Here is a 72,089-nt window from a genome sequence, read left to right as displayed (position 1 = left end):
TTAATTACTGTCACTATGTAAGCAGATCATAATAATGAAGAGAATAACGTGAGGCACGCTGACGCCATCATTTTGAAAAACAATATGGACGCAGTTTCTCCGTCATATAAGATAAGGATATTCCTATCTTCCGTCATCGCAGCGAACTTTTTTGCCCCACTAATCTGGTTACCGCCCCTCAGCTAATGTCAAATAGATAGCAACACCGATGTCTTGCTCATAAATTTCTTAAATTAATCTTGCTTGCGTGTTAATCTTGCAACTCAAGATAAACCGTAAAGAGGTTGATTCAAACATCTCAATGTACAGTTTAACCGTGGTCTTGGAGAACAAGAACGAAGATATCGTTGCGAGCGCGGTTTTCACGAAAGCCTTCAACCGAATCTGGCATCGCGCACTTCAGTCAAAGCTACCAGCTTACAGAGTCCCCAAGAGACTCTGTATGTTGTTGGTTAGCTTTTTGGATGGACGGAACAGCAAATTCGTTATTAACGACGACTCTTCGATAAAATCTACGTTCACTAATTCGGTGGTTTTTCTCATAACCACGTTGATAGGTAATAAAAAAAATTGTTTGAAGAGAACATTTATCTAGGGCGGGTTTTCGAAGACGAATTGAATCTATTTAAGCCCTTTGAAGAAATAGATTTGGTGTTCAGTATCGGAGTGATTTCAAAGGTAAAGCCAAATCGTTTTTTAATAAGATCTCATCAAGGTGAAGCGGTGCTTTAGATCTGGACAAAGAATTGTTCAACAAAGTACAGGTGCAGCCATATCTGGACCGAGGTTCCGAAATATTGGCTACTTCCAATTTATTCGAAATAAAATACGGCCGTGAAACTATTGATAATCCAACTAATTGAAACGAGGCTTTTCGAGAGTACTTAACGCTGCCTGGCATTGCTAACGCTGGTGGCTACGATAACCACTCACCATCAGGTTGGTTATATATGCGTCTGCTTTTTTTTTCTTACCTATGCTGATGGCCTTAAGAGGCTATTTCAGCTTCTCCTTGATGTGTAGATGAGATCACGGGGTTCAAACCGGGAATGTTGCTAATACTGGCCCTAGCAAGAGCAATGCTTCACAGAATCTACTACCGGATCGGAAACGCAACACACTGAGAAGATCCGGTGAGAAACTCAATGGGCTGTGTCTATGTGCTAATTCACTCGTCGAGCCCTTCGTCGCAGGCGACGGGTTCGACGAGGACAGTGACCGGTGCTTGTGGTACCTAAAAGCACCGTTAATGTATTGGCAGGATCCGTAATGACGTGTTAGGGCGACGTCGAAGCATCTGCCTACAAGGGCTATAAAAAAAAAACGTGCGGCACTCAGGAACTGCCGCGGTAAAGCTATTGCATAGCATTTTTTATCAACTTATACAATTATAATTAGACAATGATAATTTAACATTAAAACAATAATAAAACAAGACCACGCTATATTAAACATTAATAAAAGCAAAACCTTAACTGTTCCCTTCACACTCATAAGCTTGACTGCGCGAGAGAGAGATGGGCATACTTTTCATGATGCGCATGCAGTGTGACGTCACGCCACGCGCTTATTCACAAATCAAATACTATACAAGCTCAACGTGCGAATGTGTTGAACGCGAGCTACATGGTAGGCGGAGTGAGGAGTGTAAGTTTTTTTCGTTACGGAATTTCATGATTCGGTCGCCGCGCTCAAGGCCCGCGATGATATCTATGCAATAGCTTAAAATAAGTTGTAAATGTATCTGGGCTCCAGTAACCACTTAACATCAGGTGGGCCGTGAGCTCGTTCACCCATCTATGCAATAAAACAAACAAACAAAAAAGTTATAAATGTATCTGGGCTCCAGTAACCACTTAACATCAGGTGGGCCGTGAGCTCGTTCACCCATCAATGCAATAAAACAAATAAAAAAGTTATAAATCTATCTGGGCTCCAGTAACCACTTAACATCAGGTGGGTCGTGAGCTCGTCCACCCATCTATGCAATAAAACAAACAAAATGCAGTGTGACTGACGTCACGCGCATATTCACAAACACTACACAAGCGCAACGTGTGAATGTGTTGAACACGAGCTACATAGAAGCCGGAGTGAGGGGTGGAAGGTTTTTTTCGTTACGGAATTTCATGATTTCGGGCTCAAGGCCCGCGATAAAATCTATGCAATAGCTTATAAATCTTTTGCAAAATCTTGTAATAAAAAAAGGCTTTTTTAAACTTAATTTATCCTTCAACATATTTATTAACCATCAAAGTATACTATAGTACAAGTTCCAAAAACACAATCAAGAAGAACTATCAAAACTTACCAAATTTATTATGGTAATAATCAAGCTTTCCCCAATACTGTAATATTATAATTTAGAACTACGCAGTGAAAATGTAAAACATGCCTTAAACATTTTTCCTGGTATAAAAAGGACATTTTTCAAGGGAATCGTTCATAAATTAAGGCATACTCGAGAGGCGCGTCTCCGTTACACGTCACGATATAATAGCTAGCGGTCAGATTTATTACACAGACAAATTATGACAAATCATTGTCGAGCCACCGCCATTCAGAAAAATAACCAATCGACCAACTAATTGTGGACACATTTTCTTAATCTACTCACATTCGCTATGGTAAATTAATTCTGTGGTCTTGTGCTAAATGGGGCCAATATCGATAATTATAATTTTTAGTATTAAGCACTAGAACAGTCAGCAATAAATAATATTACATGTTAAATTTTGCTATGGAAAAAAATAGAGTTATTTGATTGTTGATAAGCTAACATTCTTTTAGCACAAAAAATATACTTTTTCAATAAACTGGCACTACAATCTCATTACATAAAAATGTACTTTGACCCTTTTAGCTCCAGGCTACAAAATTATTTCGTACCAAATTTCGAACAATACTATTTGCTATGTATATAATATATTGATTGGTTTACAATGAAAAAATTCTTAATGTACCTGATCTCGTTCAACACAATAATTTCACGGGGCCCAAAAATATGTTTTGTTTATTCTAAGCATATTGAGGAGTTTTGCAAAAACGATGTTGTATTTAAAAACAACCTTGTTACCTTTGTACTATACAAGCCGTAATGTGGTATAAGACTATAGTATCAGCAATGTAGATCACGTTCAAAACAATCTAAGTCTAGTAGTTTCATACAAAAACTAATTTATTAATTAATTTTTGACGAAGCATGTTGCTGATAACTCTATTTCTGTAATCCGACGAAGCATGTTGCGGATAATAACATGTACTTTTAGATTAGGAATGTTATGTTCTTCTTTTTTAATAAATTTATTAATTGTTTCAACTGTTCGTTGACAGCCCTGAACCAGTATTAATACGTTAATTTCATTGGCCTACTGGCTATCTTGTGAGCTCGCCTGGGTAAGTTCCACCACCCTACCTATTTCTGCTGTGAAGCAGTAATGCATTTTGGTTTGAAGGGGGTCAACCTTTTTACGCGCTGTTCGCAATGGCTGAACCCTGGAGACCCAATCAAATCCTGCCCTAAACGAAAATTGACTCAGAAAAAATTACTTGTGTTTGGTGGACGATCGCCAGTGTCGTTAACTACAGTGTTCTAAAATCTGACCAAATGATTACGGCAGATATCTATTGACAGCAACTGCAAACCATGAAGGAAGAACTAGCTGCTAAACAACCGAGATTGGTCAATCGTGCTAGACCACTGCTGCTTCACGACAACGCTGCACAACAAACAACCGCTAAGTTAGATGAGCTACAATTGGAATGTCTGCGATACCCACCACCGTACTCCCCGGACCTTGTTCTTGATTCTCGACCCCATGGTTTTTTTTTTTTTTTTTAATAATAATAAATATTTACTAACAATCACGCCACGTTAACTGGTCCCGTGATAAGTTCGTAAAGAACTTGTGTTACAGGTACCAGATAACGGATATAAATGTAAGATTTTTATTATACACATACATATATTTAATATACATCCATAACCCTGGAAAAGACATTTATATTTATCATACAAATATCTTCCCTTGGCGGGATTCGAACCCGCGACCCCCTTGTGTAGTGACCATGTCACTTACCACTACACCAGACAGCCGTTTTGTTTAGTAACTGGATAAATTAACTACCTATGAGATGGCAACGGTCCATACTTTGATTATTTTTCTAAGGAAATACGTACTCAACAAATGTTCACGATTGACTTCCACGGTGAAGGAATAACATCGTGTAATAAAAATCAAACCCGCAAAATTATAATTTGCGTAATTACTGGTGGTAGGACCTCTTGTGAGTCCGCACGGGTAGGTACCACCGCCCCGCCTATTTCTACCGTGAAGCAGTAATGCGTTTCGGTTTGAAGGGCGGGGCAGCCGTTGTGACTATACTGAGACCTTAGAACTATATCTCAAGGTGTGTGACGCATTTACGTTGTAGATGTCTATGGGCTCCAGTAACCACTTAACACCAGGTGGGCTGTGAGCTCGTCCACACATCTAAGCAATAAAAAAATATAAAAAAAATATTAAACATATTTTACAAAAATTAACTTTATATTCCTCCCGTACAAAATGCCAATTTCATATGTAAGGACCAATATGTACCTTTGTTGAAAGTTTCTCACAAACTATTTGTTAATTGCGACAGTTGAGTATTTGGTGAGAACGAGCACGTATATCTTGTTTAACTTGTCGTTATATAAAATAGAGGACTTGTTTACTGTTCCAATACGATAAGCTCTAAATATGTCTCGCACTATTGAACTTTTATCAGTCTAATTAATTTATTTCTGAGTAGAGCGCCAATTACTTTGACATCCGTCTTGATACGATCGAATTACGCTATGCTAATACAAATTTTTGAAGTTAACGTGAATTTTGTACTAGAATATTATCAAATCTCAAAAAACAAATCAAAGAAATACTCCTTAGTAGAGAAAAAAATGCCATTGTAGGCTGACGAGCATTTTTGGAAGGCGATGCTCGACTTCTGCGTGTCCACCATCTCGCAGAAGGAGGCGGCGGAACGAGAGAGGGAGAGCTCTTCCCTTTCCGCACCGATCCGTCGCCGTAGAGCCGGGGGCCGGAGGAGGGATTACGCCTGTACGTCCCGGCCCCTGTAGGTGGCGGCTTCCCCCCGGTGAAGGTCAAGGGACGACCTGAGCGGGTAGAGGCCGCGCGGCGCCAAGGAGTATCCATCTGATAAAAGAGCAACCGGTTGGCGGTTTAGTGCGTCCCGACCCGCCAGGCTGGTTCTGGTCCAGAGGGGCATTCTGGGACACCAGCGGCACCGTCTGGGCGGCCTGACGGGCTGCCGTACCGAGACGGCTGACGTTTCAGAGCCTTCGATTCGCCTAGAAGGCTCCGTCAGCCGGCCGTCCTTGGGGTGAGCTGCGCCGTCTGGTTTACCTCATCCGGGTTCTGACCTCGAAGGGCATCGGACGCTTGGGCGAAGAGTGCAGGGGAGTCGTTTAGTGGGTAGGGCCCTGAAAACATTCTTGGGCCCGCGGTCTCGCAGTCGCGGACCAGTCCCACATACCCCGCGTGCCCCCTTGGCGCGGGGACCTCGAAGGAGGATCCGCACCCGGCCCGAAAAAAAAAAGGCTGACGAGCATTCGGCCCATCCGATGAGAAGCTGTCACCGTGGCTAATGGATATCGACAATGCCAAGGGCACAGCAAAGCCGCTGCCTTCTGCAACCTTCTTACCTTCTGCAAACCGTTTTCTAAGGTCTTGACCAATTCTTGATATAAATTAAAAAAGATATTTCGTGGCTGCGAAAACAATGCGGTATCTATGTAGTACATACTCGAGTAACTAAATGAAATTACGGATTATATAAAACGAACAAGCTATACATTATAGTTCAAATCGTAAAACTTTACACCTCTGAGTGTTTTGTAGGAATTACAGATATTTTTAATTTGAAATTTCGGTATTCGTCACGCAAACGTAGACTCATTAGTGATTTTCTTTTCATTTCCACTGCCGTTCGAAGAAACACGAACGAAAATTTCCGTAAAGACGTGTCAGATTGATGCATGAGTTGGTGTTTTTCTTTGTGCTCGCATCATCAATCTTACAGATCTATTAACGTCGTCTTTAGTGCCCCTCCTAATTATCTGAGCAAACTCTCTAAAATCCCTGGAGCTTATAGCGCGAGCCTTGGAAAACAAAGTCACATTCAATTGTTCTTCTGTTGGACAAATAAACGAAATCGTAAAACCTAAAAAAGTATTATTATTATTTTTAATGTACTATTATCACATTATATACTACTTTAGTATAATATCGGATTTCGATTCGATTTAAATTAATATTCTTACTGTTTGAAATCTCGTCTGTTAATAGAACATTGTATTGAAAAATGTAACACAGAGTGAAAACGATTCTACACAGTCCCGAACCCGTTACAAGAAGATTTATCTACATTTTATAACGGTGTTTACATAACATTATCTAGATTCCGTTCTTGTAGAAAGAGCCACGTTACGTTGCCAGGACAAGAGAGATCCGCTCAGCAAAACCCCAAAATGTTTGTTGCAATTGCGGGGGCTTGTCACGCAAACAACCAATAAATACTCGCTGAATGAGCCAGAGCTGCGATTGCTCTTATATTGTCGAACGTCGATATTGTTCTTTTGTTTCCGAATAGAAACCCTTTGTTTTTAAAAATTGTCTCTGTATTAATTGAGGCCATATAATTGCATGTAATAGTTATTCACAAATAATGCAGTGCTCTTCATTTAGATTCCTAAACGGAAAGTTATCCTAGTAAACGTTAAGAGTAACTCAGTTTCAGAAGAGCATAAATACCTCAATTTCGTACTCAACTACTAAACCATTTCTCGGTAAGAGCAGCTCTCGGAAGTTTTCATAAATTGCGTTAAACAATTCCATAGTCTTATCTACAAGAGAAATAGTGTCCGTAATATTCTATGTTAATGTCACTGTTAAGATTGTATCACAGCACTTTGCATCGGCTACTTTAGGAGTCGAGTAACCTAAATCACTTTAATTAGGGTAGACTTCGACTTATTATCACAAATTAATTAATGTTAATCATAACACCATTTTTTAAGCATCTACGTTTTTCTTTTTCTCTTTTTTAATTGCATCGGTCGTCGTGGCCTAAAGGATAAGACGTCCGGTGCATTCGTGTTGAAGCGATGCACCGATACCGCACCGGTAGGTACCAACACCCTGCCTATTTCTGCCGTGAAGCAGTAATGCGTTTCGGTTTGAAGGGTGGGGCAGCCGTTCTAACTATACTGAGACCTTAGAACTTATATCTCGAGGTGGGTGACGCATTTACGTTGCAGATGTTTATGGGCTCCAGGAACCACTCTACACCATGTGGGCTTTGAGGTCGTCCACCCATCTAAGCAATAAAAAAACGTAATAACATCTTTATAAAAACACCTTCACAAATAATGCTTTATTTTAGAACAAATTTGGTTAGCATAAAAGATGTGTATAGTGAGCCAACCTTAAAATATAGACATATGCTGCCGCGGACTTTTTTTAGAACTTTTAAGGGGGAAAATTTTTGTCATACGTTATTTTAGAGAAACTAACAGTTTCCGCAGCGCACGCAGCGGAAGTTCTCAAAAAGGAAAAAAAACCCGATTGTGAAACATTATTTATTAGTGCTCCGCTTTTATTGGTCTTAGCGTGATGTTATATAGCCTATAGCCTTCCTTGATAAATGAGCTATTTAACACTGACAGATTTTTTCAAATCGGACCAGTAGTTCCTGATATTAACGCTTTCAAACAAACCAAGAAACTCTTCAGCTTTATAATATTAAGTATAGAAGATTATGCAAATTACATTTTTTCCTCGTTTGATGCTTATTACATGATCTTCCTCGTGGAAGTCATTCGTGAACAAGAGTTACAAATTTTTTCTTCTGAGTCGGCATCTTCATTTCTTTATATGAAACACTAAATTATAAATAAAGACGAATTACAACCGCAGTTTTCTGTATTTTTATTATACTTGTTATCTGTATAATATATAATATATTATATTATGTGTAAATACATATATAACTTTTTTTTGTATTGAGGGATTATTGGTGACCCGGAGGTCTGTTCATTTTCACCAGAGCAGGTGGGTAAGCAAAGGCTCAGGCAAGATGGGTGGGTTTTGCTAACAGCTGTCCGAGCGCTTCCAAAGGACATCTAAAAACTCAAGAGCAGCTGCTTCGCGAATGAATCTAATCTACGGCTCAATAACGAAAAGAGCGGCTCGACAAGAATTCCCGTATGATGAGCACGATACTGTCCGGCACGCCCGTGTTGAATAGTTTGAAAATCAAACCGTTGTGCCAAGCTTTGTCGAACGCCTTTGCGACTTCCAAAAAAAGGCTACCGCTAAAACAGTTTTGGTCGGTTAAGACCTACGAGAATGTGCTCCGTGAGGCGGTGCACCTATTGTACGCATGAGTGATTTGCGCGGAATCCGAATTGTTCATCGATAAGAATGCCCTTGGATGCGACGAAGTCTCTGAGACGGTTGTAAAGCAGACGTTCGTACAGTTTGCCTAAAGACATGAGGAGGCTAATCGGGCGGTAGCTCGACGGATGATTTTTTGGTTTATCGGATTTATGTATGCCGATAACGTCCGCTTCTTTCCACACGGCGGGAAAGATACAGTTCGTCATAGCGGCATTGAAAATAGATACCAACATCTCATCGTTGGGCGAATAGAAGTTTTAATAACGCGGTTAGATATACCGTCGGAACCGGGAAGCCTTACGAGGACGTAGGTCTTGGATTAGGACTTTAACTTCCATCGGGGTGACGGATATGTATAACTAATTAAGTTCCGTGTGTTTTTGTCAAGATCTCGTAATATGGTAAGCTTCAGATTTATACATAATTTTAAAGTTTACCAAAAATTATACATATTATGAAAAAGAAATACATTTGTATTTCTTTTTCATAATATGTATAATTTTGGATAATACATATTATGTATTATCCAAAATATAATGTGTAATAATTTGTGGAATTTCATAATGTATAATATGTATAATAATAATATAATAATTTGTGGAATTTCAAACGAAGTAAAAAAATCTATACGTTTTTGATTAAATTATAATGAAATTTTTCATAGTTCATAGTTCAAAGTAAATGATTTTCATGAACGTTTTAGAGACAAAGCTTTTAAGCAAAAAATACTTACGTGAAGTTTGACGCGATTAGCAAGAGTCATAGCGGAGCGTGAGGGGTTTCCCTATTTTAAAATAATTTATTCACATGAAGATATACAATAATTATGTAACTAATAATATTTAATATTATGTATTTACCTATGAAGTTCCGTTTAATATACAGAAAAAATATATAGAAATTAAAAATATATTTTTATAAATGTATTTTTTAGCGTAGTGGTAATTTGACAATGCTTTTCTCTAAGAAGTCAAGTGTACGAGAGCCAACAAACTCTTCAAAGACATTTTGTACTACCTCTCGGGTAAGTTTGTGCGGCATCCACTTTTCTTTACCTTGGCAATCTAACGTAAATAGACCGATATTGTTTTGTTTAATTCATTGTTTTTGGCTTTAGTTTTCAGGCAACCACGGGGTTCATTGGTTAAATAAAAATTATCATGTTAGAAGTTTTCTATACACACCATTATTGTTGTGACCCGTTTGTGCGGCATTGCTATCGCGACGGACCTCCTATTCCATAATTACTCATATTTTTTGCTGCCAATATCGATGTAGGGAAAACAAAACACTTAGTAATAAACAAAATACAAAATTATAAAATAGAATTCCATATTTTTTAAATTGAATTCATTTCAATTCAGAATTTATTGCCAATACGTAATTTATATGTAGATAAATTTATGTATATAATTTACGTTTCAAATGGCCAGTATTATAAAAAACTGCAACTTTATAGGTAAGAACTAAATTTATTAAATATATCATAAGTATTAAAGTCCAATAAATAATAATTATGAATTATTATTAATATATTTTATTATATAATGTATCTGTTAAACAAAATACTTCATTAATTTTAAACATTACCTCGTAACCTAAAAATATGCTTTTGGGTTTTATTTAAATAATTTTATAAAGTGAATACGTATAGTCTGATTCAAAGTAACTTTACACTGGTGCGATTCAACAGCGCATAATTCATGGCTCCCAGTGAAATATAATGCGGATACTCTTATAATGTACGATGCGCAACTTAATCCCACCACGATTTTTCTGACACAGTTGTTTGTGCATATAGTGTGTACAAAATCAAAGATCTAATTAGATGCCAAATTATAACGAAGCTCTTACGGGCGTAGTCTTTTATTAAAATTATTTTTGTTCAATTGTTAATTCTCTGTACCTTTGTGTTTTGTGTACCAACCGTATTTACATAATTAATTGTTAGTACAAATATAATAAAGCAAATATAACATAACTATGCAGTAACTATTCCTAAAAATAAAATAAGTTTTTGATGGAACGTTATTCATATCTTATTTGGACTGCAAAGCATGCGACACATCTAAAACAAATGTGGGTCTGGAATTGAGTAATGTGAGTAAAATATCATTTACTTGCGGTGTATAGCGTGTACCACCTGTGATCATGGAAATATCTATCAATTTCAATTAGTATTAATGAAGGGGTTACTGATGGCCAATAGGCTTTTCCAGATTCACCAGCATAAGTGGACTCATTAAAGGGCTCAGTCAAGAGGGAAAGGTTTCCCAACTGCTGCCCCCAGAGCAGGCCTAATAACTCACAGTCAGCTCCTCCGCGAGAGCATCTACTACCGGATCTAAACCGCAACCCACTGAGAAGATCCGGCCAGAATCTCAGCGAGCTGATTCTATAGGTTAATTGGTAAACGCCTTGTTTCAACTTATAATAGAATACGGTGATGCCTATTATTTTTAGCTGAATGCAAACCTTCTAAACTTGATCGTCTTTATCTTTCGTCTTCGGATATATGACGATCTATCTCCCTATCGTATGCAACTCAAATTTCCACCGATTGCTGAGCATTAATAATAATAAATAATAATAATAAATAAATATTTACTAACAATCACGCCACGTTAACTGGTCCCGTGATAAGTTCGTAAAGAACTTGTGTTACAGGTACCAGATAACGGATATAAATATAAGATTTTTATTATACACATACATACGTATATTTAATATACATCCATAACCCTGGAAAAGACATTTATATTTATCATACAAATATCTTCCCTTGGCGGGATTCGAAACCATTGTAGGACTCTTCCCTCAATTGTAGGACTCTTCGCACAAACACTTAACAGAAATAGTAATTGCGATGCAGTACTGCACTACCATACATTACATTACATTACCATATTACATTACTTTTACCATTGTGATCTTGCGTTTCTAACATTCTATGTCCGATGAGTACGACCACAAAAACTGTAAAGTAGTCGAAACGTCGATAGTAATTAATTAAAAATAATAAACATTAGGGTAAACCGTAATCTATGCATATAAATAAAATTGGCGTGTCTGTTTGTAATATTGAAATAACCGCTTTTTACTACATGCACATGAATATATATACGGTACATACACCAAAATAACATTTTTTACAATTTTTCTCTGTCTGTCTGTCTGTTTGTTCCGGCTAATCTCTGGAACGGCTGGACCGATTTGGCGAGACTTTCACTGACAGGTAGCTGATGATATGAGGAGTAACTAAGGCAATTTTTCCCCGCGGCGTCACCCGCGGTACGCCAATAACCGTGGGTAACATCGCGAGACTCAACTATCAATAATAAAATTTAATGTTTCCGAAGCGAAGTAAGGGCGGGTCGCTAGTTAGCTATAAAAAAATAAAAAAAACATTAATGATTTGATAACTATAGAAATTCTAATGTTATTCAACATAATGTATTGCCACTATATAGAATACAGCTTAGCATTATTAACACTTGTACACACACTCATGTTTCTTATAACAGACACTAAATAATAAAAGGCAGTCGCCACCGGACATGGCGACCTCAGTAACTCATACAGGGTTCCGGCGTAAAAACGACACTACCGGACAACGTAGCGACGATAGCACTACGATATGTGTACGTGCCTTTATTTACAACTAGTTCGTTTCCGAGGTTTCACTCGCTCGACTCACTCCTAAAGCCTGCCGTAAACTTGATTACAAGGGAAATTACTTCGAAACTGGATTTAAGGAGGATAAATCAGACAAAGAACCGTGCAATGTTTTAGTAGCCTAGCAACGTACTTAAGGTTATATTATGATTGTTTTGCTCGTATATTAAAATTTGAAATACTGTTAAAGGTTCTCATTCTTTTTATTTATTAGATAACAAAATAGTAAAGAAAAATAAAAGCAAATTAAAAGCACTATTTTATCACATGGAGGATGATTCAATTATTTCATTATTTAGATAACAATATAGCTTTGGACGTTCTCTGTAGATAAATGTATTTACTCGCTTTCAAATTTATAGTGAATAAATATAGAACCGGACGGGTTTGAATTGAATGTTTTCAAAGTAATAACTGTGCCAACAAGCTGTTGAAGTTCTTAGATTCATACCATTTTAAGCGGATTATTTTAATTAATTTGAAACGACTCGGTTTTGTGTGTGTGAGTGACATCTCTACCCTGTGACTGAATTATTTTCCATTTTAAATCGTGAAAAGTATACGAAAAACATTTCAAACACAGAATGGCTAAGTTTTATTTTTATTTTTTTTATTGCTTAGATGCGTGGACGAGCTCACAGCCCACCTGATATTAAATGGTTACTGGAGCCCATAGACATCTACAACGTAAATGCGCCACCCACCTTGAGATATAAGTTCTAAGGTCTCAGTATAGTTACAACGGCTGCCCCACCCTTCAAACCGAAACGCATTACTGCTTCACGGCAGAAATAGGCGGGGCGGTGGTACCTACCCGTGCGGACTCACAAATGTCCTACCACCAGTAATTACGCAAATCTTAATTTTGCGGGTTTGATTTTTATTACACGATGTTATTCCTTCAAGTTAACGTAGGAACAAAGTTCACAGCTTTTTCTTCATCTGTTCTGCCCACTGTTTGGTTTTCGTTTTTTGATGAGTCCTTCTTTCATCAAATTATGCTTGAACTCGAGTAATTTAATAATAGCTGACAGTTGAGAATGAATTGCAGAAGTATAAGGCACCTATAGCATAAGTTAATTACACTAATGAACAAGGGAAGGTACGCTCAAAAAATCTACCCCAAGATCACTCCAAAGTCTTTAGTACGATGTTCTTCGCGCGGTTCATTAGCGCCATCGCTTAAAGACAGGCTTATATGAAACTAATCACAAACTAAAATTGTGTTTTCTATGGGGACCAGTAACCGCATAAAGTCAGGGGTGCCGTGAGCTCGTCTACTCATGTTCAATATTGAGTTGCAACCCTGAGAAAAACCAGACAAAGTCAATTTAAAAATAAATGAAAAAATAAAACAATTTTGTCTGTTTAACGAAAAAATCTTTCAAAATTATTTAAAGCATTTTTGTTGATTTGATGTGTGTGTTGACTTGATATGTGACTTGAGCTTTGCGTATATGTCATGAAATACCTAAATTTATTTTTGTTTAGTTCTGATCATCGTCTCATAAGGAAAATCATATCATAAGCTACTATCGAACTGCTGTAACAATGAAACCCAATAATGGGTTATGAGGCTTTGATTTGCTTTTATTTATTTACTTATTTAGTACAGTCTTCTTACAAACCAACAGTAAAACCAAAATATTGGTAAGAACTTAATGGTAGTTTTACCGTCATTCGACATTCGTCCCTAGTACCTGGAACCTCTATATACATCTACTAGCGTTTACGTAGAGTATTTATGCCACGTACCTTGAATCTCTGAAATGAACTCTCTTCTACTTAAAAGAACTGGCTTAGCTGATGTCCATTAATGACGATATCCTCATACGATCAAGTTAGTCTTAAATTCTTCAACTATGATTAGCGATAGGTATTAAAGCCTATGTTTGTTTATAGAATTCAAGTTATGATACTTGGAAACTTTAGAAATTCATATGATTTCTTAATAGATATATTATTATAAGTGTAGTGGTCGTCGTGGCCTAACTGATAAGACGTCCGGTGCATTCGTGTTGAAGCGATGCAACGGTGTTCGAATCTCGCAGACGGGTACCAATTTTTCTAATGAAATACGTACTCAACAAATGTTCACGATTGACTTCCACGGTGAAGGAATAACATCGTGTAATAAAAATGAAACCCGCAAAATTATAATTTGCGTAATTACTGGTGGTAGGACCTCTTGTGAGTCCGCACGGGTAGGTACCACCGCCCCGCCTATTTCTGCCGTGAAGCAGTAATGCGTTTCGGTTTGAAGGGTGGGGCAGCCGTTGTGACTATACTGAGACCTTAGAACTATATCTCAAGGTGTGTGGCGCATTTACGTTGTAGATGTCTATGGGCTCCAGTAACCACTTAACATCAGGTGGGCTGTGAGCTCGTCCACACAGCTAAGCAATAAAAAAATAAAAAAAAATTTTGACCTAGATTGTTAACATATAATAATAGTATATTTTGATGCAGACTGATTGTTTCAAAAAAGATATAAATACTCACGAAAGAAGAATGAATGCTATTATATATACGCACTACATGCATGTATGTAAATATAATATTTCAAATCTTGGAAATACTTTTGCAGTTTCATGTAAACCAAAGCGAACAAATAGAGTAGCTCCTTCATTAGTGGACAGCGAACGGCGAGGTCTTGACTATGGACCACATTTTTTGTCTCTTTTAACCAAGACATTAATTTCCTTCTAAAGTTAAGAAATTTACAATGTTTTTTTCACAGAACCATTATTTCAAAGGAAAATTAAATGTTTAATCAAAAATTTATTGAAGTAATTTATGTTATACTGAAGAAAGAGAATACTTTTTTCCCTACCTAGTCACTGGTATCCTAAGGGGCTATTACAGCTTGTTAGCTAACACTAACCCAAATAAGAGTAAAAATTCGCAGAATCTACACCCAGATCGGAATCATGATACGCTGAGAAGAACCGGCGAGAAACTCAGTGGGTTAGTTCGCTTGTCGAGCTCTTCGTCGTAATCGACGAGCTTGACGATGACGGTGAACGGTGCTTGAGAGCCTAAAAGCACCGAGAGTGGCTCCGGGAGATCCGACAAGACAAGTTTCGGGCGACAGCGGCTTTGCGTTGCCTCGTGGCGTGGGTTGGATATGAATAGAATACAAATCTAGAGCCACGCACACATTTTTTTAAGTTTTATGAGAATCCAGCAGAAACGTTTTAAAAATTTCGTGACTACATATTTAGATGATCAGAGACGGTGAGCCTTTAAATGTACCTAAATCTAAAAATAAAGCATGGTAACTTCCAGCATTTTTGCTAGAGATAGACCAAATCGTGTATTAAGTAAAAAAGTTTAATACGTTTTTGGTTTTTTCAGAACAGTGGGTAATCGTTTTTTCTTATTACAATACGTAATTTTATTTTTAGTGGTAATAAGAGGTAGTATGGGATCGAACGGTATATACGGGTATGTATTATTACTACCAAAGTGCTCATATCTTTTATCTCAAGGTGAAAGTCGACACATTGGGTATTTTTTGATGATTCTAGTAACCACTTAAGGCTAGATGGGCCATTAACTTTTCCATCTATCTAGAGCAATAAGCAAACAGTTGATAAAATGATATTCGAATCCTCGCAATTTACACAAACACCTGTCATACAAGTACGCAAAACACATGAACGTTACATTTCCTCACAGGTAAATTTATGTAAGTATTAGAAAATTATTGTTAAAGTACTCCATTTCCGGAGATACTTGGCTCGGTAAGAGCGGTTCTTTCGCGGTGTAATCCGTCTATCATACCATGCAAATTTAATCACGACGCTCATCTGCTCACGTGAATGTTTTTCCTGGAAGAGCACTTATCGTACTTCGCAAAAGCTATACATAGTATGATTTGTGATTGTAGCATTGCAAAGCAAAGTAATAAAAAAAATATAAGTCGTTTCGTCAATAGGGATACGTTCGTTGTATAGCTTAGTTAAAATTTATCTCGCCCACACCCTCCGGTGTGAGTTTCACCCTCCCTGTCGCTGAAAGGGTCTCGAATTGCGATGTTGTTCAGTTTTGAAGCTGTACACAATACATGAAAGCAGAGAGACTTTACGTATTTGACGGCGTTAACGATATTTATGTTATATAGCACGTGCAATAGGAGTGACTCACACAAGCCAGGTGCGCCGGCCGTGTCGTTCCACTCGTAAACAACAGCTACATCAGAAGTGAGATCAGGACTCTACTCTCACTGGCGTGACGTGTTTGAACATGTTCGAAGTACAGCGAAAAAAACATGATGCAGATCAGAATACTAGTAGTGGTACGCCACAAGAGCGTGAATGCAGCATACGTAAGTCGTGTAATAACGTCTCTGTTACCTCGATGGAAGATCTGAGCCACGAAGAAATCGTCACATCTTACGTTCTGGCTCATGTTGCCCAGTTTGACTGTCGACGTCATCACATGGCGTTTACTAACGGAAATACAACACGTAACAAGCTATTGCAAGAAATTAAGAATCTACTCGATTCAATACCAATAACACTACACGTTCGATGACTTCGGGCTCCAGCAAGCAAGCAAACAAGAAAGCAAGCAAGTTTCCGTGGGGAAGAAAAATTGACACATCTGAAGTCGTCGTGACCTGTAAGATAAGACGTCCGGTGCGTTCGTGTCTGGCGATGCGGCGGTGTTCGGGTTCCGCTGGCGGATGCAGGTTTTTCCGGTGAAGTGCGTGCTTGTGCGTGCTTGACAAGTGTTCGCGGTTGGCTTCCTCAGTGTGGGAGTAACATCGTGTAAGAGAGGTGGAACCCGTAAAATTGTAGTTTGCGTGGTGGCTGGTAAGATTTGTTGCGGTAAGAAGTTTGCATGGTGGTAAAATGTCTTGTGAGTCTGCACAGGTAGCCGGAGGTGAGACTTCCGCGGTCGCGGCCCACCCAGTCCCCGAGAACCGGGCAGATCGCCTCGACGGTACGGAGGCCGGCTGACGGGTCCGCCAAACGACGAGACCACGCCTCCAGCACGGACTGCCGATATTGGAGCCCCCGCGCTCCGGCTGCACTTGCGCTAGGGCGCGCCGCCTCGTAGGAGACTGTGAGGTATCATTGAATAACTGCGATCGCGCGCTGCCGGCGTCGCAGCGCGGCGACGTTCTCGTGGGTAAGGACGTCGACCGCACGGGTACCATCACCCTGCCTATTTCTGCCGTGAAGCAGTGGTGTATTTCGGTTTGAAGGGTGGGGCAGCGGTTGTAACTATACTGAGACCTTAGAACTTCTATCTCAAGGTGTGTGGTGCGTTTGCGCTGTGGATGTCTATGGGTTCCAGTAACCACTTAACACAAGGTGGGCTGTGAGCTCGTCCACACATTAATACGAAGAGCATAATCAAACGAAATTAGATACGAAGTTTAAAGGGCCGTTTAAAGTAGTTGAAGTATTGGATGGTGTCGATTTAATTTTGACTCTCACACATTCGCTTAAGGCTCGAGCTACTACTTGCCTCACAAAAATACAGCCTGCAAAACCTGAACAAGCTCCTCATCCGTGGGCGCCCGGCTCTCGCCTGCAAGTCGGCTGTTACGTGTGCGGTGATGCGAGCCATGTAGCTTCTGGGTGTTCCATGCGCTACAAGAAGAAAAACGACACTGCTCCAGGTGCTGTGGCAGGTGCAACCAGAGACGTCAACGTGTGTTCCAGAGCTTCAGTGTGTTACAGATAAGTGGTTTTGGCTTCCCCTTTATGTTCCATTGAGGGTCAGAATGTAGTCTTATAAAACAAAGCCATAGTAATTTATTCAATGATAAGAGGTTTCATGAACAAGTCACTCTTTGATCTGAAAGTAACTCGGACCAATCATGGCAAGAGCAGTTAGGGGATATTCAACTCGCCCTTAATAGTACACGTTGTCAAGTAACAGGGTTTACTCCAATAGAATAGATGTTTACCGTTCAGGGTAGTTCACTTGAAATATCTAAAGTTTCAACAGAGTGATAATCCCTTGGTTTAGTCGAGGCAAAGCTAAAGTCAAACTTTTTTCCGCTGGGGATTTTGTTTTCATAAGTTGACCGAAAATGTAAAGGTCCCTTCAACACTACTGCAGTTTTGGAAAACGATAGGTATGAATTGAGACATGTAAATAGTTCTAATAGAGTGTACAAATTTCCCCATGAAAACTTACGTGAAATACCTCGAGGCCCGTCAGGCCTACTAGAAATTTCTGAAAATTATAGTGACGATGACGTGACGGCGTACACAGATGGGTTAATTAATCTTGTTCATGAAACTGATCTTAATGATGACGACTCTATCACTGACAATAGAAGCGAAATTTTTGTCCGCAAATAGCGATACAGCAAACATAGTCTGTGGGTAGTGATACAATGTCTGTAAGCTCAGGCACCTCAGGTGCAGGTGTTGGATATATAGAAAACGATGGTCGGTCTCGCACTATTTCTGAAGAAATTCCGTATAAATGTTCTGGTTTAAGAAATGTTTTAACAAACGCTACCGTACACGCAGATTAAAAAAAAAAAAAAAAAAAAAAGAAAAAAAAAAGATAATTGTATGTGGCTAGAGAGATGTTAATCCGGACTAGCAAAAAAAAAGAGAAAAAAAAAAAAAAAAAAAAGTGAAGTCATTGAAGGGTCTGTCCGGTCCAATGGCTTGGCTATAGGGATTTTCATCCAGATTAGCCACAACAATTAGCTACAGGGATTGCGATTCGGTCTAGCATTATCCGGTCCAGTTCGAAAAACTGAAGGGATAACAATTCCGGTCTAAGTTAAAAGGGACATACTTACATACCTGAAGAGTTTTAAATGAACTGGCCCAGGTATGTAAGCAGTCTGAAGGTTATTTATAGCCAGTATAGGATTTTCTGAAGAATTATGCGAGCCGAACCGTACTAGATTGTTAACATCATAGACCACGTTTTAAGTTGCATCCGTTAATATCAGGATGAACGAACGTTTGTTGTCCACAGACATACCATAAGAATGCGCGCACGAGGACGAGCGCACGTCAGTATGGCCGTGACGGCGTTAACGATATTTATGTTATATAGCACGTGCAATAGGAGTGACTCACACAAGCCAGGTGCGCCGGCCGTGTCGTTCCACTCGTAAACAACAGCTGCAACAGAAGTGACTCATAAGCCAGCTGCGCCGGCTAGTATAAAAAGGCGGAACGTGCCTTGAAATGAACATTCGTTCGACTGCGTTTGCCCGGTGCACTTACTATATCGTTGTTACGTTGTGTGATTCAGTGACTGTTGTACGTACTGGTTAAAGTTGGACAAGTGTTAAAGTGAATTGTCAAGTTAACATATTGTTGATTAAATCAGAAACCAAAGGTGACTTCGTTTTACTTGGTGTTCAACAAGATAATATCTACCCTCAAGCTTACATATTTATAGATTTCAATATATAATGACTCTTTAAAGAACAAGTTCCTTTTTTCCTCTGTTTTTATCGTAATGTGTATTATTATATTATGAATTTAAAGCTAAATATAATATTTCAATTTGATGATGACAATATTAGCTTTAAAATGTATAGCAGTTAGGTGGTAAAATTATATCTAAATTTTCGATATTATTTATTAAATTACGGGCTGTAATGAACTACTTATCGGCAAATTAGCTTTCAGAGATTAACAATTCGTTTTTTTCTTTTCATGATTGATGACTTAAAAACTATGATATTATTATTTTTAGTGTAATAAATAAAGTGCCAACAATTAAATACAAAAAAAACATTATGCACGGAGTCTCAAGAAAATTGAAATGAATTTTGTTGATAAAAATAAAATAAGAAAACAATAAAAGATATGGAACGTCCAAATATGTATTATAACAATCGTAAACGTAAACGTAATCTTAACAAAACATGAGAATATCAATTTTTGGAAGTCGTCGTGGCCTAAAGGATAAGACGTCCGGTGTATTCGTAGGTATATAGCGATGCAACGGTGTTCGAATCCCGCAGGCGGGTACCAATTTTTCTAATGAAATACGTACTTAACAATTGTTCACGATTGACTTCCACGGTGAAGGAATAACATCGTGTAATAAAAATCAAACCCGCAAAATTATCGGTTTGAAGGGTGGGGCAGCCGTTGTAACTATACTGAGACCTTAGAACTTATATCTCAAGGTGTGTGGCGCATTTACGTTGTAGATGTTTATGGGTTCCAGTAACCACTTAACACCAGGTGGGCTGTGAGCTCATCAACACATCTAGGCAATAAAAAAAAATGTCATCAAAAATCTATATTAAATAATCAACACTTAAGAGTGGGTAGATATGTCTCGGTGGTAACTGATAACTGTCCTTTTTTAATTTAAAACAGTAACTAAAATTACTAACATAAGAGGATAATTAAAATTCGAGAATTAATATTCCACAAACATCTAGGTCTAAAATAGTAATAATGTTCGTAACTAAACGTAGATTCGAAGATAAATTGCTCAATGGACCCGCACACACACCTCTTTGCGACCAGCGTGAGCTCTTTATCTGATCTTATTAAAAACGGTAGGAAGCCGCCATTCCGATCACGTAGACAATTATTCGACTAAAGTGTGCGGGCTTGAATCACTAACCTCAGAGAACGACTAACTTTTACAATAAATCCATCCTGGTCTCGACACTTAATCAGTCTTCCGATAAAAGCTTTAATCGTGAGTTAGAGGCAGTACTACAATCGGAACTGATTTTATTCAGACCTCAGTGATATAAATAAAGAGGTGGCACATGATTACAAAGTTTCTTTTATATGAATTCAGGTGTATTGTTAGAAATCGAAGACGACACCTTGAGTGGTTATGGCCTAGAGGATAAGACGCCCGGTGTACTCTTCTTATCGAGCAATGGGACTATGCCGGTGTTCAAATCATGCAGACAAGTGCTAGATTTTCTTATAAAATGTGTCTCATACTTCTTACTGATTGGCTTCCTCAAAAATTATAAATTGTCTAATTACTGGTGGTGATGGAGTGCGTTGTAATGTAAGCCCTCATAAGTACGTACCACCACCCTGCTTAATCTGCAGTGAAGCAGTCATGCGTTTCTATTTAAAAGGTTGAGCAACCATTACATCGTTAAAATGTATGGCAGCATTTACACTGTGATACCTGTGGGTTCCAATAGCAACTTAACACCGGTGAGCTTGTCCAATCATCGATGCCAAAAAACAACCTAGCGGTATAATGCTTTTCTCTCATATGAAATGGTCGCTGGCTTCAAGCCATTTTTAGGCAAAAGAAAATCATGAGACTATTGAGAGTTTTAACAAGCTGATATGCCAAGATAGTAAAGCATTGCTTCCTCATATCATCTCACGTCGCTAGAAGCAACAACGGACGCCTGGTGACAGTCGACAGCAGTCTCAGTTAGTGTGATGCCCGTGTAATCTTATATGATACTTGCAATGAACCTTCATAAAACCGTACCTAATGCATGTAATTTATTCAGTTATAAGTTCTGCAGCGTACAGAAGATTTGTTGCTTTTAGTGGAATGATTGCACTAGACAAATCATTCATGTAAAAAAATTAAAACACTACCTACGCTTTCCTGCAAAATTGAAATCATAGACTGTTAAAATATTACTTTAGTGCATATGTACATATGTCTATTTCAAAGACTACCGCTTGTAGTTTTAATATATTTGGTACCATAGATTTGCGAAATTGCATCTATCAAAAACGAATGTTTGCCATTTTGATAAGAGGCGATAGACAGATGGACAGATGATTTAAAAAAAACAGCGGTTACACATACACCGTTTTGATTAGACTACTTAGAAGTTGCTCTATTTTGACACTTTACAACACCTGACTTTCTTCCTGACCTGATTTTCTTCGGCTTTTTATATATAAATCCTTTTTAAATGTATTCCATTTTCTTTAATTACAAATCCTCTACTCCTCGCATATTTGTTTTGCTATCCATCATTTTGTAAATTTTGTTTGTACTCGCAATAGAACGTTGAACTCTATTTTCGAGTTGGAAAAGTTTTATGGCAAACCTTGTCCATTGCACATTGTTTACGAACAAAGCGAGATCTCGTTCAGTTCCGATACGAGCACGGATCGAGGCTGTTCGACTTCAACTTATACGTCTTTGTTCCAACATCTATTGATGCTTGATGGAAGTTTCTGTGCCTGACTTGTGTACATACTCTGTTATAGTAGTACAAGCTTAAAGCATTGAAATCAAAAAACGAAAACGCGTGGTTATGTCCATTATTATTGATTTAAAAGGTGTTATATTTGCTATAATTTGTAGCATGACACTTCCATAATAAAAAAAAAATTGTTTCGCAGTGATATACCTATTTTTCAGTATGTGCCTGTATAAAATACGAATACGAGTAGGTAGGATACCATGTTCATTAAAACATTCTATAATAATTTGATTCTCGAATTTCATGTTTTGAATGAAATTATTATGTCTTACTGAATAATGAATTTGTATGAAAAACATTGTCAAAAAATGATTTTGTGTAAAAGTGATAATGAATCTCTCCGAAGTCCGCCTATCGTGCCTTTCGCCGGTCGAGAACTCATGACCGCCAGATTCCCCTCTAGGTGCGTCCAACGTGGCTCGGGAAATGACACATTACGTCACCCGGTTGCTGTTTCGAGATGTATGCAGAGCTTACTTACTTACTTCCTTCCCGCCCTCCCGTTTCTTCTCGCATGTCACCAAGCGGCATGTGATCCGAAGCACTTAGGGGAGGTTATGAGTCGAATATTAATTACTTTGCCACTTACCACCTTTCATTAGGTACCTTTCCATGGCTACAAAAAGAAAAGGTAGAGGAAGGTGACAAACCACGTACTACTACTACTACTACTGCGCTGAAGTTATGACCCCGAAGTGGGTCTTGGCCTCCGACAATAAACGTCTCCATTCATCCTGGCGCTGTGCAACGCCTTGCCATCCAGCACTTGGAGCTCGCGTAGATATCCTTCCAGACAGCGTTAAGCCAGCGGTACTTGGGCCTCCCCACGGGGCGGCGACTCTCCGGTACACCCGCGTACACACCCGTTTCTCAACCCAATCCTGCTCTATCTGCACTACATGCCCGAGCCACTTGAGCTCCCGCGCCTTCATCTCCCCCAGAATATTCGGCTCACCAAAATTCTCCACGTTTTTGTTTTTCCGGACGCCCCAGGCGCCGTCACCTCTCTGAACTAGTCCCAGTATCTTTCTCAGTACCTTTCACTCAGCTACGAGGAGTTTTCTCTCTTCTTTCTGTGTAAGCGTCCATGTTTCGTGGATTAATAAGGACGTGAAAAAGGTGGCCCTTAAGCAAAATGATGCACAGGAGCGAAGAGAATGACGTCGCGTGATTGGGAAAGTTGATCCCGCGTAAACAGGATAAGCCAGGCCAAAGAAGATAGAAAGGAAAGCGTCAAAGTTTTCTATTATATTTCTAGTATAGGTAGCAAAATTATAATGAAGCAAATCAGTAATGAGCCTGTGCGTGAGTTTGCCGCCAGACATAGTTTCTTGTTCAATGTTGTTGCTATGACGTATTCATCGCTTTTATATTTTTAATACGTAAGCAAGTCTTTACCATGTGTACCGAAACTATTTGATAGAAATATTTTTGGATTGATTTGTTCGCGTTTATTGGCCCAACTAAATAGAAAATTTGTGAAATTGTTGACATAGATACCACAGGTACAGCTCTGAAACACTACCAATCGCTTAGGCTTATCAAACATCGCTTGAAGAACTTAAGGATATGTATGCCTTCAAGCTCAAGAAACATTAAAAAGGGGAGTTTATTTTTGAGCCAGATGAAACGTGGTAAAAAATAATACTGGAAAAGCGCTGTAGAACATCGCAGTAGCTCATGTAATATGGATGAACCGTGCTTTGGTGGTATGATGGTAAAATAGCGATGACACAATCATCTCAAATAATATCTTTGGGTAAATAGTTATATACGTATAATAAAATCGTACAAAATCACTAGAACACAATTATAAGCGAACGGAAATTATGAAAAATTATTTATTCGACAGTAAGTGGTAAGAAAAACGAAATCTTTTAGAAATTTTGACCACCGCGGTGCGCAAATTCTATTAATTTTAAAAGGAGTAGTAAAGTACCTGCTAACCCGTCGCCAGCTTCTTGCAGGCTGCAAAATCCAGAAAACGTGACTAGTGGACGACGCGTAATGGCGGCGGTAGGCCTGATAGCACTCCTCTAAATTATTTGTGTTCACTAAACTAATATAACACTCGCACAACAACGATGATGATCGTCCGTAGGAGTTCGTAAGAGAAAAGTAGCAAAAGTCCAAAATAAATATTGAGATGAAAACAATTGGCGGGTGTATAAAACGCGCGTTGCGGTCGGCGATAGTCTCCTTTTTTTCTTTTTCTTTTTTTTTCTAGCCTTGCGTTCTATGGCCGGGTGTGAGTTGACAAGTTTTAGGTCTACTCTCATCAAAAAAAGAACCAGTAAGATTACAATAAAATTATCAATATTAAAAAAACCGTATGGCCCTAATTAAAAACTTCTTCTTTTTTATTTGTAGTCAATTATAGTTGTGCGTTATAGCGTAGATATTGTTATGAAAGATACACTAGACGTCATACTGAAGCAAGACACAAGAAGGAAGGTGGTGTGTCGTTTCTTTTACCTTTGGCTCGGACGTATTAATAGGTCTTAAATAAATAATCAGATATAGAAGCGGAAGGGCCTAAGTACAGGACATTAACAAGGGTCCAGTCCAATTTTCGTGCTGTCCACATTGATATATTGAAGGCCGAAGGGAATCGTTCCAACAACGATCGCACCGCCGCACGACGACAGACTCGACTCATTTGCCCAGTTTTTTCTCTTACGTATAAATCTCAATTATACCTTTTTGCCTTCTAGTTTATTCTATTTCACTGTGATATTTAATTAAAGTTGTATCACACTAAATTTAGCAAACAAGTGATACTGAAAATTGATGATTGATAATTAGATGAATTTAATTTAATTTTTATTTGAAGTAAATTTTTATTAAAATTATTAAAATAAACGGTACAACCGAACATAATGCAGAAACCTAAACATTTTTAATAATCCACAAACACTTCCAATATCGATTATTATTTTTATTGCGTAAAAAGATAAACGAGCCCATGTCCGCCTGTATCAAATGTTAACCCATGGCCACTGACGTCACAACATGAATACCGCCGCCCACCTTAAGACATGAGGTCGAAGACTCAGTTGTATTACATAACGGCTGTCCCACCTTTAAAGCCTGAATTCACGAACGATTTGCGACAGAAGTAGCCAAGACAGTACCTGTGCGGGCTTACAAGACCCTATTATAGGTAAACGCGGTTTTGTCCAGTAATGATAAGCTGGTGAAATACCCAGAGAACGTTGCTGCTTATTCTACGGTGAATCCTTTAGTCGCCTTTAGTAAGCCTATGGGAAGAGACGGGGTGGTGCTTTTCTAAGCCGACACTACATAGACATACAGGATTATATTAATATTGAAATACTCATATATACATAATGACAAGACAAAATACAGACTTTTTACACAAATTAATTTTTCATAAATTATAATCTCACCTATCCAAAGTTTGTAAAAAAAGCACCTAAAGCATTCAACGTCTGGAAACCAACAAACTGGAGATGAGACGGGAGACCCCTTAAATATTCATGCATATCCACAAGCGACGCTTGCATTTTTCGAGAGTACTAAAGTCTGCTTCGTTTGTATTAAAGACCTCTATCTATTCGTTTTATCTGCACGAGAACATGCTTTCACTTTCATCGACTTTGTAAGACAAGAGTAGCTCACTGGTAAAAATGGTTCTCAAAGATAAAATAATGCTTAAACAATACAGTGGCTCATTGGTTTTATTTTATTTTTATTGGTTAGATGGGTGGACGGGCTCACGACCTACGATCTGATGTTAAGTGGTTACCGGAGCCCATAAACATCTATAACGTAAATACCGCCACCCACCTTGGGACACGACTTCAAAGACATTTTAGACATTTTAGGTTTTTCCTGATCACATGGTAGCTTCATTATAATATTTTTACCTATACGTATTTGAAAATGAATTTATAACTTATTTAATTGCCCTATCGCTGTCCTTAATATTATTAAATTTATTTTTTATGCTCTTGCATAGATTTTTTTTTATTGCTTAGATGGGTGGACGAGCTCACAGCCCACCTGGTGTTAAGTGGTTACTGGAGCCCATACACATCTACAACGTAAATGCGCCACCCACCTTGAGATATAAGTTCTAAGGTCTCAGTATAGTTACAACGGCTGCTCCACCCTTCAAACCGAAACGCATTACTGCTTCACGGCAGAAATAAGCAGGGCGGTGGTATCTACCCGCCCGGACTCACAAGAGGTCCTACCACCAGTAATTACGCAAATTATAATTTTGCGGGTTTGATTTTTATTACACAATGTTATTATTCCTTCACCGTGGAAGTCAATCGTGGACATTTGTTAAGTACATATTTCATTAGAAAAATTGGTACCCGCCTGCGAGATTCGAACACCGGTGCATCGCTCAACCCGAATGCACCGGACGTGTTATCCTTTAGACTAGTTTAGACCACGACGACTTTAGATTTTATCGCGGGCTTTGTGCGCGGCGACCGAATTAAGAAATTCCGTAACGAAAATAACCTGACACCCCCACTACGCCTACTATGTAGCTCGCTTTCAACACATTCACACGTTGCGCTTGTGTAGTGTTTGTGAATAAGCGCGTGGCGTGACGTCACACTCCATGCGCATCATGAAAAGTCTGCCCATCTCTCTCTCGCGCGGTCTTGCTTATGAGTGTGAAGGGAACAGTTAAGGTTTTGCTTTTATTAATGTTTAATATAGCGTGGTCTTGTTTTATTATTGTTTTAATGTTAAATTATCATTGTCTAATTATAATTGTATAAGTTGATAAAAAATGCTATGCAATAGCTTTACCACGGCAGTTCCCGAGTGCCACACGTTTTTTTATACCATCGAAGACAAAAAAGCATACAAACCAGCCTGATGGTGAGTGCACACCGTCGCTCATGAACAACAACAATAAGGGGCACCGCCTTTACGTATCGTTGAAGACTCTTTTTTTATGATTTTTTGAAAAGGAACAGAAAAAAAATATCGTGGAGGAAAATTTATTCCTGTAGGTTAGCACATAGCAAAAATGATCCTTTGAAACACATTGTAGATGAACTCTGCCCTAGCGACTTCAGTTATGCTGGTAAAAAGGACGCGATCTTCCTTGAACACATTATCCATGAAAAGGGTACACCATACCAATAAACAAAGTCACTTTATACTAAAAGAACCTCCAAACCATGAAATGTATCGTGAGATCAAGATCATCGACAATCCTAACAGTTCTCTTCTGTGTGGATTTATATTAATCTCAATCAATGTTCAATCAACAGGTATTTTATACTACATATTTGACAGCCCCGTTAAGAGAGCAATTAAAATACTCAGGACGAACCTGTGCTTTGTAAAATTGTGGATTATGAATTAAGAAAGATCCGGGCTTGCATACTCGTATTAAAACAATGGTTAATCGGAGTTAAACAGTGGTATAGTTAAACCAAAATATATTTTTTTCCAACCATTTTTTTTTTCTCTCCTACCTATGCTGATAGCCTTGAGAGGCTATTTCAGCTTCACCCTAACGTTTGTAGGTGAGCTCGCGGGGCTCAACCGGAGAGTTGCTAACACTGACCCTAGCAAGAGCAGTGCTTCGCAGAATCTACCACCGGATCGGAAACGCGACCCACTGAGAAGATCCGGCGAGAAACTCAGTGGGCTGTGTCTATGGGTTAGTTCGCTCGTCGAGCCCTTCGTCGCAAGCGACGGGTTCGACGAGGACGGTGACCGGTTCCAACCATACTCAACCTCATTTAATATATTCGATACAGAAGTAGAGAAGTGTGTAGAACTTCTGTGTGTAGGTATCATTTATTTATTATAACCTATTTTCTTACTTTTTTACTTGAAGTCGTCGTGGCCTAAAGGATAAGACGTCCGGTGCATTCGTATATAGCAAAGCAACGATGTTCGAATCCCGCAGGCGGGTACCATTTTTTCTAATGAAATACGTACTTAACAATTGTTCACGATTGACTTCCACGGTGAAGGAATAACATCGTGTAATAAAAATCAAACCCGCAAAATTATAATTTGCGTAATTACTGGTGGTAGGACCTCTGTGAGTCCGCACGGGTGGGTACCACCGCCCCGCCTATTTCTGCCGTGAAGCAGTAATGCGTTTCGGTTTGAAGGGTGGGGCAGCCGTTGTAACTATACTGTGACCTTAGAACTTATATCTCAAGGTATATGGCGCATTTACGTTGTAGATGTCTATGGGTTCCAGTAACCACTTAACACCAGGTGGGCTGTGAGCTAGTCCACACATCTAGGCAATAAAAAAAATAAAAAATAAAACTGCCAACTCTTAATTAGTCAAAAAAAGATACCTACAAATCACAAGTTCGAAAAAATTGTTATTTTCGTACCTATGCTATTTTAATACGGCCAACGCCATCTATTGAATCAACCGGTCTGACAAGCGCCTGCAGAGTTTGTAGCCTGAATAGACTCCGCGAGTGATAACTCGTGATAAGAACATCTTCGAAAGTAATAAAAAGGTGAGTCACTTTTCATCGAATTTTCTTTGTATTTTATCTACTTGAACATACAGCCTAATTTATTGTTTTAGTGACGAAACCATGTCTGTATAAAAGAAAATTAAACGTGAGGAAAACCAGTTAAACCAAAGTCCTCTCAGTGAAATGGTGGGACATTACTAAGATTCCAATCAAATTTTTACGAAAACTAAGCCGCACTAAATGTTGATTATTTGTATATAAAATATTAGGTTATAGGTTAGGGTACAGGCCATATAATTTCCACTCCCTACACTAGCCCCATTTCGATGTGTCGTCGAACTATTATTTGCTGTTTACAGGTGGACAGTTTTTCAACTTGTCCCATAAACATGGTGCTCCTTACCTCCACCTTCCACAGCGCTATTGTATGAAGAGGAAACGATATGAAGTAGTTTTAAATAGAGTGAAATGTGCTAGATTAAAGTGAAGCGTGGGGTAGTATATATATGGAACTGTTTTAAAAAAAAACACTTATTCCTATTACTCTAATTAGCTCTCTCTTTTTTTTAATATACTAGATGGTACTTCTTAGTCCTACTCTCCAAAACTAGCGCTATTTCGGTGAGTCTTTTAACAATAACTTGGTCTTTACAGGGGGACACTTTTTCCCTTGCTACCTATACAAAATGTTGCTCGTTACCTCTATTCTCCATAGCTTGATTCTAACTAAAAGACATAGATTTACATTTGAAATTGCAATACTCAGCAAATTCGTCATTGTGGTGAGCTGTCATTTTGATTTATTTCAAAAATAAACAAAATAAAACTTTTAACGGTACATCTAATGTGTCTTAAAAGACCTGAATCCAGGATATTAAAAAATATATTTAATGTCGATTGTCTGTAATGTTGAATCTAAAATAATAATCTGTTTGACTTTTTGGCGGGAACGCGAGGTGTGGAGTTGTGTGATTTGTTTTATTTTGTCCATTTAGTGTTTCTTCAGGTTTAAATATGTAATGACGGTGGAATATTACCTGTTTAATATCTGCGAAAGTGCACAAATGTGGGAAAATGAAACAAAGCCGCTGGACGTCACTTTTCGGGATCCTCCAAAAAGTCCACTGAAAAAGTCTCAGTAAATGACCACCATTTTACTGAGATTATATGTCATCCCATATCATCTCATCTCATTTCATATGATTTCATTTCGTTTCATTTCATTTCATTCCAAGTCGTCGTGGCCTAATGGATAAGACGTCTAGTGCAATCGTGTTGAGGCGATGCACCGATGTTCGAATCTCAGACGGGTACCAATTTTTCTAATGAAATACGTACTCAACAATTGTTCACGATTGACTTCCACGGTGAAGGAATAACATCGTGTAATAAAAATCAAACTCGCAAAATTATAATTTTGCGTAATAACTGGTGGTAGGACCTCTTGTGAGTCCGCACGGGTAGGTACCACCACCCTGCCTATTTCTGAAGCAGTAATGCGTTTCGGTTTGAAGGGTGAGGCAGCCGTTCTAACTATACTTGAGACCTTAGAACTTATATGTTAACAAGGTGGGTGGCGCATTTGTGTTGTAGACGTCTATGGGCTTGTACCAAAAAAAAAGTACCAAAAAATGTCTATGGGCTCCAGTAACCACTTAACATCAGGTGGGCTGTGAGCTCGTCCACTCATCTAAGCAATACAAAAAAATTCATTTCATGCCATGTTTCATATTAATTAATCTCATTTCATTTCATAAAATCCTTTTTCATATATAAAAATATATAAAAAATTAGGCTGTATGGTATGACACCTTTGTCTTTCCAATTGGAAAAGTAAAACTACTAACTGTCTAACTACTACTATTCTGTGTTTTGATTACAAATTACAATTTTTCAGTTTGAAAATACGGTGCTTTTTATTAGTATCTGAAATGAACGATGAAATTCTACCTAAACTAATAACTTGCAAACCTTTAAAAGATGAATTCAATCATTTGAATGAGATTCATCTAAGCTCTAACGAAGTGATTATTTTTAAATATTTTTTCTACAAGCTTTTTCTTAACATTGTTTTCGGGAATTTTCATGAATCTTAGGCAAATAATTAAATAACATACATTTAACTGCTTTCTGTGCTACATTGCCTTACTCTTTCATTTTAGTTTTCAGTTGGACGTGCTACACAAAATGAGGCAATTATACCTTTTCTATCAATATCACGGAACCATTGCATATTTAAGAAAACTAACGACAACGAATGGACCATCGAAGACAGAAGTACATTTGGTATTGAAATTAATGGAACAAAACTTGGCAAAGGCAAAAGCAAAAGATTATACCATCAAGACATTATTAACCTGGAACCCTCTGGAGAATTTTTATACAGATATATTCATTCTAATGATGATTTTGAGACACCGAGGAAACGTTTTAAGATTGAAAAATCCCAAAACACGTCTGATGGTGACATCGCATATGATGTGAAAGTAAAATTTGAAGCGTCCCAGAAATATGAGATTGAACATATAGAAGACAAAATACAGAATGCTAAACAAATGCAAACAACATCATTGATATTAAAACAACAATTAGAACTGGATATGGATAGACAGATACAACAGTTGAAAAATGATTACGCATCACAAATAGAAAACTTACAGGGAGAAAAGGATGAAGTTGAAAAACAAAAGGTTTTTCTCATTGAACAAAGGGATGCAGAATTAACAGCTGTTAGAAAAGACATGGAAGGCAAAATATCTGAACTAATGGTAAGAACATGTTTACATTATTGGCCTACTGGTGATAATTGAAATGAACTAACATAATTAAAAGTACTCTATTAGTTTAATATGCATTATATAGCTCGGTAAGAACTTCTGTAGTCCTTATAAACATATTAAACTTGTGGGTTCAACCCCTCTAGATACGATTACAATGAAGGTATTTTAATTATCAACTTCATAATGAAGTAAAAACATCTTGTGGTAGAAGAGAAATTAGCAAAATTCCTGTTTTTTTTATTGTGTAGATGGGTGGACAAGCTCACAGCCTACCTGGTGTTAAGTTGTTACGAAAACCCATAGACATCTACAGCGTAAATGTTGCCACCCACCTTGATATATGAGTTCTAAGGTCTCGGTATAGTTATAGCAGCTGCCCCACACTTGAAACTGAAACGCATTACTGCAACAAAGCAGGTATATGCAGGGTGGTGGTACCCACCCGTGCATCCTCCAAACTTATAGTGGTTTTCTTACTTTAGACAATAATAAAAATTTTTTGCAATTTAGAATCAAATACAAAGACATAATGAAACCGAAGCCGAATTAATGACCGAGAACAATTTACTGAAAGAAAATCTATTAAAAGAAAGGGAAGAATTTATTTCTGAACTAAACCGAGAGAGTTCTTCAAAACAAGATATGCTCATGAAACTAGAAACTAAAATCAAGGAACAGGAGGAAATAAGATATAAAGAAAAAATAGAGCTAGAACAAATGCTTAGAAAAGAAACAGAACAGTTAAGGATAGCAAAAGAAAAGGTGATTTTAATGAAATATGTTAAGTTTATTGTGATCTTTAAAAATAATTATAATATTATTTATAAATTACAGGAACTAAAAGAACTTGAAGAGCAAAAATTAAAAAGGGAAAGGGAACTAGAACAAGAATTGGTTAACATTAAACAGAACTTACAAGAACAAGTCAAACAGACTGAAGAACAAAAAATCAAAGCTCTACAAGATCTAAATAGACAAAAAGAAGAGATGAAAAAACTAAGTGAAGGGGAAAAAGCAAAAATGGAACAACTTGTAAGTGTTTTTTGATTAACTTTAGTAAACAGCTGAGCTTTTTTTCTTTCTTCTTTCTGGTCGTTCCCTCAATGCTGAGGATCGTGACTGTATGTCAATCTTCTCCACTCGGTCCGGTTCTGCGCCATATGTACCGCTCCCCATATCTGGCCTCCAGTCACCTCCTTGGGTTGGTCAACCCATCTAGCTGGCGCTCTTCCTCTAGCGCGCTTCCCCTCCATCTGTCCGAGAATTGTGAGTTTCTCCAGGCTGTGCAATGAGGATCGCATTATGTGCCCAAAGAAACTCCGGATCCTTTCCTGGCACATAGTCAGCAGGCGCTTGGTGACCTTCAACTCTTCGAGGATGGAGACATTGGTTCTCATAGCTGTCCAAGGAATGCGTAGCAGCTTTCTCCAGCAATACATTTCAAACGCCTCAATCTTTTTGCGTTCCTTTTTCCTGAGACACCAAGTCTCCACCCCGTACTTTTACTGGCTCTTAAATAATTTATCAAGTACCACTAAACTCTGTCGCATTTTGCTGTGACTATGGTTAATTGCATGAAAAATATTGGTTTTTAAAGGATCCATGCAACATTTATTGTACTATTACCGAAACTTTCTCTGGGTGCCAACCATAGCAGTTCAGCAATGCATAGAGCATAAACATTGATATTTATGTAACATTCATATTAATTTAATTATACAAATTGTAGCAAAAATGACATTCCATCTATAAAACACCTCAATCATACCCAATCATATAGATAATTTAACTTACACTGCCACCTGCTAAAATCTTACAGAGCTCACAAATAGTAATAACCATTGGTCTTAAATTACTTACAACAGAAGTATCTTTATTGTAAAATGTGATAAAAAAATGATATCTCTTTAACATAACGTATATGTTCAAAAATTAAAATACTCATTAATTTTAGATCCAGGAGAGAGAAGAAATCCAATTAAAGCTACAAGAGGCACAAACAGCAGCTGAGAAATCTCTAGCCGATCTGCAGGTAAGATTAATGATTCTGTTTTAAATATCACTAATGTAATAAAACAACACAAACAGGCCGACAGCAAGGTTAATTAAAACGTTGAAACAATTATTATAGATTCGAGTACAAACAAGAGAGATTGAATTGGCTGCTTTAGCGGCGGAGAGAATACAACAACAAGCAGATCACTCGAGTGAAGTCATAAAAAACTTGCAAAATCAACTGGAAATGGTAACATTTATAGACTAGTTTGCACCTTTTACACAAACAACCCTCAGACACAGCCCACTGAGTATCTCGCCGGATCTTCTCAGTGGGTCGCGTTTCCGGTCCGGTGGTAGATTCTGCGAAGCACGACTCTTGCTAGGGTTCGTGTTAGCAACGTCGTCAGGTTTGAGCCCCGTGAGCTCACCTATTAGTTAAGGTTACGCTGATATAGCCTCTCAAGGCTATCAGCTTAGGTAGGGAAAAAAAACACAAACAATAATGTTATGCCGGCTGTATACACATTCGTCTCGTTCTCTCATGTGCCTTTCGTCCGCTCTCGTCGCGTAGAGAGTTGACACCAGACCGCATCATGTACACTACGTTGTATCAATTGAACTTCGTATACCGATTGCGATGGACTTAGAAGAAACTGACGCAGTTGGCGGACAGTTAAACGCACGAGTGTGTGTGTACAGGCGCGTTCTCGTTTTCATCGCGAGACTCCCCGAGATCCTTTGACTCGAGCGCAAAAAACCGACACGCTTCCGAGACCGAACGAAAGCCACGAGATGAGACGAAGGTCCCATTTACACACTCGTCCTCGGCCTGTCTCGTGGTGTCTCGACGAGCGTGTACAGCCGGCTTTATTGTTGACACATATTTTGGGTTTTTGTTTGATCTTTTAATGACCATTCATCTGTGTTGTCATGGAATATATTACATCCAGGCTACCTTCAAAACCACTGATCGTCGAATTTTTTTTGTAGACAGATTGCTGAACTAGTTCACGCCCCACCTGGTTTTAAGTTGTAACCAGAACTTGTAATCATTATGATGTGAATACCATCACCCACCTTAAAGCAAGTTGAAGTCTCAATTGCATTGTATAATGGCTACCCCACGCTTCGATCTGGAACACACATGTCTATCTCTCAGCAGAAAGAATCAATTATAGATAATTAGAAGAATTATTTAAAAACTAAATTTAAGTGCAAATTAAACTATCACAAGTGTTTTTGTCACTCAATACCTATATAGTACCAAATACACTCAGCTGACAGCTTTCCCTTGAAATAGAATTAGATTACGATTTGTTTTTGTAAATTGTAATTTTTTTGTAAACTATTTTACAGGTTTTGCTATTTTACTGAAGTAAATAAATGTATGATTAGAAAAATGACATTAATATATTTTAATCATGCATTTACTATGACTTCTGTATCACTTGTGGTTGACTCATAGAGATAATTACTTTGGTACAAACTACACTATATACCTGCCAATGATAAAATTCATCAAGTATGTACTATAAGTACTTCTTTATAGATAAGCACAACATCTTAACATCTTAACAATTGACTTGTTTATTGAAAAGCAGAGTTGAAATTTAAAAGTGAAACATAAAAATGTTTGTATATAGAGGCAAAAGCATAGATAGATTGATATCCAAAATTGTAAATCGTTCTATTTGTCTTAAAAAAATTATATATTTATTTAATAGCAATTCATTTTGATAAAGAAACTATACATGCCTCTTTAGGTAAAGAATCAACTACAGAGCGTTGAAACAGAGAAAAAGAAACACTTAAACAATTCTGATTCTGAACCGATTCGTGAAGGCTCATCAACACAAACATTCAACGAAGTGGGTGAAGTCATGGAAAGTGAATTACAATGCAGTATATGTGCCGAATTATTTGTAAAAGCCACTACACTGAACTGCTCTCACACTTTCTGTTTGTATTGTATATCGATGTGGAAAAAGAAGAAAAAAGATTGTCCAATCTGCAGGTAAATAAGTTTTAGAATAATTAATATTGACAGATATATATCGTAAATGATAACTACTTTTCCATACGGCTAATGGAAAAAACGGTGCACGTGAAAGAAAATTGCTGGGTGAAACTTGCAGCTGGTTCGTGAGACGCTCTGACTATTTTCTAATTTTTGAATTGTAATAATTTTTCAGGACTTCAATATCTACTGAATGCAAAAGTTTAGTTTTGGATACATTTATTGAAAGGATGGTACAGAAACTTCCAGAAGAAACGAAGTTAAAAAGAAAAGAACTACTTAAATCTAGACAAGGTGAATATGTAATGTAATCGAAAAAATAAATAAATAAATAACAAATTGTTATGTAAGCAGTACAGCTTCATTAACTAATAATAGACTTAGATTTCATTAGTTTCATCCGAAGACCGGAAACAGTGATACTTGAAAATGTGTTTTCATTTTATATTGTAAAATTAAATGAAGCTGTATTGATTACAGAGCTCGAGTCTGAAGCGGATCGATCGAACATTAGTGAAACCAATGACCGGTATGAACTCTATTTTATTCATGTTTCATTTAATAAATACATAATCCCTCTTACATTTTACAGTAGGGTTGTTAGGTGTCTTACAAATTAACGTTGTAGTAGATAGCACACGAGCGGCGGTGATCTAACAGGAAAGATACCCCGTGTAATCGTATCCAGTGATGCAGTGAACCTGGGTTCAGTACATAGGGCTAATTTTTCTACAGAAAAAAAAAGTTTAAGTGCATTCGAATATGCAAAGCAGAGTTGAAATTTAAAAGTGAGACATAAAAGTGTTTGTATATAGACAAAAACATAGATAGATAGATATCCAAAATTGTAATTCGTTCTATTGGTACAACCAACCTCAAAATATGTATTTTTTTTTTCTTTCTACGAAGCGCTGATTTCGTGGGTAAAGAACAAACATATTCATGTATAAGATGAATCTCCTTAAAACTTGAATCCAACTCAAGTTAATATAGTTAGTAATATAAGTTCATACATGTTTTTAGTGTACTAACCAAACATTTGTACAGCTCACTGTACCAACTGTGAATAACAATGCGATCATTTTTAGGATACGATTTCTTAATTATCGTAAAGATTTAAAAATGTAGTGTTTTATATGTATTTTGTCTCTGATCGAGTCGAATTATATATTATTGTATCTATTTTTAGAAGAAATGTCAGCTTTAACAGCTCCGAAACGTCAGACTCCGAAATCTTCGAGGAGGAGGAGGAGGAGGAATACAATGACTACGAATCGTAAGTAAATTATATTCGTGTTTTATTCTAACGCCCTAATTTCTTATTAAGTCGTGATTTTTAACAGCCTTTATCGAAATGTTTTTTATTATCCACTAGCTGACCCGGCAGACTTCGTAGTGCCTCAATCGATAAATAAAAGACCTAAACTTTTGTATAAAATAAACTTAAAACAAACAAAATGAATCCGTCCGACGGGAGACACATCAAAAGATGGAAAATCTCGTTAACGTGTTATAGAAGTACCGTGTTAATAGAGGGTTTTTGGGAAAATTTCTTTTCGTGTCAGAGTGGAAGCGTGTTGTAAAATACCGTGTTATTATATTGTATTATATACTGTACTTTACATTATTCGTGGTCATGATCGTCACGGACGAGTCTTCGAATAAAAAACCTGAAATTAAACTGTAAAAGTAGGTTCAATTACGTTATTACGTAATTACTATAAAGGACATAATTGATAATTTCAAGCTCATTAATATTAAAAAAACTGGTGATTTATGGGGAATATCAATTAAGGTTATAAAATCCATTATTGATATAATCGCACCTTACCTTGCTACAATATTTAATGACTGTATTGATAGTGGTGTGTTTCCTGATCTAATGAAATATAGTAAAATAATACCTCTGTTTAAATCTGGTAGTACTTTTGACCCCACTAGCTTTAGACCCATTTCAGGACTACCTACATTGAGTAAAATTTTTGAAAAAATTATTTTGGAACAGCTTTTGAACCATTTCTATTCCAATAACCTGCTTCATAACAAACAATATGGATTCACTAGAGGCCGTTCGACTATTGATGCAGGTGTAGATCTTATTAAAACTATTTTTCAGGCTTGGGAGGAATCGCATAATGCCCTTGGGGTATTCTGCGACTTATCTAAAGCTTTTGATTGTGTTGAGCATAATACATTGTTGAGGAAATTACACCATTATGGTATTAGGGGCGTTTCATTAGAACTTATTAAATCTTATTTATCCGGAAGAATCCAAAAGGTAGACGTTAAAGGAAAGAGATCTTCCGGTGTCTTACTTAATATGGGTGTTCCTCAGGGTCCCATATTGGGTCCCTTCTTATTTCTTGTGTATATCAATGATTTACCAAAGTTTATTGAAACCCGTCACGAGGTCGTATTATTCGCTGATGATAATCCTTATTGTTTAAAATTAAACGACAATTGGAAGATTATGACGATGTGAATGATGCTATCTCGCGCGTGGTACATTGGTTTAGTGTTAATAATCTGTTATTAAATAACAAAAAAACAAAATGTATAAAATTTACCACACCTAATGTTAGACAAGTAGACACTAATATCATTGTAAGTGGAGAGACACTGGAGCTTGTTGATTCGACAGTTTTTCTCGGTATAACAGTTGATTCCAGGCTGCAGCGGGGTCCTCACATATGCAAGTTAGCGAATAGACTTAGTTCTGCAGCGTTTGCGGTAAAAAAAATACGAACGTATACTGATGAAGATACGGCACGTCTAGTTTATTTCAGTTATTTTCATAGTGTTATGTCCTATGGCATTTTGCTATGGGGCAATGCTGCCGATGTCGAAACGATTTTCATCCTGCAGAAGAGGGCTATTCGTGCTATTTATAATATGCACCCGAGGGAATCCTTGAGGGACAAGTTTAAAGAAATCAAAATTCTAACTTTAGCGTCCCAATACGTTTTTGAAAATTTATTGTACGTGCGTAAAAACATTGTAGAATTCCCCAGAGTCTGCGATTTGCATAATGTGAACACTAGGAACAAACGTAGACTTGCGTTGCCGGCGGCTCGAATTAAGAAAATAAGCAACTCTTTCAGGGGGCTGGGTGTACAACTTTTCAACAAGATCCCACAAAACGTTCAACTACTACCTGTTCATAGATTTAAGAAAACTGTCAAGGAACGTTTGTGCAACAAGGCATATTATAAAGTTAAGGATTTTTTGCTAGATGGCACTACGTGGGAATGAAGCGTTCGCTCCTGGCCTTTTCATTTTTCATTATTATTATTATTTATTTGAATTGTATTTTTTGAATTGTTTTTTCGTATACTGTAAATATGTTTTCTTGTTTAAAAAAAAAAAAAAATAGTTGAGAAAATACAAAAAAAAAAAAAAACCCGCTGAGTTTGTTTCGCCGGTTCTTCTCAGGACTGTGCCTTTTTTTGGAACCGGTGGTAGAGTTAACATTTTCTTTTACATTTTGACATTCAACAAGTGTGTTTTTGATGACATCCAAGTTGAAATAAATGATTTTGAATTTGAATTTGAATGTGAATTTATTGTATTATTTTGTATATATTGTGTTCAATGTTTTCAGCGACGATGATAATTCCGGAAGAATCTGGGTCCAATCGTCCGATTCCGACGATAGATTTGACGATGATTTCAACTTCTTCGACAATGCTACCGAATTCAGTGACAGCGACAGCGACTTCACCCTCTCGTGTGGGTCCGGTATTACAAAATCATTCTTAATATTTCACTACACTTATAACACACTCTGTATACTCGTTCATACACACACACACACACACATCTACGGGGTGATATTTAACGTAAACCAACTCTAGTAAGCGCCAGCTGCAGCGCTATAATAGAAGGGATTTCTTCATCGCATCATGGCGGGTAGTGAAATTTTGGGTAAAAACAGTAACCAAGAATGAAAAATATAGGAGACTGCTCGGTCATGCTCCTACAATGTCAGCACTTTGAAGGTTATGCTGTGTATTTCGTTACTTCGGTTACTTATTATGACCGGTTCGGCGTTACTTTTTTTTTATTGGCCTTGTAGCCAGACGTGCATACGGCCCACCTGTGAGTGGTTACCGTCGTCCATGGACTTCAGCAATGCCAGGGGCAGAGCCAAGCCGCTGCCTACAAAACCGTTACTTACTGTTAAAACTGTTAGAACCGAACAAAACCATCACCGGGGAACGGTATCGAACTCAATCAATGCGATGAAGCCGTGTAAAACTGCCACAATACAACCAGAGGCGCGTAAAGTGATTCTCCTGCATGAATAAGCTCGGCCTTGTATTGCCGAATAGCCCAAGAGCCCGCGACAGCCAGACCTTCGTTATTTTATAAAAGCTGAAAGTTTCTCTGTGTATGTCTCCAACACAGGTAAGAACGACCCGCGATTATAGAGTTTCGATTGTGGTTACTTGGGCAGGTAACAGGCAGTAAAGGTATATAAAATAGTACCTTAAATTCGTTAAAGTATAAAGGTTTTTTTTTTTAATATTTACTCCAGAATATCTTTAGAAATCATGATATCCGTTGCCGGACACTTTTTCCAGTTGCTACCCCCTGCCAGACACCCCTAAACTTTAATAAATTTTAATTATACTTTCGTTATACTATAAAAGCTAAATTTTATATATGTTACTTAGGGACTTATAAAAATATGTTACCCCAATAGCCGGACAGTTTTAATGGTTCTTACATCTTGCCAGACACATTGAGAGCCCGCTGTAGGTGCGAGCGCGAGGTAGCAACTGTTCAAGCGGGTGTGAGCGAGATAGAGTGCTTAGTCTATTGTGATCTTTTAAGATATCCAATAAAAAAATTATTTTATTACGTTCATAGCAATATTATAGAAAATAAAAAATGTTATTTTAATATTATAAAGTACAAACAAAATATTACATGTCAAAGAAAAATATTTAATCGTTCTTATAATTTTCCTCATTGTCGTCGATATTGAACTGATGAATAAGGCGATATCAATATCGCCTTATTCATACAGTTTCTGTAAAAAATTAAGAAAAATTATACCATTTGAATAATAAAAAAAATATGTACAATAATTTGTCATAATAATTACTGACTGAATTGAATCACTGATTGAGTTTTGAGCGAATCTCTAACATAACTCGGTAGTAGATCTTGGTGTTTGTCATCTTTCAATACCCTGTCATCATTATCCGGTTCCATATGAGGTTGGATTTTTTAGATGAGCATTATTCCAAATGGTATATACAGAATTTGATCGCAAAAATTGCTGCAATAGCTCGCTTTTACAAGGTGGTAGATTGCTAACGTCAAAATTTCGCAATTTCTTTCGGTCAAAAGCTTCGTTTACATTAGAGACTGTATAGGAGTCGATGAATAATTGAAGTCGAGCAGCATCAATATCAATTACATTACGGACATTGTAAGCATTGCATATAGACCTCTATTATAGATGTTTTGTTGTTGATCTAAATTTTCAATTGATTCGCTGTTACGGAAATTTTTGAAAGCTTCCTGGTACTCTGGATATTTTTTAAATGTTTTGTATGGTTTTAATTTTCCTTTCCTGAAGAACGCAGGAAAAATCCTTTTTTTTTTATGATTGAAAGATTACTGGTGGCCCGGAGGCCTTTCCAGCTTCACCAGGACAGTTGTTGAGTGAGTTCCACCTGATGTGTTTACAATTTAGGTCGCCCGCCAGAATGACAGAGCTTCCCATCCCGGGTAGCGCCTCGATATCACTGCTTAGAACGGATAAATCCTATAAACGACAGCTGATGTGCAGTAAAAGATCACAATAGACTAAGCACTCTATCTCGCTCACACCCGCTTGAACAGTTGCTACCTCGCGCTCGCACCTACAGCGGGCTCTCAATGTGTCTGGCAAGATGTAAGAACCATTAAAACTGTCCGGCTATTGGGGTAACATATTTTTATAAGTCCCTAAGTAACATATATAAAATTTAGCTTTTATAGTATAACGAAAGTATAATTAAAATTTATTAAAGTTTAGGGGTGTCTGGCAGGGGGTAACAACTGGAAAAAGTGTCCGGCAACGGATATCGTGATTTCTAAAGATATTCTGGAGTAAATATTTAAAAAAAAACCTTTATACTTTAACGAATTTAAGGTACTATTTTATATACCTTTACTGCCTGTTACCTGCCCAAGTAACCACAATCGAAACTCTATAATCGCGGGTCGTTCTTACCTGTGTTGGAGACATATACAGAGAAACTTTCAGCTTTTATAAAATAACGAAGGTCTGGTTGTCGTGGGCTCTTGCTCTAGAACCTGTTGATACATACTTTGAAATCCTCAAATAAGACGTCTTAACCCCAAAATGGGGCCATATTATTTGTTCCGTTCGATGACACACGGATTGACTGATCACCAGTTCCGCTCATATACAGACCATAAAGAATGGCTCAATTTCAATATATTTGAACTGACCCAGAATATTAGAATGTTGTTTTTTGTAATGGACAATACTTTGAATGATATTCATTTGTAAGATTTTGTCAGAAAAACGTTACATCTCTATTTTAAAAAAAAAAACAACGAAAACAGTTGCGGACCTTATGAACAAAAAATACTTCTTTACAAAGAGTTCCAATTCAAACTCACCTTATGTAAACTCATCGAAACTTGAAAAAAAAATCCACTGAATATTCTCTTTATTCGTTCGTATTCAAGAAATCGCTCCTTGTGTTCCTTGTCCTCCCTTGAGCTCAAGCCTTATAAACTTTTATATATAGTAGAATTATTTTGTCCGTGCAGTTTGGGTCATAAAACATAGCCCAGCTAGGGTGGTGAGCATGTTGTGCGGGCGCAACGCCATTATCGATAAAAACAAATGAGTCATCGAAGGCAGGTACACGGCGGCGGGACGGTATACGAAGGGTGGTGAGACATTGTTATGTTATGGGTAATTTGTTGTACCTACCTGCAAATTATAGTACATATGTCGAAGAGAAATGTGATTTTGTGCATTCGCTCTCTGAATTTCTTTAGTGACACAATGGCTACTCCTTTGTTTTGTACCAAAACTATCTTTGCTTATCGACAACAATAATGCGCATCACTATGCCCGTCTATAAGGCTCGTGAGTGGAAGAGAGAGCGAAATACTCGCTTCACCGCTCCGATTATATTTAATTTTATGACCCAAACTGCACGGACAAAATAATTCTACTATACCTAGTTTAATATATAACCGATGTTTTATTGTCGCGTAGAGACTGGAAACGATAGTGATGGTGTCAGGCGGCTCGGGGTTGTCGCAGGTCGTCCAGGGTCCTACTACGGTGGCTATGGAAGATGTTACAAATGCGGTTGCAGGGGACATTGGCTTCCCGGCTGCCCGTTCTAGTCTCCGACATCCTCCGGCTCCCAATACGTAACACACATGACAATTTCGCCACGTGCAGAGCCAAAAGGTCGAGTTCGTTTACACCGGTTCGTTTATTTACACCTTTCCGTGTGAACTGATTGAAAATCAACATAGTGGTTCCGATATGTGGTGAATATATCACCTTTTTAGGCAAACTTTTCTTTTATTGCCTAGATGGGTGGATGAGCTAACAGCCCACATGGTATTCAGTGGTTACTGAAGCCCATGGACATCTATAACATAAATACGCCACCCATCTTGAGATATAAGTTCTAAGGTCTCAAGTATAGTTACAACGGCTGCCCCACCCTTAAAACCGAAACGCATTACTGCTTCACGGTAGAAATAGGCAGCGTGGTAGTACCTACCCGCGCGGACTCACAAGAGGTCCTACCACCAGTAACACTATTATTTATTAATTGTGATGTTTTGTAACTTACAACAAAATGAATGAACTACTCAAAAAAATATTTTTGGTTTAATAAAATGTATACGAGACCTCTTAGTTCTGATGCTGACTTATTTAGAATACAATAAAAATATATAGCAACTGATCTGTGTTTCAAACTTATATTTTCAATGATTTGTCAATTTTTTTATAATCAATTTTGTTGATTTGTATCTGTTTTAGCTGATGAAAAAGAGCACTACGGGGCCACATTTGTAAATACTATGTTATACTAATGTAACATGATGATAAAAATATAACAATAGTTTTTAAAGTACGCTTAAAAATACATACTTGAATAATACTGCGCATTTTATTTTCTTAAAAAATAGGATAGACATATAGAAAAAAACCTACCTACATTTTTTTTATTGCTTAGATGGGTGGACGAGCTCACAGCCCACCTGATATTGAGTGGTTACTGGAGCCCATAGACATCTACAACGTAAATGCGCCACCCACCTTGAGATATAAGTTCTAAGGTCTCAGTATAGTTACAACGGCTGCCCCTTTGTATAAAATAAACTTAAAACAAACAAAGGAATCCGTCCGACGGGGGACACATCAAAGAAAAAATAAAATTGTTATTTTTATTTAATTCCGAACATTTTCATACTTATCTACCTTTTAAACCTTCTCTGAACTTCCACAAATAATTCAAGACCAAAATTAGCCAAATCGGTCCAGCCGTTCTCGAGTTTTAACGAGATTAACGAACAGCAATTCATTTTTATATATATTTATGATATGATAAGATGTGGCTTGAGGTGAGGGTGGAAAGTGTCGCTATATGCGGAATTGATACACATTTCTTGTCAAGTTAATATTCCACATTGACTCTACTCTAAATCTTACCTATCCTAACTCACGCCACAGGCTACCTGCAATTTGTACTCCTATGGCATTATACAGTAAATTAGCTTCCAACACAATAGTAACCAATTAAGTAACAATATAGTACAATGATTAGCTTCCACGCGCAACTTCGTCCGGGTGGAATACAAGTTTTTACTTCACCCATTTTGCGCCAAATATTTACTAATTAATAGGGTTTAAAGTATGAAATTGCCGTTTTATTCTAATAGGTACCGGTAAAATGGGGCGATTAGGGACAAATTCCAACTTTATGACCAATTTTAAGGTAGTTGTTGATGTATATAATGCTATATCAGGATGAAAATGATTGAGTCTTGGGGGCATATTTGTTGTCCAATTTAAAACTACGCAACTAGCATTCCAGTTTAAGCAAAAAAAGCAAAAATAGGTGTAATCCCTATTTACCCGGAAATTGCGGTTAATTGGGACGAAATGAGAAATTTGCTAGGGTTGTAGGGTTTTAATTAATTTATTTAGTAGTACATGGGAGATGTCACCTCTCCTCCACTCTGAACAAATATTAAATATTTTATTATGTATTGCTTAGACATTTTTGTCCACCTTGAGATTTCATTGTTCTTGTTACATGTCTGTGCAAAATCGACTTACTTATATTAAATTGCTTAGCTATTTCAACTAAAGACTTATTCCCAATTTCATAGGCTTCTATTGCTGTTTTTAATATTAAGGGATCATATCTCTTATAAGGCTTTGCACTCTTTGATAGACACACGCGAGGCATATCTAATAATAGAAAACAATACTTAACTGATAATATAAATATTTACCAAACAATAAAATAACACATTGATAATTTTGAATAAAAGTTCTAGACAAAAACATCATGAATAAACCAGATTTTTACCAACAAATTTAAAAAATATTGTTATAACTACATAGACAACCCTACAAACCTGTACCTATTTATACTTAGGTCGTTTCCATTTCACGTATTCTCATCCCAATTGACCCTTTTTTCGTTGTTATTTGTACCTAAGACGTCCCCAATATCCCCAAAAACAACAGATTTTGACATGTATTTTTATTTTATCAAATACATTAAAACCAATAACAACTGAGACTTACCTTTAATATATATGATGGTTCAAACACTAAATAACGTTTATAAATCACAGTCGTCTTCTATTATTATCAAATAAATAAAAGAGAGCAAAGTTTCTAGCACTAAAATAATTACCACCACAGGAAGTTAATTTGAAACGTGATTTTTTATAAGTTAGCAGCTATTATCATGCATATTCAGAGTTGTTTTGTAAACTTTCAACATTCTACTATTAAACTACAAAAAATGGAAGATTTTGCAACGAATATAAAACTAATATTGAGCATCGAAAGATTTTCCCGTTTTTTTCCCGATTCGCCTCTCAATCCCTAATCGCCCCATTTTACGGTACTTCGAATGGGGTTCTTCTTTTAAAAAATGTGTAACATTCGATTATCGACTTTCAGTTGTTTTTTTTTATTCAGCTTAGACAAGAAAGATGGATACTTCGAAAATTCGAGTGATTTTTGAATACGAATTCCGACGCCGAACTAACGCTGCAGAAACAGCTCGCAATTTCCATGTTGCGTTTGGAGAGGGGACTACTAATGAGCGCACCGTGCGATTTTGGTTTAAACGCTTTCGTGGTGGAAATTTTGATTTGAAGAACGAACCACGTAAATGACCACCCACACACGTGAATAACAACGAATTGAAAGAGGAGGCGTAGGGTAGGCGAAGTATGGTAGAAGCCGATCCGAGCCAAACTACCCAGGAATTAGAGGCATGGTTTAACGTTACCTTACCAACAATACTGACTTATTTGCGTCAATACAATAAAATTAAAAAATATGCAAAATGGGTGCCTCATGATTTGGCTGATCTGCAGAAAGAAATGCGTGTTGAAACTTGTGTTGCCTTGTTGATTCGAAACGGAAATGAAGAAATATTGGATCGAATTGCGACATGTGATGAAAAGTGGATTCTTTACGATAACCGTAAACGAAAAAGGCAATGGCTGACCCCAGGTCAAACGCCGCAACAGTGTCCTAAAGCAAAGCTTTCCAATAAAAAGGTAATAGTAACTGTTTGGTGGTCTCGGCATGGTGTTATTCACTATAGCTTTCTCCGATCTGGTCAAGAAAAACTCAATAAGCAGATGTCTACTGTGCCGAACTTCTAACAATGATTGCAAAATTTGTAGTGAAACAGCCCTGACTCACGAGTCGATCTTCACCATTATTGCTCCATGATAACGCCGAACTCATTCAGCACGAGAAACCATTTTAACTTTTTTTTTTTTTTACTTAGATGGATGGACGAGCTCACAGCCCACCTGATGTTAAGTGGTTACTGGAGCCCATAGACATCTACAACGTAAATGCGCCACCCACCTCGACAACGTAAATGCGCCACCCACCTCGACAACGTAAATGCGCCACCCACCTCGACAACGTAAATGCGCCACCCACCTCGACAACGTAAATGCGCCACCCACCTCTATAGGAACTGCAATTAGAAACCCTTCGTCACCCTCCGTATTCGCCAGACCTTGCTCCAACGGACTACCATACCATACCATGTAATACATGCTACTTATTTTGTATTTACTTGCATATTTTTAGTATTTATTTGTATTTAATCGGATGTGTCTATCTTATATTGTAAGTTTATTAAGATATAGTACCGTCCATGCTAGTTTGCTTATTCCTCTCCCTGCAAGGTTGCCTGGAAGAGATCGCGTTCAGCGATAAGGCCGCCAATTTATATCACCGTATATTATTTGTGTTATATGCTTACTGTGTACATGTGGTGTCAAATAAAGTTATATTATTATTATTACCATTTTTTTCGTGATTTGGACAATTTTCTACGTGATAGAAAGTTTTCTTCCCAGGAGGCAGTATTTCACAGTTTGTAGAATCTAGATCACCAGAGTTCTATCGCAAAGGCATAAATGACCTCCCTATTAGATGGCAGCAATGTATAGATAATATGTAATGGTATATATTTTTATTTAATAAATATGTTAAATGAAAAGAAAAACAAATTTCAATTCTTCAGTACAAATCAGCAATTTCCTACTTTAACCCCTAATATATATCGACTCGAAGACATAGTTGAATTATGGTGATTTGTTAATATTTTATTGGTGGTCGTACACCCACCTAAGCAATAAAAAAAAACTAACTCAGTGATGTTTCAAAACACTTTTATTAGTAGTATACGGGACTTAGTATTAGTATAAAGTAGCTTCTGCGTGCGGCTTCTTTTCTCTTAAAATTTCATGTTTCCCAAGGCGAAATTTAATCGAAATTTATACGTTTAACGAGTAATGCTAGATTGAGTAAAAAAAAACGCGAAAATATTTTATTATTATTTCAAATTTATAATATTACTAGCGACCCGCCCTCGCTTCGCTTCGGAAACATTAAAACACAAATGAAACCAAAAAAATTAAAAAAAAAGTAGCCTATGTTCATCAGGGACAATGTCGGCTTCTAATGGAAAAAGAATTTTTCAAATCGGTCCAGTAGTTTCGGAGCCTATTCGAAACAAACAAACAAACAAATCTTTCCTCTTTATAATATTAGTATAGAAGAGGGATATTACAAAACAAACATCGATTCGAAACTTCATTGGAAACTGAATTTCTTTGAACCTTGACAACACAACGCAGCAGAAAATAATCCATCTACATTGACCACATTAAAATGAAAGGTATAATTTCGTTGCTTTTTCGGAAGACGCATGAAGAGAAACGTATAAGTTCTTAGATCTTCCTCGCCACCTCTAACCGGCATTTGGTGGGCACACGAAACACGTAAGGGTCTAGGAGTCGGATTGAGCTTCCAATGTTGTCCCAGGATCCCATACAGCGTGTTCTTTCTCGCCCCGGCCCCCATGTAATAACTGTATTTAATTAGTTAGTAATAGGTTATTAAGACAACTGTAATGAAACACATAAGTATTCACACGCGCCATGTTTATTCTGTAGTGCCGTCCCCCGTACATGTCAACCACAGCTTATACCAATAAGTATCTTCACATGACATCTCCCTTTCTTTACTCAAATAAACCTACAAAGTAACCAATTTGAAGTTTTATTTAACTTAGATTCTAACTTAATATAAGACATGACCCTTTAGCCAACTTGGTTGTTTTACCTGCCTTCCAGACCTTGTTTGCCTTATGTCTGTATTTACATTTTCCAAAGTTACTGACTTCCTATTGCTAGTAGCGTCCTTAGACTGTATATTGTCATTGTCACTCTCAATATTGTCATTGTCACTGCCAATGCCACTACTACCAATTGAATCTTCTATATCACTACTGTTATAGTCTCTTTGTCTATTAGAAGAGCCTTTGTAAATATTGTATCTATTTCTTTTAATCACTTGTCCTTGCTCTGTTAGAATATTGTATGCTCTATGTTTGTTTTTTTGTATTATTTTCCCCCTAAGATTTTTATTTTTACTATCCCTTATAAACACATTTTGACCCTCTGTAAACTCAATTCCTTTTTGATTATTTCTTCTATCATGATAATATTTGTATTTAATTTGCTTTTTCTGCAAACTATTCCTAACTTTCTTTAATTTATTTTTACCTGGCAAAGAAGATCTGGTAGGTAACAAAGTTACTGTTTGTCTTCCTAAGAGTAACTCATTAGGAGACATGTTAATTTCTGAATCTATAGGTGTGTTGCGATATTCCATCAAGGCCATATAAATATCTTTCTGATCAAAATCACATTTTTTAAACATTTTTTTAACAATCTGAATGTGCCGTTCAACCATACCGTTGGACCTCGCATAATATGGACTAGATTTAACTAACTGAAATCCCCATTCTTTCACAAATTCTTGAAATTCGTAACTATTAAACTGTGATGCATCATCTGTACATAGCTTTGTTGGAATACCCCATCTCGCGAACATCTGCTTTAATGCTAATATGTGACTTTGCGTGGATTGATCCACCATATTTATAATTTCCACATATTTAGTTAAATAATCTACAACCATTAAGTATATATTATTTTTATAGAAGAACATATCAGCTCCTATTATATCCCAAGGTTGTTTCGGTATGTCCCTTAGAATTAGGGTTTCAAATGAATGAGATTTTTGATATTTCAAACATGCTTCACAGTTTCTGATGTGGTCTTCCAGCTCTTTATTCATAAATGGCCAATATAACAATCCTCTTATCTTATTTTTGCATTTTTCTAATCCTAGGTGGTTGTAGTGAATTAAGTTTAATATTTCTTTCCTCAGTGACTTTGGTACAAAAACTGCATTATTTTTAAATATTAACCCATTTGCATAATACAAATCCTCTTTTATAGAATGATAATATTTTAAATCTGTTGGTAATTTTACTTTATCTGGCCATCCCATTTCAATATTTTTTATAATTTTTTGACATTCTTCATCATTTGCAGTTTTTTTTTTAAAATCTTCTAATTTTTGTTCTGTGAATTTTAATCCTTCCGTTATCAAGCAAACATGCAATTCTACATGCTGATCCAAATCTTTATTACATATTTTGTCTGGTAAGCTATTCCTAGACAAGGCGTCAGCTACAAATAATTCTTTTCCTGGTTTATATCTTATTTCCAGGTCATACCCTTGAATTCTCAATCTAAGCCTTTGTAGTCTTAGTGGAGTTTCATTGATTGTTTTTTTAAATATGTATTCTAAAGGCCTATGATCAGATTCAACTATTACATGTTTATCATAAATATATTGATGAAACTTTTCACATCCATATACTATTGCCAACATTTCTTTTTCAATTTGTGCCCATGACTTTTGGCACTCTGTCAAGGTCTTTGACCCATAAGCAACTGGTAAATTATCCTGTAGGAGTACCGCTCCCAACCCTGTGGAGCTACTGTCGACTGAAAGAGTCACTGGTTTGTTGACATCAAAGTATCTGAGCACTGTTGCACTAGTGAGAAATTGTTTTATTTTTTTAAAATCTTCTTTTTGTTTGTCACCCCAAATGTACTCTACGTTTTTTTTTAGCAATTGTCTTAGTGATTCTGTCAATTCTGATGTATTTGGTATAAATTTAGAAATGTATGTTATAATACCCAAGACAGTTTGTAATTCCTTTTTTGTTGTTGGCTCTTTCATGTCCACAATAGCTCGCACTTTTTCTGGGTCTGGCTTAAGGCCCTCACTAGATAGGATATGACCCACATATTTAACCTCTTTTACACCTATGACACATTTCTCTTTATTAAACTTGACCCCAGCCTGCCGAGCCTTTTCTAAAACTTGGAGTAATCTTTCATCATGTGTTTTTCTCGTATCTCCCCATACTAATATTTCATCAACATAAGTTACTACACCCTGTATATCATTGAAAATTTCTGAATAACACTTAGTAAATACCTCAGGGGCAGAATTCAGGCCAAATGGTAACCGCTTAAAACAATATCTTCCAAATTGACCTGCATTGAACGTTGTTAGCAGTTGACTTTCTTCTGCTAACAAAATCTGATAAAATCCTTTGTTTGCATCTAACACTGAGTAATATTTGGCATCAGGCATGGCTGAAGTAAGTTCCTCAAAGGTAGGTATTTTATGACGTTCTCTAATGATACATTTGTTTATATTTTGTGGATCTAAACACAATCTAATTTTATCTTGACTTTTTTTTACAATCACCATAGAGTTAACCCACTCAGTTGGTTCTTGCACTTTCTTTATTACATCAAGTTGCTCCAATCGATCAAGCTCATTTTTTACTTTATCTACTAATTTAAAAGGAATTTTCCTTGGTGGCTCCACTACAGGTGCACAATTGTCTGTTAATTTAATTTTGTATACATAGTTCAATTTTCCTAAGCCATGAAACAAATCTTTGTATTCACCAATGTCCTGAACTACATATTCCTTTGAAATATTTTCAACTTTGTTTATTAAACCCAACTGCACAGCAGCTTTATAGCTCAGCACATTAGTAGTTTTAAATTTTACCACATAAAAGTCAAGTACATACTTTTTTTTATTGAATTTCACTATAGTTTTAGTCATACCTACTGTTTCTATAGTTGAGCCATCAAAGTTTTTTAATTTTGTACAAGTTTCTGTCATTTTTAAGTCTAGTTTTTTCACTATAGCACTAGTCAAAATATTAACCTGCGATCCTGTATCCACTTTGAACTTCATCTTCTGTCCTCTCACTTTTGCCTCAACGATCCAGTCCTCTGTATCAACCTGGCCCACAGTTACTGACCCCACTACTAATGAGTCATCACTATCATCATCGCTGACATACACAGCACCAACTGTTCTGCACATCTGCATGTAATGTCCATATCGATTACACTTAGCACATCTCCTTCCAAAGGCTGGGCAGGATCGATGAGAATGCACTCCTCCGCATCTTTCACAATTATTATTCTTCAACCTTACTGATCCTTCTCCACTCTTACCTAGATGTTGTTTATTATTAAAACTGGTTTTATTCTGATTAGGCATTCTGCTTCGAGATTCTTGTTTTCTTGTAACAGCTTCAACTGTCTTTTCTGTCATGACTTGAACCTGTTTTGCAGCACTCTCAGCCACTTTACATATTTTCATGCAGCTATCCAATGTTAAGGTCGATTCCTTAAGCAATCTTTCTGTTAATTTGGCATCATTTAAGCCTAATATGATTTGGTCTCTTATTAAGCTTTCTTCTAGGTCTGCAAACCCACAGTCTCCCGCCAATTTTCTCAACGTACAGAAAAATTCATCAAAACTTTCTCCATCTCTCTTTTTTCTGCCGAAGAAGACATGTCTACTAAAAGTTTCATTTCCGGGTGGCGAACAATATTCATTAAACTTCTGTTTTACTTCCACATAAGATAACTTTTCTTTGTTCTTAAAACCATTGTATATGGTTAGTGCTTCTGCACCTAGACAGTGCAAATAGATTGCCTTTTTCTGCTTATCTTTAATTTTTTCATCACCTTCCGTCCCGCTAGCAATCATATAAATATCATATTGCTGTGTCCATTTTTGAAAATTTTGTTTCAAGTCGCCCATGAGGCATAATGGTGGCGGTGGTTTTAACGAATCCATCTTCCGTTTACAACGGTTTACTTCCACTTAGGTTTTTATATTTATCTCAATAAGTTCTTTAAGTCCTCAGCGCCATGTAATAACTGTATTTAATTAGTTAGTAATAGGTTATTAAGACAACTGTAATGAAACACATAAGTATTCACACGCGCCATGTTTATTCTGTAGTGCCGTCCCCCGTACATGTCAACCACAGCTTATACCAATAAGTATCTTCACATGACACCCCACTACTGGAGTTGAGACACACAGAATAAAAAAATCGCACGCCATGACCCGTCGCTTAATATTGCACCCACCTTCAGCGCTCCGCAGCAATACGTTGATATCTGTGTAACGTACCCTCAGACACAGCCCACTGAGTTTCTCGCCGGATCTTCTCAGTGGGTCGCGTTTCCCATCCGGTGTTACGATTGTGCGAAGCATGGCTCTTGCTGGGGTTCGTGTTAGCAACTTCGTCAGGTTTGGTTCCCGTAAGCTCACCTACTACTAGTTATGGTTACGCTGAAATAGCCTCTCAAGGCTCTCAGCTAGGTAGGGAAAAAAAGTAACATGGCTTTCCCATATAGGGCAGGCTGCAAGCATGCTATAATGTCCCGTACTATAATGTTATAATGTTGTACCCGTAGTAATGACACTAACGCGAAATAAGTTCTGATCCAATGTAATTGAGATTTTTATCAACAAACATGTAATCATCCGATTTCAGATAAACGATACAGCATTGACACCCAAAGAACCCTTTTAATCACTAGGTAGTCTTGGTTTTTTATTATTAAAAAAAAAACAATTTTAAAACTGAAATTATAATAATAATTATATTAAGATCGTTCAAAGCGCGGAAAATATAGATAACCTAATTTTGATTCTATTATCATTCATTAACTTTACAATGAATAATGCTGAAATTTTTTTTGTTCTATATTATTTACTGTCTGATTCTACTATTTAAACAAGACAATTGCGAAAATGTTAAAAATTTCATAATTTCCTATGGTCTGAAATAGTTTAAATAACAACTTCAATAAAATTCAATTCAAATAATTTTTAACATAAGATGGGTAGGTATATATTTTCTGTAACAATTAATTCATGACAATGTTTCTACATAATGAAAGGGAACCATTCCCAAAGCCGAAACGTCAGCATACAAGCAACATAACAGGGTAATATTATTTGGTTATTTATTACATTTTATGAGAACTACAGAACATCAATCAGATTTTTTAATTAATTCGATGAATCTGATAACATTTCAAATCGTATTACAAATCTTCCAGTATAAAATACAGTGTAATCTAAATACGCAAAACCCATACTGCTACTCGTTATTTTTAGGAACAGTTCCCTCAGTCCTGTATTACAAATATTTACACTATTAGAAATAATGAAATGTCAGGGTGTTGCATATTAAATCTTATTAATGCAAATAGATAATTTTGAATCTAAATATTAAATATTACTAACACTCCCACTATAACTATCAACAATGTTTACAATAACTACAAAAACTATTCATTTCAGGAAATTAAAGTTTAATACTGAATACATTAAATATGTAACTAAATTCAGATAAATTCTTGAACAGGCAAAAAACATTTCTTAAATACAACCGCAAATTCTATTTGATTGCTAATTTCTCTATATAATATTCTATCTCACGACTGCAATAGGTAGATCAAATTAAACATTACTGGTGAGTGGGTGTATTGTTAAATTTGAATAGGAAGAACATTATTACATTTAACCAAGACTTAGACCTCAAGTATTAAAATATAACTGTACTTGAGTTATGTTAACAGCAGACTATTGATGAAATGGTTGATGAATCCAAAATGTTGAAAAAATTTATTTGAAGCTTGAACTACCTATTGTTTGCATTTAATTGGTACTATCATGCTATACCTGTCCCAAAATTACTGTATTTATTATTAATACATCCACAAAATATTGCACTCCCACAGCCCTGATAGATAAAAATAAATAAATCAAGAAAGGAATACATGAACAGTTAAATTTAAAAACAGCAATTTTGTGACATTTTTACACATTAATCATTCTTCTTGTTGGCAATATCTTCAGATTCAGTAATAGCTAGAGCTCCATTTTTAGCTTGCTTCTGTTGCTCTTCCATTTCACCAGAAAAACCAAATTCATTAACACGTTTGTGGTCAACCTTGTAAATCCAGCGTTGGTACAAAAAGATAAAGAATACTATATCTGTAAAAAAAAAGGGTTTATTACGAATGTTGCAAAAAAACAATATGTATAGTGCATGTGAATAATGTACAGGATGAAAATTTTAAGATAGGGCAGGCCTTAATAGTGAAGTTGTCATAATAGTTTACAAGATAACAATTTCAGAACCAGTTTTAACTTTTCATGAAATATGATAATTCAATAATTTACATTCCCAATACTTGTATTATGTATATTATGCTAACAAAAACTAAACACTTACCATCTCTAAAACATCCCAATCTATACATAGTTGGCATTTTGATTACAAATGCAAAAATATCATCAATGAATGTGTTCAGAAATTTGTATGTCATCATTCGCCAAGGAAGATGGGCCACCGATTTTAACTTATAATTGATGAATAGTTGTGGGGTCATCATAATGAATCCAAATGTCAAAAGATAGCCATACATCATGTTCAATATGAAGGAATACCACCCTTTATGTTCCTGATACAGTAATGAATAAACACCATAGCCAATCAAGAGTGGAAAACATGCCCAACTCAAATAACGAAAAGCCAACATGTCATATTGTTTAGTGCTAGATTCCACATATGATCCTTTGTCAGTAAATGACAGTTTTGGAATGCCCAGTATACGGCTTTCTCTATTTATCTTAACATCCATAACTTTATTTATTTTCCAAATTTCAATTAATAATCCAATGAAACATGATATTCTAACCATTACATTGGTTTCATTATCCAGAACATAGAGGAGTACAATTGTAGACTGGAAAACATTAAAAAATACTGAACGGACAGATAATCCTTCTAAAGACTGCCTGTTGTTCCAAAACTGTATATCATTTTTGAATGCTAAAAGTTCACATATAGAGTGTAAAATTGAAACTGAGATTGTCAATGCCAGCAAATATGGAGAAGTGTCAAGTAACAATTCCTTTACAGTGTCCTGGTCTTCATCCTGTTCTTCAGCCCCTAAAGCAGAAAACATGCTAAGCTTGTCTCTCATTGCCTGTGCAGTATAAAGTTGCCACTTGAACAGACTAAGTGGTTGATATGTCAATTGTAAGTTAAGAACTTCTGTTGTTTTATTAATAGGTACATAATCACGCATCATATTCCAGTAATCATTTAAAAATACAGCAGGTTTATATTGTTTACCATCAGGTAGAAAATAAATGAATTCATCTAGAGGTGGTGGTACACTTCCTTGTACCCAATTTGTTTGGTCATTTACCAAATTAATAGTTAAGTTAGGATGCCAATGTGAAACAATTTCTTCTTTTACAGTTTCAGCTTTCTTAATTTCTTCTTCAGATTTCTCTGTTTGACCTGTTAGTAAATTTAGAGTCTTTTGATACTTTAACTTCTTATATTTATTTAACATCTTTTTCTCAACAGAGATGTAAGGGCCAGCAAAGTTTTGTCTATTGTTAGGATCCGGTGATTTCCCAGAAGGTACAATATAAACATGTAGATAAATGGATCCATTATTTTTTAACGCAAATGATGGTGTTATGCTTGCTGAGTGACTGTATGATCCATCACCATTCGGACCTGAATACCAATCTCCATACACCAAACCACTGTGCTGCCAAATTAAATTGGAATTGTCAAAATTTGTATTAAATTCTTGTTCAGACAGATAACAGTACATGTCTAGTATAGTTCCATTTGCAAACATATTCACAGCTGGTGCTCTTGGGGCACTAGATGGATTATTGATATCTGTTTTTGGAGCAGATGGCTGTCTAAACATAGAAGTAATAAAATAAACTACTAAAGCTCTGATTATCAATGATTTTGTAATGGCAAAGAATGATTCTAATTTAGTTGGTTGCATTCTACGACGTTCCTCTTCAACGCGAGCATTAATCTGTAAAACAAACATGTCATGGTCATTTAATATTCATTCCAACCAAAAAGGATAGTAAATATTTTAAAAGCATTTTTATTCTTTTGTCGGGACAACTATTTGCACAAAATGGCGAATTAAAAATTATTTTTTTTACACTTTTAGGCAAAATATGTACTTGGTCATCTTTCATTCGAACTATTTTATGAAATACAATCTTACATCGAGATTATCATCTGCAGCAACCACACTTGAACCATCGTGGCTTATGTTTTCAGAGTTCTCTGATGATTCATTTTCAGGAGGACCAGACTGAGTAGATAACATTTTTTCAGCTTCAGACATGATAACAAAAAAACAATTTAACTAGTTTACACTTTATTGTATGACTTGAAGATATTTCATTTACAATAACATAATGCTTCACTGGTTTAAGATTATATGTAGTATTATGTAGGTACCTACGCAGGTACGTAAGAACGTAAAACAATTTCCTTTTTGCCTGAACGATTGAAGTTTAATTCGGATAGGGTGGTGACAACAGATTCATAGATAATACACAAAACTGAATGAATTAGTGATTGCACAAATTTTAGAGATACTACTGTTTTATGATCTGAGAGAGGGGGAAAGTATTATTTATTATACAGAAATAAATAAGCAATGCGAGACAATAATTATAAAAAAATACAATTGGCGGTCTTATCGCTAAGAGCGATCTTTTCCAGTGTGATATGTATATTATACACTACATAATACGTATGTGGACTGATGCACGATAACTGGTGACATCGTTAGGAGTTTGGGGTGAATGTGAAGAGAGTAGGTAGGATGTTTTAATTGTTTTATATTGTTAATTTAGTGTTTCTTATGGTTGGCTTATTAACCGACAATGAACTGATATTAAATGAAACCATTTCATTTCATCTTATTTCAGTCAATTTTATCCACAATATAGTACCTATCAATATAGAGTTCCTCATTTATTTATTAACTCCATGAGTATCAATTATATCGTTGATCACGTCTTGAAAGATTATTGTAGTATATTTTTTTAAACTAGACTCTGACAATTATGGCCCTGCTACTTCTGCTAGAAATTACCATTTTTAACAAACCAAGAAGCAGAACAGAACCCTATCAGAACCTGAACACAGATCACATGGTATTTTCAAATACCTGCTTTATATGTACCTGCCTGCTTTTTATGAAGTCGCAATATACAAAACCCGGGCAGATGTTCGGGAATGTTCAATTAAAACAGAACATTTAACAAAACTTATGAATTATACATGGTAAAATCATAAGTTAATGATTTAATCATGTGTATACCAGATTTAATCAATTATTTACTAGTGGTAAAGCGTATTAAGGTCCCGCAGTGTATTTTTCACTGGTGGTAGGACCTCTTGGGATTCCGCACGGGTAGGTACCACCACCCCGCCTATTTCCGCCGTGAAGCAGCAATGCATTTCGGTTCGAAGGGTGGGGTAGCCGTTGTAACCTTAGAACTTATATCTCGAGGTGGGTGGCGCATTTACGTTGTAGATGTCTATGGGCTCCAGTAACCACTTAACACCAGGTAGGCTGTGAGCTCGTCCATCCATCTAAGCAATAAATATATATATATATATATTAAGGTAGCGGTAAGCTGTAGCGGTCTTCATGATTTATTATAATACCTAAGTGTATTATTATCTGAGTCCTGTGTTTTGAGTCGGGGAGTGAGAACGCATTATACAATATAGTTCAGACTTCGACCACAGGAGATAACCTCAAGATTGTTGACGGCATTCACGTTTGCTACTTTTAAGCTTCTATGTTATATTTTATTCTTCTATTAGGGCCTTTCTGGCTTCACCAGGATGAGTGTTCGAAATCGAGGGCTCAGCCGGCTGAGCTCACAGAGTATACTAATTACTATACGAGTGGAAATTGACACCTCAAAGGCAGCTGCTACGCAAATTACTCTACCACTGGAATGGAAATGGGACCCGCTGAAATTCAACAAGAAAAAGGCCAGCTGATACTTTATAGTTTTTTGTCCTAATTCATATTTTATATGATAATGTCTGACTTTTTTTCTACCTAAGCTGATGGTCTAGGGAGGCCATGTCAACGTCGCCGGGCTAGTAGGTGGCCTCACGGGGCTCAAACCTGACGATGTGGCTAGCACGAACCCTGGCAAGAGCCGTGCTACGCAGAATCTACCACCGGACTGGAAACGCGACTCGCTGAGAAGATCCGGCGAGAAGCTCAGTGGGCTGTATCTGTGGGTTAATTTAATCGCCGAGCCCTTCGTCGCAAACGACGGGTTTGACGAGAACGATTGCCGGTGCTTGGGGTACCTTAAAGCACCGTTAGTGGATCGGGAGGATCCGAGATGACGTGTTTTGGGCGACGTAGACTGTTTACCATTTGGTCCACAGGATCGGCTATATAGTTACCGTCAGCCACGATAAGAGAGTTCTCGTGTCGTGCCGCTTTATCGAAATGGCTCATTGAGCCAACTGTAGATACTTACTGATGACTCTAGGACCAGGTCGTCGTTCCTGACGAACCACGGGGCACCAACTGCTATCCTGCAAAAACGGGATTGAATGGTTTGAAGGGGTTTCAAGTTAGTGCGGGCCGCGTGAGCGAACACTACACTTGCATAGGTCATGACGGAGCGTATGCAAGTTTTGTAGTGTCACCTTATTTCTAAGGTGCAATTTACTTCGCTTGCAAATCATCAGATAGAAATGTCTGACATTTAATATTGTATTATTTATTATAGTATCTTATTACAGTATATTAGTACAGGTCAAGTACAGGTATGTAGTCAATTTAATAAATAAAAAAGCACTTTTTATTGAATGTTTATTCCAAACACAAAATTGAAAGACTTGAGTTAATCGGACCCAAAATTCATCAGGAAATCATCCCGTGATTTAATTTCCAACATACAATGAAATTGGTTATTACAACATTAAACAAAACAAAAATATTACTAACATCGATCCATTGTTTTCCTAGAATCTACATGTAATACTTCGATTCTGCAGCGCACATATTGACATCTGACACTGGTTACATCACAGAGATTAGCATTACTTACATTTGAAGATTACTTAAAAACAGATTTTCTATAATTTCTAACAATGTAAATTGATGCAGTTTACAATCTATAAATATGTACGGCTCAGAAAATGTCTTAAGCTATTAAAATATACTCACTAAATCATGTTCTGCTGTCGTTTAAATTCACTTGCATTCATCTTCTTGCATCGGAACCTAGCAATCTCTTATACAAACTATCATAAATGGTAATATTTTAAGAGCCCAAGACATAGACAATAAATCAATGGCAACAGGACACAGTATAATTACTAAACTAGTGTTAATACAGTCAGATACATTAATACCGAGAAACCCAACTGAATATTGTATGAACATAACTTAATCTATGTCTGACACGAAAACCTTATAGGCGCAAAACTAAAGAAAAAAAATGCATAAGTTTTTTGATTAAAAACATGGGCTCACTCAAAGCAAGAAACAAGCAATTAAAAAATACAATTGCCCAAATTAACTGAATGTTAGTTGTTTCAAGTAGTTCATAACCATTTTATTAAGTACTTATTTTACTATTTATTATATTATTTACTTTATTTTACTATTATGGAAAAACATGAATTTCCAATGATTGTCTCTATCAGACTTTATAAAATATTAATTTTGAAGCTAATACAAACCACCATTGATTACAGCTTATGTCACTAATTTCCTAATGTCACCTTAAACTGTAGTTATCTGAATAAAATTATCTAATCTATGCACACTGTTGCCATTTTCTGAGTTTACAGTAATCTCTAATTAATCTTGCATCTCTTCAGGCAATTCATGAGGGTTCAGAATGCCGGGCACTGACAACTGCACTGTTCTCTTATCTTCTTGTGCCTGACGTAGTACAAACAAACGCTCTTCCAAGTACAAATCGCTATCATCTTCACCAGTGTACTCCTGAAATTTCATTGTATCATTTAGTATGTGTCAAGATTATTCTGTGCAATTTGTTATTTAAAACAGCTAATGATGTCAATTATGGCTACATTTGTTACAATGACTCAGGCTTTTGTATTTTTATATTGTAATTTAATAATATATTTTGTAATTTAAAATATATTTTCCACTAGAAATTAGAATTTACTAAAAGTTTTTCTTGATCATACCAATTTTCATATACTGACAGGCTTTTTTTTATTTGTCTGCCGTGTTCCACGTGTAACTTGAAAACTTAGAGTCAAGACACATACATTTTAGGATTTTAGAATTGCTTATCTCACTAATTATTTACCTTTGTTTTTGATACTCACTCTAATTTGAACTAAGAAGTCTCTGAGATGATCCTTGAAAGCAGGTATATCTTGATTCAGGTTGAACAGGCCTTGTACAGTAATTTTAATTTGGTTATCAGTTAAGTGTGAAAATGCTGTTTTCAAGAGATTTGCGATATATTCCTGAAATCATAATAATTATTTATAATTTAATAATAAATCTTCACATTCTAAAATGAAATAGAATAGTTTTATTAATTAAAAACAATCAGGATGTGTCAAACTATGCACATTGAGTGTTTTAATGTGAACATTCAAGTATAACTAATAAAAAAAAAATGATATTTCTGTTGATCAACTTTAGATGCCAACCATAGTTAATCAGTAACTAAAAAAATAATTATAAATTTTACTTTTACTTAAGTTAGCGTCACAAGAGCCCATTACCAAAACATCCTGAATGTACCATTGAGAGCATGAAGTCGTCCAGGTTTTTATTTATTTACTTATAACATATGTAGATCAAGGATCTCACTGACCATCTAGTGTTAAATACTTACCAGAGTAGTAAAGGTGTACCATAGACATCAACAATGTGAATCCAACTACCTATACTAAGACATTAGATGACTAACTTCAATTGTATTATTGTCCATCTCATGTCACACATCACTTCTTCACGGCAGAAATAGGCAGGCTGGTGTGTACATTTGCGTGTAGGCGTACAGTATGCCCTACTACCAATAAAACTTGCACTAATAGATTCCACAGTGCTAATTACTACCAGAATGTCAGAGTCCCAAATTCTCTCAACATTGATTAATTTTAAAATATAGTAAAACATAGTTTAGTTAAATTATGACTATTTACAATTATTATAATATAATGACATCAAACAAGCACAAATTTTGGAATGAACTATATTCAATTAAGTACATTAATATTTTATTATCACATAATTTAACTTATGTCATCTAGTTTGTTTGCTAGATACAGTTAATTATCGCCATCTTTCAGTTTCCACAAAAAAAATGTTTTAATGAAAGTTTATAATAGTGACAAATGTGATTTGTGTCTTGACTAATATACTAAAATACATCACTGAGATGTTTTTTTTTTTTTTTATATTTATCACCATCCTCCAAGCCTACTTCATCCAAACCTAATTGAACTTTATATTGTGCCTAATAAATTTAACAATTTCTTGTTTGCAGTTTTTACTTGTCGTTCGTGAAGAGAATTTTATATTTGTCATTTAGTTGAATATTTTACTTTGTCATACTCACAACAACTGCAGAGTACAAAAGTAGTACCGATAGACTAATAAAAAAGAAGTAACAGAAGTCCATGAACTTACCAAAAAACCATATTCCTCAAAAAAATTGTACCAACCCCTAAACCAAATTAAATCCCAATGAAGGTACTTTTTTAATTACCATTTTTTTTTATTTTGGTTGGTTAAGACTGGATTTATACAGAATTACACGGTCATTATTAACATTCTCTAAAACATTAGAATGAAGTTCTAAAATGTATAAATTTTTACCTGAATATAAAGAACATTGTCTGGTGTGGGTCCAAGTGGTACAGTAACTCGGCCAGCCTCTACCAATGAGAAAATGTGAGCCAGGATTGTAGCGTGCATAGTGAGTCCTGCACCATGTGATGTATCAGTGACTACACTGAAGACATGCTCCAAAATGTCACAAAGGTAGGTTCTGTAAAAACTCTGTGCTGCCTGTGGATGTTCCTCAACATTTAACAACAGTCGGTACAATATTTGTAAACCGGTATCTGCCACATTCCTCATTGTATGTTTAAATGCCCAGATTATGGAATCTAAAACCAACTTGAATTGTGCTGGTGGTATGCTCAAAAATGCTTTGAAACAGTTTGTATTGACCGCCTGCAGTAATAAGAAAAATTCTGTTCTATGTTCTGGATACTCTTCAAAGTCTTTGTTAATCATTTCCAGAGTACATTCAAAGACTGCATCAAATATTTTTGGTACTTCAGAAGTTATATGTCCTTCAAGTCTGTGCACGATTGCTGCCATGCAAGACAGTACTTCAGGCTCACGAGCTTCAGGAACAGCAGTCCTTTGGTAATCCAAAAGCACAGCATCGAGAAGAGGTGGAATAAAGTTTTCCAAAACCATACTGTTATCAATAGAGCGTGTAACCCAACTTGAAATAAGGTTCAAAGTTTCCTTTTTTATTATTCTCATATTCTTAATGAGAGGTTGTTTAGTAACTGCTACGCCATTTAAAGCTATGGCTTGACTTATATTTTCAGACATTACTTTGTAAACATTAAGCATGTCAAGGTATATCCTTCCTAATTGCACAACATATGGGTGTGCTAGTGCACGACATGCACGCACATTTGTTTTCAGTATACTTACAAGTTGTTTAACAGCTTCAGGGTCTTTCAAGATTTCAACATTACGAGAAGCTTGAGATATAATATCATCCCAAACTTGATTAGGCAGAAGCATGTATTTTTCAATTAAAAGTTCTTGGGCTACTTGATCTACTTGGGCACTGATCATGTATCCAACAGCTTCATAAAAAGTGTGAACTTGCAATGTTTGTAAATCACAAATTATAGTACTAATGGTGCCCAATATTTCTTCAATAAAAGGACAGGCTTCTCCAACTTGAGTAGTGACAAAATGTCGACGGCATTTTATAGCAATTTTTATGAATGTATCACACGCCATGTCTTGGACACCATCATGTGTTTCATGCATGAATTCAAAAAGTTTATTGACAACGGTTTTTAAAAATTTCCAATGTGCACGAAGAAAGCGTGGGTATTGTCCTACGACATACATTATGTTACTAGCAATTATAGCTTTGTTATCTTTTCCCTTTTTCTGTTCACAGAGCCCTAGAAGCTCTTTAATCACAATAACCAAAAATCTCTTTTCATCATCCTCAGATAGAGCTCCAGAAATAGATCCAATTGCCCAACATAATGTGTTCAAGTTCTTCCATGACCACTCAGTACCATTTACTTGATTTTGTAATTTCTCTGTCATAATACGTTCAGTATCTAAATAGTCTAAATGTGTCAAGTAAACTAATGTTTCTCTCATATTTTTATACAAATTAATGGAGTCTGTGTCCTTCATAAATTCTCTCACAACTTCACCATTTTCATTTTCAACAACTAACACCTCTTCTGGTTTTGCCATTCTCGAGATCATAATATACCGAACACTGCTCAAGACATCAGCATACAAAGCTTTTCTGCCTCCACTTTTACCCAAATGGTACAAGTTTGACGAACATGGCGCAATTTTGTACAAATCAGCAGCAAGAGCATTCCAATATTCAAGACAAATTTTGAAAATTTCTACATCTTCTACCTCTGATATTAAGACAAGATACCTCAAACCATTCATTAAAGTGTTTGTTAATCCACTCTTTTCTATGAGCGGACCATGCTCTTTTAGATATGTGCATAAGAAAAGTGCAAGATTTTGAATAAAAACTTGTTCCTGATCTCGACCAGCTACATATGCTTCACGTATGTTTGTAGTTAGAGGAAGCATAACTTCAAGTTGTTCCATAGTTTGTACAAACAAATAAACAAACTGCTGATCATAATTGCTGACTGTGACACCGGCAATTTCAGTAAGACAGCTCAATGTTACATTCCTAAACATCGGCACATTCAGAAACTTAAATATCAATGTGCTTATCAATTTCATTTCGAAAATATAACCAAGTGGAATCCAATTTAAAAATCTCAAAAGAGTGTCTAAGGTCACTCCAACTAAAGGTGCATTTTGTGAATTTTCCAAGACAAATTGGCATAGCTGAAAGATTTGACTGAATTCTGAACACATTGTATCTTTTAGATGCTTAGCTTTTGTTTGTGTGAGCTGGCCTGTACTAAACATAAATACTTCTTCACTCAACAACTTGAATATTTCCATATTGTTTTGACAGAGACTTTCATTCGTCTTTGAGGCACCCACAATGTCACTGATAAAAGTTTCCCAATTATGGGGCCATTCTCTTTTCAGAACTTGAATAAGGATCATGTTTAGTTTTTTCAAATAAACTTTGTTGCTTTCCATCGTAACAGGATCTGATGAATTTTTAATGATAAGGCCAACTATATATTTTTTTATACCCTCACACTGATTTCTTGGTAATATTTTCCATCTCGTTAGTATTACTTGTTCTAATATTTGTAATGCATAATATTTAGTTTCTTGATTTTGAGAATATTCAAGTATTGTATCAACACGAGTCCAAGCATCAGGATGTTCCTTCAAAGCAGTCAGTATATCCTGAGCAACACGTTGTTGATCCCCAACAGCAGAATATAAACAGCCAACAATGTTGTCCAATAAATTGATGTCCAATTTTTGATTGAAATCCAAAAGTTTAGATGCCTGTTGTTCTAAGGTTGCCATTCTGGTAAAATATATTTATTTAGTTAATTTGTTCCCTTTTTTCCAAAATCAAAATTATTTTGATTAATCCACATTCATTCCTCACCTTATACAACACTGAAAATGAAACAAAACTCTGTGTTAACAGACTCTACTGACTCTAACCTCCATATCCTAATTGTTTGTTTGTTTAACAAACACCGACTTAACAATTATGCTTGTTAAAACTACTTTTAATACTATAATTCGGTTAAGCATTTAACTACAAACTGGGCAATTACATCATTAATTGTTTAAAACCACTAAATAGAGCACACACCCCGCAATCTTGTTGCAAATTTTACTACAAGTACATTCATTACACTAATCACAAAACGTGTACTAAGTGTAGGGATACTCGTTAGAATTGTAATTTTTCAATAACTTAAAAAGTGAATCACTTACCCGAGAAAATAATTTGCGGCGCAATCAATCTAACGCACTACCATACATACTAATCCGTTGTTTTCATGAAGCTTGAAAAAGCTTACACATTTAGTCTATGGTCATAGAAAATACTAGTGCGGAACTCCTGTTGAACGTTGCATTGCATTGACTACAGTTTACTCAATGTGATTTCTTTTAAAATTTAGTGGAGAAATCTTCTGCGAATTTAAAATTAAAAGCTAATTAATAAGAAAAACTTATTCACTTCATTCTATTGCTAATTTGGGTTCAAAAACAGAAATATGGACTTTTTCAGCTAAGTTGTAAGTCAAGTTAAGTCAGTGTAGCTTCCCATCTCATTCGTTCAAGTCCGTTAAGTTTCAGCAAATTTACACAAACCAACACCAATTACAATTACATTTAACCACAAGTTATTGAGATATTACTTCTTTTTATCTCACTTGCTAGGCTGTATGCTTATATTTTTATGTTGCCATTGTAAATTGTGAAAAATAAACTATTTTCTTTAGTTTTTGGTATCTATGGTATTTTTTATCTATGGTATTTTGTCATTAAAGGCTTATTACACTTGGCTGAATTTAGCCGACTGACTTCAGAAGCAATTTTAGAAGCTTCTGATTACACTGTTCTAAATTCAGTTACTGAATCACTTGTCAGTTTAAGCGCGACGAAGTAAGACGTGTCGTGTGCGTAAGAGGATGGCCCCAGTATTGTCTAGACAACAACAAATTTTTTGTTTTTGTTTTTTATTTAAATTTCTCAAAAAAAAAACAAGAATATCGGTGAAGAAATATTTATTGCTGTGCGGAATGTTAGCAAATATGAACATTAGAGTGATTTAGAACCAGCAGACTTCAAAAATTATCTATAAATGGATTCGATCTCGTTTGACCTAATATTAAAACTTGTGATACCGTTTATTCAAAAGCAGGATACTATCCTACGATAGTCTATTATATATCTATTATATAACTATTACATATCTAATCCTACGATATTGGTTGTAACATGAAGATTTCTTGCAACAGGAAATTAGTATCAAGATTTAAAATTTAGTTTTTCAATATCCCAACCCTTTATGACAAAAACTATTCCTGAAACATGTCGGGCTATTTATAAATGTCTGGCACATTAAATAAAGGCGACCGAAATTAATACTTTTTATTCGGAAGCAAAAAACATACTAAAACGTTCTTACGCACGGAGAGCTATGGGACGACTGAAACCATTAAGTAACTAAATGCGATTACACCTTCCTAAATGCGTTTCAAATTAGGCTTCTAAATGATTTAGTCAGTCAGAAACCATCCTTGCTATTGAATTCAGTAGACTAACTTACTTAATGCTATTACACTTCACTGAATTCAGTAGCGACTGATATCAGTCGACTAAATTCAGCCAAGTGTAATAAGCCTTTTAGCCCCGCGCACTAAGCAACCAGCAGGCTGCGGCGCGGCGTCCGAAATATTTGAGCAGTCAGTTACAGCAGCCAATCAACAGCCATTTGTGATCCTTTTTTCGAGCAATATTATTCTATACTTACTTTAAAGATGATCGTACATACCCAGACTGCTTTTTTAAGTACATAAGATAGTCCAAGCATATTGTGGGTCACATAAATATGTGCGTGAAGAGACGGGTATAAATTTAAAGACGCACTGTACGTTCCACCAGAATTGGATTATAACCTCAGGTCCCAAAAATAGAACGAGCAAATCATCAGTATCATATAAGGATTTATTTGCGGATTATTTTGTTAATGGAATGGCAAAACAAATGTGCATTGGCTGCTACAACAAGTGTGCGGAGTCTGACAGCAGCCACATAAATTCGCCAGCACTCGCTTAGGCCGCGCGCAGACAATAGCCTGCCGTACAACAGGCGCGTTGTAATGGTTGCCGCAGCCAGGAGCTAAGATCCGCTTAAATGTACATACGGGCTCCCATTTAACGCCATTTACGTCCGTCTGGCTGCCTAGTGCACAGGGAACCTTATTGAGTATAGGAGTATTGAATTGACACTAAAATACAATAAATAAAATGATGTACCAAAATTGGCCTAAATTCAATTGTTATTTTAACTGTGTAAATTTCTTAAATCGGTCTTGAAGTTATTATCTTTAGATATAAAAATGAATTGCTGTTCGTTAGTCTCGCTAAAACTCGAGAACGGCTGGACCGATTTGACTAATTTTGGTTGGTTTTGGTTTGGTTTTTGGTTGACTAAATTAGTTGTGGAAGTCCAGAGAAGGTTTAAAAGGTAAATAAATATGAAAATGCTTGGAATGAAATAAAAATAAGAATTTTCTTTTTTATCGATTAAGGCACTACGAAGTTTGCCGGGTCAGCTAGTTTCATAATAAAACAATTTTTTTGTCTAACTCTTCACCCAAATGTCAAAGCCTTCGTTTTTATAAATAATACCTACTTACACAAAATGCGTTTGTTAAGATTTGATTTTGAAGTAAATAAAATTTGGAGATTTATATTTTTCATTACTTCTAAATATTTGCAAATTTTCGGAAGGGATTGAAAAGAAAGTTATTACAAAATTCCAAGATTACACGTTAAAGTAGTAGGTACGCATTTACTCTGTTAAAATTTCGTTTTAAAAATATCACTAAGGCCTAGGCCGCACTACGGTTAAACTGAAGCGGTTTAAAGCTATGTGAGTTTATGAAATAGGAAAACGAATACAAGTGCTCGCAGTTGACTTGTGCGACTAATTTTATAATGTTTAAAGGTATAAAAGAAAATATTTTTAATACCAGAAATATATAAAAATAAACATAATGATTAAATACACAATGGTGTCTTATTTTTGTAATTTTTAAGTACCCAACCTTTACATGACCGTTCGTAAGATTAATTTATAATAAAACTGATAGAAGATAGTAAATACCATCACTCAACTTGCTAGGACCAGTGTTGGCAACATTACCGGTTTGAGCCTCGTGAGCTACACTACAAGGAGAAGCTGAAATAGCCTCTCAATGCTATCAGCATAGGAAGGGCAAAAAAAAACACTCAAGCAAATTTGAAAATTAAACTGTTATATTACATATGATCCTGTTTAGCATTTATTCCTATTATAACTATATTCTACAATAAAATTAGAATGTAAAATGAAAAAACAATGATCTCAGTACCTAGTTGGAGATGTTCATGGACAAATTGAGAGACCTTAGCAGAACTAATGACGAACCTGTGCTACGCAGATGACACAACATTAGGTACTTGCCACAACAGAAGCAGAGATGACAGAGCTTTTGAACAGGATGGAGCACATAGGGTTGGAGATGGGACTTGCCATCAACAGATTCAAAACTAAAATCATGGTCGTTGATCGCACAAAAAAGTTGGAGCTTAGTGGAGCAATAAACCTTGTGCTTGTTGACAACTTTATTTACCTAGGCTTCAAAATTAACAACACCGGATCCAGCGAGCCTGAGATGCGATAGCGTATCGGAATTGTGAAGGGAGCCATGACACAGCTCGGTAAAATCTGGAAGAACCGTACCATTACCCAGAAGACGAAGATAAAACTGGTGCTCATTGTGGTCTTTTCCATTTTTATATACGGAGCGGAGACCTGGACCCTTAAAGCGGCTGATCGCAAACGCGTGGACGTTTTTGAGATGTGGGGCTGGAGAAGAATGCTCCGGATACCTTGAACAGCGAAGAGAACCAATGTGTCTATCTTGGAACAACTGCAGATCAAGACAAGACTGTCTAGACTCTATCTTCACCGCGCACTCGAGTAGTCATAGAGACTACGATAACCATAGAGACTATGACGTGGCAGGTAAGATCGAAGGAAAGAGACCGCGCGGGCGCAGTCTGACAAGGTGGTTCGATCAAATCCGCACCACACTAGGGACGCCATTCCACGAAGCCCTTCATGCGGCCAATGATCGGTAGCGCTGGAGGGACATTGCAGAAAGTAAAATCCTGTCAAAATATGATGGTCACGACCCTCAGCAGTGAGGAAACTAGGCGAGGAGGAGCAGAACTAAATAAAAATTAATTTATTAAATGTTAGTATTACAATAAGGAATTTTTAAAGCACTAGATGTGTGAACGTGTTCTAGGTTTGTGTTAAATGGTTACCTACTAATTATATTATTTCTATAATTATATTAAAAGTATAATGTTACAAAGTCACAAAGCAGGTGGCGTTGAGCTATCATCAAGTAAAATTGACATTCTAGTTTAGAAAGGCTCAATTACTAATATGTACTTACATAGGAAAAGTAGTTCCTATCAAACTTGGCTAGAATTTCATGAATGTTTGTTATAATACAATTCATTTCGCATCCCGTGATCTTCAATGGACCAATAGAGCAATGGGTGACATGATGTGGACATAACATCACAGTGCTTTTTTTTTTTAATTTCAAGAAAAAGCAATTCATTATAAAAATTCATATTCATTTTATTACTATTACTCCAGAGTGATACGGCACGTCTTTCTTCAAACAAAGGTTGCGGTGAATACACAGACGCTTAGCCCTTCAAGCATTAATCATTCAACGTCAATTGTTCTGCATGATCGCCTGCCTAGATGAGCAACAAAAAATTGCTCTTCGGATGTTATTTTTAAGTATACTAGTGGTCCCGCAGTAGTCGAAATTCGACTATAATTAATTGAAATTGTAAGTCTGTACACTATTATGATTCTATTTTCAAATACCATTATACTTCTATAATCACAAATTTCGCCAAGACCACACTATAGAAAAATATTAATAAAGCCAAACAGTATTTAATTTATTCTCAATTTGACCACAGACGTTAATAACAAAACTTTGACAATAAATAAATAGTAGGTATACATGCGTGTGTGCGTCAAATGCGTGGTAGTGTGTGTAATGCTTTTTTTTTTTGATTTAATGTATTTTTTAGACATAATTTAAAAAAATATTAAGATCCTGCACTCCTTCTCTACATTCGCTATAAGTGTGGGAAATTTCATACTCCTCCGTCCGCGCAATTTTCGTAAAAAGGAGACAAATAAGATATTTTTTTATATTTATTTTTAATGCATTGATGGCTGAACAAGCTGTCGGCTCACTTTGTGTAAAGCGGTTACCCGTAGAGTGCAGCTTACACACACATCTTGAATGCCACGATCACCATAATAGATAAATAGGTATATCGAATGCCGCCACTAAGGTGACCATTATGCTATACATGAGGTCGAGGTCTCAATTATATTGTACAACGGATTGTGAGATCGATGTAAAATTTCTTCTTCTCAATCGTGTCACTCTTGACAGAGTGGTCGTAATAAGTGAATTTTAAGATGTCAAGGTGATCTATGGAATATTTCAACATTCGCAGCCGGATTTTTTCTCAAGGAAGAGATTTATTTTACATTATCTAAATATCCTGCAATAATAATAAATCCTGCAATATTTGTTTATAGCAGGTCTTTTCCTGTGGAGTTGCTGTTTAACAATACATACTGGCCATTTAAATGGTAATTAATGTATTTTGTAAATACTAAATTCAACTGAATTTAAATTAAAAAGTATGGAATTCGTTCATTTCAATTCAAATTCAGCCATTATTTTTTGATGATTATTGTTTTTAAAGATAAATTTACGCTTAGGGAATACACGTTCCGTCGCCGTAGCAATGCTGCATGTAAAACGGCTCACAACATTTATGACATATACAGAAAGAACACTACAAACTACAAACGAACACGTGGTTCGTTAATGGTTTGTCCGCTTTTGACATGAAAATTTTGAGGAAAAAAATGTACCCGTCTCAGTCGCCCGAAATCTAAAGACAACAACGACGAATTAAATGCTACAGTGGAAACTGACAATACTCAATCTACCGCTGAGTTAACCGTAGCTTTCAACGTTAGCATCAAAACAATATCGATCCATTTTTGGCAAAATGCCAAAGTAAAAAAATATGGTAAGTAGCAGTAGTAGGTACCGCACGACTTGTACGATCGCCAGCGAGACTAACCCCCTGGCCAGGGGGTAACGCCTCAAGGCATGCCTTGCATTGCACAACAGACACAGAAACGAAAATATTGTAAGCCGCATTGTTACTTGCGATGAAAATTGGATTCATTTTGATAATCGTATGCGGTCATCATGTTGACCCTAGGCAATGCCGTAATCGGAAACTTATCTTTAAAAAAGTCATGGTCACTGTTTGGTGGTCTAGTACCGTACTCACCAAACCTTGCGCCGACAGAATTCTACTTTTACGAAAGTAAGGAGATCTGCTTATCCGGGAGACCTGAGAGCTAGAGGGAGCAATACTACAATATCGATCATAGTCCTCGATTTAAACGGTTATTCATAAATTACGTCACACTTGTTTATCACAGGAATGTAACATTGTATGACAAGGAGCGAGGGGGTCAAAAGCTTTGTGAAGTCACACGTTAAGAATTAAATTAATGAAATGCGAATTATAAAAGTGAACAAAAAAATTTAAAAACTTACGAACTCGTTCTATA

At 36.4% G+C, this 72,089-nt stretch overlaps 4 protein-coding genes and 1 long non-coding RNA gene across 12 annotated transcripts; 2 read left to right on the top strand and 3 right to left on the bottom strand.

The window, feature by feature from the left end:
• Positions 1–16,352: 16,352 nt before the first annotated feature.
• On the top strand, positions 16,353–19,465 carry LOC149501804 (uncharacterized). The gene is made up of 2 exons (XR_016324006.1): positions 16,353–17,212; positions 17,598–19,465. It is a non-coding gene; the product is annotated as an uncharacterized LOC149501804 (long non-coding RNA).
• Positions 19,466–30,582: 11,117 nt separating this feature from the next.
• LOC114244686 (uncharacterized) lies at positions 30,583–43,708 on the top strand. Of its 8 annotated transcripts, none has more exons than XM_089731943.1 (12): positions 30,583–30,775; positions 30,914–31,519; positions 32,042–32,293; positions 32,366–32,563; positions 33,486–33,563; positions 33,663–33,776; positions 35,293–35,543; positions 35,722–35,840; positions 36,027–36,075; positions 36,739–36,822; positions 39,148–39,284; positions 42,802–43,708. In XM_089731943.1, the coding sequence occupies exons 1-12, from the start codon at positions 30,683–30,685 to the stop codon at positions 42,933–42,935; spliced, it is 2,115 nt and encodes a 704-aa protein (XP_089588069.1). In that variant the 5' UTR covers positions 30,583–30,682; the 3' UTR covers positions 42,936–43,708. The 8 variants fall into 8 exon arrangements, with proteins under 8 accessions (XP_089588069.1, XP_089588075.1, XP_028032372.2 ...); XM_089731949.1 differs by having other exon boundaries at positions 36,736–36,822; positions 39,148–39,275; XM_028176571.2 differs by having other exon boundaries at positions 36,736–36,822.
• A 4,544-nt stretch (positions 43,709–48,252) lies between these two features.
• On the bottom strand, positions 48,253–52,481 carry LOC149501803 (uncharacterized). The gene is made up of 2 exons (XM_089731950.1): positions 51,439–52,481; positions 48,253–48,363 (listed from the first exon to the last, which is right to left on the bottom strand). Exons 1-2 carry the CDS (start codon positions 52,363–52,365, stop codon positions 48,271–48,273), a joined length of 1,020 nt encoding a protein of 339 aa, XP_089588076.1. The 5' UTR covers positions 52,366–52,481; the 3' UTR covers positions 48,253–48,270.
• Positions 52,482–53,406: 925 nt separating this feature from the next.
• Positions 53,407–56,999, bottom strand: LOC114244687 (putative lipid scramblase CLPTM1). The gene is made up of 3 exons (XM_028176572.2): positions 56,649–56,999; positions 54,827–56,447; positions 53,407–54,585 (listed from the first exon to the last, which is right to left on the bottom strand). The coding sequence occupies exons 1-3, from the start codon at positions 56,769–56,771 to the stop codon at positions 54,416–54,418; spliced, it is 1,914 nt and encodes a 637-aa protein (XP_028032373.2). The 5' UTR covers positions 56,772–56,999; the 3' UTR covers positions 53,407–54,415.
• A 2,275-nt stretch (positions 57,000–59,274) lies between these two features.
• On the bottom strand, positions 59,275–65,741 carry emb (exportin-1 emb). The gene is made up of 4 exons (XM_028176607.2): positions 65,601–65,741; positions 62,292–65,273; positions 60,785–60,928; positions 59,275–60,431 (listed from the first exon to the last, which is right to left on the bottom strand). Exons 2-4 carry the CDS (start codon positions 65,175–65,177, stop codon positions 60,285–60,287), a joined length of 3,177 nt encoding a protein of 1,058 aa, XP_028032408.1. The 5' UTR covers positions 65,178–65,273; positions 65,601–65,741; the 3' UTR covers positions 59,275–60,284.
• Between the last annotated feature and the right edge of the window lie 6,348 nt (positions 65,742–72,089).

The sequence above is a fragment of the Bombyx mandarina genome, chromosome 12 (assembly GCF_030267445.1).
Source record: "Bombyx mandarina strain Sakado chromosome 12, ASM3026744v2".
NCBI lineage: Eukaryota > Metazoa > Arthropoda > Insecta > Lepidoptera > Bombycidae > Bombyx > Bombyx mandarina.
The sequence above is the reverse complement of the archived record's forward strand: the minus strand, read 5'-3'. Positions and strand labels throughout refer to the sequence as shown.

Excerpts from the sequence above, each read along its gene's own strand:
- LOC114244686 (XM_028176571.2), top strand. The coding sequence starts at position 30,683 with ATGAACGATGAAATTCTACCTAAACTAATAACTTGCAAACCTTTAAAA. Across the intron at positions 30,776-30,913 it reads TTCATCTAAGCTCTAACGAA|TTTTCAGTTGGACGTGCTAC; the intron begins GTGATTATTTTT and ends CTTTCATTTTAG. Across the intron at positions 36,823-39,147 it reads GAATACAATGACTACGAATC|CGACGATGATAATTCCGGAA; the intron begins GTAAGTAAATTA and ends CAATGTTTTCAG.
- emb (XM_028176607.2), bottom strand. The coding sequence starts at position 65,177 with ATGGCAACCTTAGAACAACAGGCATCTAAACTTTTGGATTTCAATCAA. Across the intron at positions 60,929-62,291 it reads ACAATGTTCTTTATATTCAG|GAATATATCGCAAATCTCTT; the intron begins GTAAAAATTTAT and ends TTATGATTTCAG. Across the intron at positions 60,432-60,784 it reads ACTTCTTAGTTCAAATTAGA|GAGTACACTGGTGAAGATGA; the intron begins GTGAGTATCAAA and ends ATGAAATTTCAG.
- LOC149501803 (XM_089731950.1), bottom strand. The coding sequence starts at position 52,365 with ATGGATTCGTTAAAACCACCGCCACCATTATGCCTCATGGGCGACTTG. Across the intron at positions 48,364-51,438 it reads AAGTGGATACAGGATCGCAG|GTTTATTTGAGTAAAGAAAG; the intron begins GTTAATATTTTG and ends GTTACTTTGTAG.
- LOC114244687 (XM_028176572.2), bottom strand. The coding sequence starts at position 56,771 with ATGTCTGAAGCTGAAAAAATGTTATCTACTCAGTCTGGTCCTCCTGAA. Across the intron at positions 56,448-56,648 it reads CTGCAGATGATAATCTCGAT|ATTAATGCTCGCGTTGAAGA; the intron begins GTAAGATTGTAT and ends TTTGTTTTACAG. Across the intron at positions 54,586-54,826 it reads ATTGGGATGTTTTAGAGATG|ATATAGTATTCTTTATCTTT; the intron begins GTAAGTGTTTAG and ends TTTTTTTTACAG.